This window comes from Lytechinus variegatus, chromosome 13, assembly GCF_018143015.1.
Source record: "Lytechinus variegatus isolate NC3 chromosome 13, Lvar_3.0, whole genome shotgun sequence".
Taxonomy (NCBI): domain Eukaryota; kingdom Metazoa; phylum Echinodermata; class Echinoidea; order Temnopleuroida; family Toxopneustidae; genus Lytechinus; species Lytechinus variegatus.
The window spans coordinates 6,818,415-6,875,017 of record NC_054752.1 but is presented as its reverse complement, the minus strand read 5'-3'; the positions used below and the strand labels follow the sequence as shown (position 1 = coordinate 6,875,017).

At 37.2% G+C, this 56,603-nt stretch overlaps 2 protein-coding genes across 3 annotated transcripts; both read right to left on the bottom strand.

Moving 5' to 3' along the window:
* Nucleotides 1-16,045: 16,045 nt before the first annotated feature.
* On the bottom strand, nt 16,046-31,523 carry LOC121426436 (ADP-ribosylation factor-like). The gene is made up of 5 exons (XM_041622735.1): nt 30,982-31,523; nt 27,379-27,535; nt 26,161-26,271; nt 17,432-17,556; nt 16,046-16,417 (listed from the first exon to the last, which is right to left on the bottom strand). Exons 1-5 carry the CDS (start codon nt 31,006-31,008, stop codon nt 16,262-16,264), a joined length of 576 nt encoding a protein of 191 aa, XP_041478669.1. The 5' UTR covers nt 31,009-31,523; the 3' UTR covers nt 16,046-16,261.
* Nucleotides 31,524-39,261: 7,738 nt separating this feature from the next.
* On the bottom strand, nt 39,262-52,447 carry LOC121425929 (ADP-ribosylation factor 1-like). Of its 2 annotated transcripts, none has more exons than XM_041622037.1 (5): nt 52,301-52,447; nt 50,433-50,608; nt 47,859-47,969; nt 45,542-45,666; nt 39,262-41,536 (listed from the first exon to the last, which is right to left on the bottom strand). In XM_041622037.1, exons 2-5 carry the CDS (start codon nt 50,578-50,580, stop codon nt 41,378-41,380), a joined length of 543 nt encoding a protein of 180 aa, XP_041477971.1. In that variant the 5' UTR covers nt 50,581-50,608; nt 52,301-52,447; the 3' UTR covers nt 39,262-41,377. The 2 variants fall into 2 exon arrangements, with proteins under 2 accessions (XP_041477971.1, XP_041477972.1); XM_041622038.1 differs by having other exon boundaries at nt 50,433-50,617; nt 52,301-52,435.
* Between the last annotated feature and the right edge of the window lie 4,156 nt (nt 52,448-56,603).

Below are 56,603 nucleotides of genomic sequence, written 5' to 3'. Positions count from 1 at the left end.
TTTCATCCCGGAAAAAATTGGAAAAGCAAAAAAAGAAAAAAAAAAGGTTTTCAACCACAATTTAGGGATATTTAGTACCGATAAAATTTAACTAGCAAAAATAAAAGAAGGGTCTTCAATTCAAAAGAGGGGACACACCTCTGTTTTAATCACTTCAGGCAACACCCCTATACTTACCCGTGTGCAGAAACTGGGACTTGATTCATGCATTTGGGATGCCTAGCTTAGAACTAAGCATTAATATCACAAAATGTAATATACTCTACTAAGTTAATGTATTCTACTAAATAAATTGATTGTAAGATTGATTTGAAATCATGTAAAATCATCAAGAAATTTTTCATTATTCTTGTCTGGCCCATAGTCTGCTACGTAGGTATGTGATATGATCCAGCGACGTGACTGTAGTCTTCGTCTATTTCTCACCTGACACTCAATATTTTGTTCACCTTTTTTTTTCACTAGAATCATTGTTGTCACAGGCGGCAGAGGGGGGGGGGGCACAGACAATACCCCTTAAATTTCAGGAGGGGAGAGTTCCCCCTAAAGAAGTAAAGAATAAAAGAAATAAAGAACGAAGACTGAGAAAAAAGGAAGAAATAACAAATCAAAAGAAACTTAATTTAGCTAGGAAGAAAAAAGAAAGAGAAAGGGTAAGGGAAGAGGAAAGCAGAAAAATGATGCATACTAGAAATATTATAGATAAACAACAACAAAAAATAGCCATTTGGACTTTTTTATTCTTTGAACATGTTTATCTAGACGAAACAAAATTGCTAATCTGTCAAGGCTATCGAGACATGTAATACCAGAATGCATCACGAGTAGTGTTTTGTCGATCCGGGTGGATTAACCTCTATGGCTTCATGATATTGTTTCTTTTTCAATTTGTCATGATCAAATAGAATTGTGGAGCGTTGTGGCCAAGTGGATTAGTCTTCGGACTTTGAAACAGAGGGTCGTGGGTTCGAATCCCAGCCATGGCATAATTTCCTTCAGCAAGAAATTTATCCACATTGTGCTGCACTCGACCCAGGTGAGGTGAATCGGTAGCCGGTAAGAAGAAATTTCTCGGATGCTCGAGCGCCCAATCAAGGTAGCCGTGCTTAAGCCGGGGCAATAATAGCAGGGCCCACTGGGAGAACAGTTTGCGGAACTGAAATGGCTACCCTGGGTAAATTTGCCGCTATTATTATTATTACCATTGAACGAACCAAAGAAATGATGGTCACCGGAGGTGGAAAAATTGGTGAGTTTTTAATCATTTTTCATATGATTTCAAGCAATTAGATAATCTTTCTAATATAAAGTTATGTTAAGTATCACACTCGATCTAATTCGATAAGATCGTGATATTTGAGGGCAAGGGATGGGGACGAAAACAGTCAATGGTTTTTTTGTCCATGCTATGGTATACTGCCGATAACAAAGTTATATTAGCTATACAACCTTGTTTGTAGGATGAGTGTAAATTTCCCATACTCTGGGCTCCGTAACACAAAGGTTTGCAATCAATCGCTAAATACCAATGACCAATCAAGATCACTGTTGCATGCGCGCTCTGCTTAAAATACTGACCGGGAACCAATCAGTGCAGTTACATGTATTTCATATTTGCAATTCATCGCAAACCTTTTGTGTTACGGAGCCCTGGTCTCAACTCTAGCCTTGTCGCGGGAGACAGCTGCACATTCTTTTTTATTTATAAATAGAGCGCCCCTTATGATACATGTAGTTGTTAACAACTCGGCCAAATCGCACTGTGTTCAAGGCATCTTTTTTTTTTCTATTTTTTAATAAATATTTTATTAAATAGCAGTTATTACATCACGTGTGAAACTAATATCACTGGGAATTTTTTATTGTAGAGGTGTATGAAAAAAATCATACGTTTTATTCTGTATATATTTTATAATAAAATTTATAATTATTGACGTCTTTCAAAAAGGATATCTGACCGATCAGGTGACGACTACGAGTATCGCATGATCTGAAAATCAACTTAGTACTGCTTTGATTGCACTCGACGATGACCGGACCGACTGCGAAGAAAAGCTGGAAATAGGATTCAAATGTAAGTTTCCCTTTCTTTTATTACATTGAAAGTAGGACTAGGATTACATGTCATGTCTGGGCTTTATGTTAATCAATCATAAACAGACCAGCATAGAACTCGTATTTAGTGAGTAATATCACTAAATACTTGGGTGCAGGAAACACTAACCAGTTTTCAAGCCATTGTCGCCTGAGGTCCATACATGTCATGTTCGGACCTCATTAGTAGTAGTGGGGTTTTTTTTACATTAAATGCAAATTTTATTTTTGATGACGACATACAACACCACCGCTCAACAAGAACTGCTCAAATAGATCTACATGTATTTCATTTTTCCCCGAGGGCAATCCCAACACTAGCGTGATTTCAAGTACGGTGTTGTGGCTGGTGTTGGAGTTGTCACAACACCCACACCAGATCAACACCGTAGAGTCTGTACTTGAAATCACTCCTAGTACCAATGAGGTCCAAACATTAACATGTATGGACCTCATAGGCGACAATGGCTTGAACAGGTTAGAACCGTTACTGTTTTGCTGCACCCAAGTATTTTTATGATATTACTCACTAAAGCTCACTACAGCATAGAGCTGCCAACTTGGATTAAAAAAATACTTGCATCTGCCGATAGATATCAGGAATCGAAAAATATTTGTTTTAATAAATAAATATCATATAAATTACTTTATATTTATCAACCTAAACAAATATTTTACGAATCGTGATATTAATCGGCAAATGCAAGTATTTCTAAAATCGAAGTTGCAGCTCTGCACGCATGTGTATCTAGGTATCGATAACAAAAGAAATAAAAAAGAAATAAAAATGGCGATGTAAACAGACGGGGAAAGTGAACGCTCTTGCTCTTAACTTCTTTCAATTTTACTACTATTTATTTAATGAAAATTAACAAAAATGCTAAAAAATGGAAGTAAACATAAAACTTGCCCATGTACATAACTTTGGGCGAAAAACAAAAAATAAAATTGGTGATTTAGGTCTAGGTTCAACACGGGTAATCCTGGCCTCTACAGAGAGGCATATAAAGCAAAGCCAGGCGTTAGGGGAGTAACCCTACGTAGGTAGATGAATTTACTCCCCAGACGCCTCCAGGGTAGGACACAGTGCAAAAGAACCTAACGATTTAGCCGTGTTGTTAACAACTATCGTAAGGGGCGCTCTATTTATAAATAAAAAAGAATGTGCAGCTGTCTACCGCGACGTGGTTTGTCACAAGATTTGGGACAAATCCGTGGGAATTCTGCAGAAAATACATCAAAACAAAAGAACTGGTGAGTACCGATTAAACATTATTAACCTTATAAACGTATTAAAGTTAAATAGATTATACATAACTTGTAGATATATTTTCTTAAATGATATTAATGCTTAGTTCTAAGCTAAGGCGGCCCAAATGTGCGTGAATCGAGTCCATGTTTCTTAACACGGGTAAGTATGGGAATGTTGCCTAGAGTGCTTGAATTTGTTGAAATCACGCAATTATCATGGGCGGCTGCAGCTGCACTGGCGCTAGACCAAAAGCTTCGGTCTCTGTTTATGTTGGTTGTTCAGCTGAACTCCGTTGGCTTCACTCAACAAATACAGAGACCCACTTGTTCACTGCTACCACCCTGCCTGTGGGGAATCTACAGGTAGGACTATGGTATGCCAATGTTGTACAGAGCACACACTTTAAAAAATCATTAAAATATCACTTTTGTGACCAAAATTACTAATTTCTATACAGTTGCAATTTATTTTTCATTAGTAACTTGGGAATAATTTTTGTATTCACCAGAGCACTCAAAAACTTGAATTTTGGGCATATTTTTTTGTACGCCCTCTATTGGTGGAAAGTAATATGGCAAGAAAATTTTCATTTTTTGATCTCTATTTTTAATTAAGCAAAAATAATTTAAAGAATCAAATTTAAATAAGAGTCAAGTTGTATGAATAATACTTTAATAGGTGTAATGGAAACTGTCAGTGTAAAAAAATCAAGCATTTGCCCCAAAGAAAGAGAAAATAAGCCAAACATTGCCACCCTTATTTTGCCACACATGGAGATATAAGTGAGAACAAGGTTATATTATAACCTTGTTCATTGAATGAGTGCAGAGACCGAAGTTCTAGTGCGATCTGTACAGCTACAGGGGACTCAATGGCCATATGTTTATGTACTTAAGATCGGATAAAACGGGGAAGTGAATTTGCGCGACAGCCGAGGTAAGTCACTGTTTTTGTTCCTTTTAACTTGATTTTTCTCCGTTTTTTGGCAATTAATGCCAAGAGGGAATATTTGCATTTTGCCTTGGTCGCATTAATTTTCAAATTAAAATTTTATTCATTAAACACAAAAATTGAAGAGCCCCGACGGGGGTATTTGCATTGCAAGTCCCCTAATGATGGCTGCACGATAGCGAGCCGTCTGTGTACGAGGAGAAATGAAAAAAAATGTTAAAAAACTCCTCGAAAATTTTTTAAAAACTCCTCGAAACAGACGGCTGCCAGCTGCACTGGCGCAGGCCATACGAAGTGGGGCAGCAAAAAAGTCAACAGGTGGGACAATGTGATATACAATCTCGCCTGAAACTTTGGTCCATCGTTGCCGTATTCTTACCTACCTAGTATGATTATGAATAAAGAGGAACATGCTTCTCCAAGAATCTACAATACAATAAACTTAAAGCTTAAAACTTTTTTTAGTTCCTTGATCTCAAAAAAATCCTACTATCATGTTAGTAATCGTTTTTCTAATTTCTTACCTTTCTCGAAGTCAGGATGCAGCCGATAGGATGTGGTGGGTTCTCCAGATGGCGCTACACATTAATAACAGATTGCCCGTGAGCATGGTGAGCAAAGCATTCAATGTACAATGCTCTTTTATCCTGCTTTCAAATAAATGGGTATGCTATGTGCATTATTGGTAACTTGGTGTGCACTTTTTTTTAAATAAAGAAAAAAGATTTATTTGATATCTTTTTTTTAAATTCTCTATCAAGAAGAAATTTGGTATATGTTTAATTATGAATTAAAACGGTCTTTTGGTCAAAGGTGACACTGATATTTGTGCTCATATGGAAAGGAAAAGAGTAATCTTTAAATTTGAATTTAACAAGAGGGGTCTAATCAAAATCTTTTTTTCTAGGCCTATTTTATTTTGTACAGCAGTTATACCTCAATAATTGTTATCCGAAATATTTTGTAATCTTGATAGTGTACGAGTTTATTTTGAACACAATGTATTGAATGATTCTATTTCCTTTGTTGTTATACCTTTCCTTTGATCTCCCCCACTTCTACATTGACTCCTAATTCATCATGCTCCACATTCCCTCTTCATTGTCATCCTTTCATCTCCTGCTTTACATTCCTTATACAAAACCTTTGCAATGTTCTTTTCTTCATGTTCATTCCATTTGGTTCAGTTGATTAACTCGTTTAACCTTTAGTAGAAGCAGGGTGACCAGACGTCCCGTATTTCCCGGGATTGTCCCGTATTTTGCTTCTTTGTCCCGGCGTCCCGACAAACCCTTCCCGGGACGCCTATTTGTCCCGTATTTCAGAATATTGAACAAAATGTATTTAAAAGTGACGAATTTTCATCAAAATAGACAACAGATGACGAAGCAGAGCCAGACAAAGACAACCACTGATATGAATTTGTAACCCCCGATTTCTTTCACCTAATTTGAAGCTTTTAATCAGCCCGGGCAGCTGCGCGCACACACAGAACCGACTAAGCGTACAATTTCGCTCAGCTGTGCGGTTGAATCTGATTGGATCGGATGGGATCACGCTAGGTTCGCGACCGTTCTATTTAGAGCAAGGGTGACACGGAGGTGGGCATGTTGGGAGGGACACGTACGGCGATTTATTGAGACTGTTCATTTTCAGCAGGCATTGTTTCTTGTCATTTTCTTTTCAAGGAATGTGAGATGCAATTCATTAGCTGTCTCATCGCTCTCTGCCTACGTGATTATTTACTGAAGATTAGTACAAATGTCGCCTCTCTTCTTCATCTTTTTCTCATTCAATCTCATCGATACCCGGTGTCGGGTTTCTCTTCCCCTCCCTCGTGGAGAAATGAAATGCGCAAATGTAGCAAAGTTCCCCAAATCAGACGGAGGCTCCAATTTGTTTAATATTTTGACGGGTTTTTTTTCATCCAATGAGAATCATTTATATATCAAAATGTTCAGAATGAACTGAATGACTTGAATCTTTTTCCGGTGGTAAAAAATAGCCCACTCCCGGCAAGAAACCACCAGATATAGCCGGAAGCGTTCAGTCAAAAAGTTCATTACCACAGAAATTTTGACCAAATTGATGGAAAATAACCAAAAAATGACGGTGCGATGGCACAACAAAAAATCGTGATTTTTACATCACCATAAAGAAGAAGAGTTAAATTTTCTAATGCTTTTTCCGGTGGTGAACTAGGCCAATCAGATCAAAAGATATGGTTGAAAAAATGGGGGAAATGGCACATTTTTGCGGCTTTTCACGGCGGCGCGCGGTGTGTTTGAAGAGGTTGACGCTTAAGTGTATGGGTAAAATCCATATGAATAAAATCGATAAATAAACTTTTGCAAGTTCGCAAACGAACTGTCCTCCTGCCATGTGTGACAGGCTACTTGTGAGCTAGGCATGTAGGATCGGAGCAGATTCTCTCCACCAAACATACCAAAATGATCACAAAATTGACGGTAAATTTGTATAAGAGATTACTGATTTGGAGATCGGAGATTGGTAATCGGAGGAACAAAATATTGAATTTTCATAACTAGATCTAGTTGTTTCAGCTTTCGTTTTGAGTCTTGTTGTGTACTATGCCGCGATGTTTCATCTAATTTTCAAATAAAAAAAAATCACTTTGAATTTTTTTTAAAATCACTTTGAAATTTTTATTCGTTTCTAAATATGTTTTAAATGGTTTAAAAATATATTTGAAAAACACCAAATATCATTATTAGTTTTGTTCGATGATTGGATATTTTTTGCTTGAACTTTTTCCCTCTTTCTTTCTTTTCTATCCTTCCTGCTTGCCACTAGCGTACCTACGGGGGGGGCAGTCTGCCCTCCTGACGAGCCACAACCCATGCATAGGACGTATCCCTGCCCCCCCCCCCCACGAGCTTGAAATACCTTTTTTGCCCCCCCCCCCCCTGACGAGCTTGTAGACCTTTATTGCCCCCTGACGAGCTTGAAGAACTTCCCTGATCCTTTCTCTCTCTCTCTCTCTCTGTTCATTTTTCTTTCTTTCCTCGTTTTCCTTACCCTCTTTATCAAATTTCCCCTTTTTTTATTTCCTTCATTCTTTCTTTTTTTAAAGTCCCCCCTCCCTTTTTTTCTTTTAATTCTTTCTCCCATTATGTTTTCATTCCCTCCTCACTTCCCTCTCTTTCCTCCTTTCTTTCATTCTTTATTTTATTTTCACTACTAATTTTTTAATTCTATCCCTTATTCTTTCTCTCCCTCCCTTAATTCATCCCTTATACTGTTTTCTTTCTTTCTTTGTTTCAATGGAGGAAACATTTTTCTTTCCTTCATACTTTCTTTCCTCCTCCTTTTTCTTTCTCTCCTTGTTTTGTCTTTCACACATGTATTCTTCTTCCATTCGTTTCTTTTTCTTTCTTTCTGTAATCAATTCAAAGAATGACGGAAACTTTTTTCTCTCTTTTATTCTATTTGTTCATCCTTTTATTCTAACTTTTGTTATTTTTCAAATTTTCCCTTCATTTTCCCCTTATTTTTTTCTTTTATTTCTTCTCAATTCATCTCTTTTCTTTCGCCTTTTCTTTCTCTCCTTCATTCTTTCGTTCACCCTCCCTTCCAATTCTTTATAAATTTCACAGGTGTAACACTATGTGTAACCTTCTTTTTTGATCTTTTTTGTTGATTGTCCCGTATTTCATTTTGTGAAATCTGGTCACCCTGAGTAGAAGTAATGTTTATTCATAAAAGCTCATTTATATCAATTTTAAAGCTTTTATATTCATGTAATTCTTTTTGTATAGAAATTATCTCATTTGAATATTTATTGTTAAACAAATTATTCATGCAAATAAGCCCTGAGGTTGCGGTTGGTACACCACCTAATGCATGGGCCGATTGCACGAAAGGGTCTTTGCAAGGACCGTCTTTCGTGTCGCCCATTTTTTATGATGTGCCATGTGAAACGCATTTCAAATAAATTATGCAAACATATTTTATTCGTCCGTTAAAATAAACAAAATATATTTTTATTAAATGATGTGATATCTCATGAAATTGTATAAAATTTGATTCAAAAGCAAGCTTAGGAATTTTATTTGTTTATCATAAATTTCAGAAACACTCCGCTTATAGCGCATCATTTGAAAGATGGGCGACACGAAAGACGGTCCTTGGAAAGACCCTTTCGTGCAATCGGCCCCATCACCACATCAGGCATTCAAAAAGTCAAGTCACGGTGTATAACTATGTACAATGCCTCTGTAGGAATATGCCACGCCCAATACAAGGCCACCCTACAATAGTAAGATCTATTTCTTTTTTAATATACATGAACAAAATCTTGATTTGTACGATTTGTAATTGTAGACTGGTTCATTCGATGAGTAAGGAATAAAATTAAAGTATTATTTGAAGATCGACTACAAAAAGATGTTTGATTCAAGTAAATAGGGGGCTAATAATATGCAAGGCTCGGTGTAAAAATGGCAGAGGTAAAAATGGACCCTGTCCTATTTTTAGGAGGTGCTGGTCTGGAAAAAAGAAAAGGTTTTCATTACAAAAACTAAGGTGCTTTCGATGAGAAAAAAAATGGCAAGCAAATTAAAAAGAAAAGAAAAAGTTTTCACAAAAAAAAAGTACGTGGGCCTACACTTAAAAAAAACCTTCAGTATATTAGATATCTATTTTGATTTTATAGGAGATATCAACGTGTATAAATTTGCAGTTGGCCTGCTATTTTTATGAATCTTTAAAGGAAACCAAAACCCAAGAAGAAAAGCAATCTTATTGGCTAGAGTAAAATGAGAGGAACAATTTAAAAAAAGTTTCATCAAAATCGGTTATGAAATAAGCAAGTTATGGGAGTTTGAAAACTCTTGTTGTACCTTATGCGGATCCTCAAATTGGCAAACGGGCTTCAAAATGGCTGATTTTGTGGACAACTCTCCATTTGTTTTGTACACAAATTTTTAGATTTTCCTCATTATCTTTCAAATTGCATCTTGCCTCCTGAGCACAACATATGTAACGGGGACATATACAATTCACACCACATATGTCAAGGTCAGTAGGAGATAATGTGAAATATGTAAAATAATGGGGTAAATCTGAAAATTTGTGTACAAAACAAATGGAGAGTTGTCCACAAAATCAGCCATTTTGAAGCACGTTTGCTAATATGAGGATCCCCCTAGAAAGTACAACAAAACTTTTTAAACGTCCATAACTTGCTTATTTCATAACCAATTTTGATGAAACTTTTCTTAAAATTTGTTCCTCTCATTTTACTCTTTCCAATAAGATTGCTGCTTTTCTTGGGTTTTGGTTTCCTTTAATTGTTTAACAATAAAGGACACATGCACAGTTCTCCAAGTTGCTCCGAGGAGCAGCGGATCTGAAGATTGCGTGATACAATGAGAGCTAGGATATCATTGCGTTGAATTATGACGACAAATCAAAGTAAGAAGGCCTTCCATCATGTTTATTAGTCAAGTCAGGCAGCATGTCATCTTCTTCGACAAATTGGCAAAGTTTGATTTTTCACTTACACTTTTGGTGACATCCCAATTCAAGAATTTTCAAGTTGGTGTCAAATTTCTAATGGTCGTCTTGACCATGGGAAGGGTCAAAATAAGGTTACTAGGGGTCAATTTTTGAAAATGTGCCGATCGTGTAGAGATAGTCGAGTGAAACATCAGATTGTTAACTTGTTATACTGAACAAAAAAGTGTATAGTATCATTTACCCTTGACCTCCCTTTAAAATCATACGACTGGAAAGGTAAAGGTCAATGAACTTTCATAATATTATGATGGAAAATTACACTATAACGCTAAATTATGCCGCGGTCATCCATTAAAAAACACATTGGTAAATTCATTAAAGATTAAAAGACGTTATTAGAATATCAAGATTTGGAGAAATGAGCCGCTGCCTGCCCCATGTGTGATGTGATGTGCATGAATTTCATATTTTTCAATGGTTCGTATAATGACTTTCTTCTTCTCTTTAGGATCTGGTTTGAAATGATTTGTCTATTGATATACTGAAGGAACAGTAACAACTACTTTCACTTTTCTGAGAAAACATTACATTTCACTGAGTTTTTACCATACGATATGTCCTAACGCTGCTCGCATATGACGTCACAAATCAAATAATTGACATTCTAATAACTATCTAATTCTTTGATGGATTTTCTCAAACCTTCGGCGATATTCATTATTATTTTTTTTCTGCTATCTTTACGATTAACTTTTATCCCTGGTGGCCACTTCCATTTACGAGTGGATACCATGCGCGACCATGGGGTCTCGAAAAGCACCCTAAACACGTAATTTCCATATTCTGAAAATGCACCCCTTTAAAGTATTGGCGTGTGAAACCCTACCCTTAACAAGTATTGGATACAAAACGATACTCTTGGCAAATATTCTCTGACATGAACCCCTAAACAAGTACAGGAATGTTTTATTGTAAGGGTCCTTCGGTCGCCGGCTTTACCTTATTTGGTTTAGTGCCTTCTATATACACCTCGCGCAAATTGGACTCTAAACACGAAATGTTGGGGCAAAAAGGACATTCTTTATAAAACATTTTAATTTTGTTTTATCATCCCCGCAAATTCGACCCTAAACACGTAATTTTCCTTGCGAAATAGATTCCCTTTTTTTCATTATTTTTTTTTCTTTTTAACCCTTCCACAGGGTTCCTTTATTGAAATCATTATAATACATATTTTCAAACAATACATAATTGAATGATTAACACAGTATATGACACACAGGTTAAATATGTACATTACAATATTCCATGAAATTGTCGTAATATTTGTATAAAAAACGAAAAATCAAAATGCAAATGATAGAAAAAAAATTCATACAAGATATATACCCACACACACACACACACACATATATATATATACATATATGTGCTTGCGTGCGTGCGTGTGTTTTAGAATGTTATCTGAGAGATTCAATGTAATAAAATGAAAGATGACCACCTTTTTATGAATTTCTTCTCTTTCAGATTTGTTTTATATATATACTTTTCCATACTATAATAAGATTTTATTTCAGACAAAATATGGTCGAAAACTGGAAGACAGTGTTTGCATTTTGCTGCAAAAATTTGTTTTCTAACTATTATAAAAATACAATTAAGAGCTCCATTACTGTTTCCGTAAAAACCGAATAATTTATTCTGATTTAAAATTTTGATGTGCAAATTGTTACGAGAAAACCAGATTTCGAGTTGAGACCATATTTCGTTTGTGTGGGCACAAAAGCAAAACATATGCATAATAGTTTCTTCATTATTATTACAAAAAGTGCATAAGTTATCTTAACTAATTTAAATCGCAATAAAGCATCTTTCATATAAATAATTCTATTCATTATTTTGAACTGAAACCACCTCATGTTGACATCTGCAGTAGAATAAAAGGGTAACTGATAGTAAAACCTCCATATAGTGTTGTCAAAGTCAAACATCTGTTTCCATTTTATGAGACTTTTGCAATCTTTCAACTTATACTTTAAAAAAATATTGTAAATGTGAGCACAACCTTTTTTAAATTTTATTATCAAAAGCAGTGCTTCTGGAATAATAGGTTCCATAGATTTTGGTATTACATGTTTATTGAAACTGTATCTAATGGCGTTGCATAGGCCATAATATTGAAGAAAATTTACTTGTATATTGTATTTGCGTTGAAAATCAAAATATGAGAGAAATTTTCCATCTGTTCCTAAAATATCATTAACAAAACGCACCCCATTAACACACCAAGACCTGAAAAATATTACATTATCATTCATTTTAATTTTTGGATTATTCCAAAGGGCTTGACATGCAACGTCATCAACAAGAAGGCGGGTAAGATCTGAAAAGGCAAACAATACCTGTGCCCAAAATGGGTTATTTATTGATATGGCAAGTGATTTATAATGCTCAGCCCCCATGAATAATTGAAAAGATGTATGTGCTGTAGGCAAAAATGACTGAAACATATGAAAAGTAAAATTTTCAGAACAAGAAATAAACCTTCTTATCCATGAAATTTTTAATGACTTGGAATGGATAAAAATATCAGTCATCCTAACACCACCCTCACTATACGATTGACACATTTGTTTTCTACTTATTTTATCAGGTTTGCCTTCCCATATAAATTCGTAAAAACATCGGTGAATATCATTCATAATTTCTATTTTTGGTTCTGGAAAAGATAAAAACAAGTAATTTAATTTCGGTATTAATATAGATTTAACAATGGTTACCCGCCCCAAGGGAGTCAAAGATCTTTTTCGCCATACCGCCATCTGACGTTTTATTTCTTTAAACTTTTCCTGATAATTGTAATCAACCATTTTTGATAGTTCAACAGAAAAGTCTATACCTAGGTACCTAAAATACCCTTCCGAAATCCAGTTCAGTTTGTACTCGTGTAAAATCTCTTTTTTAAAAGTTCTATTCTTCCCTATCCATATCACCTGGGTTTTAGTTATGTTAATTTTAAGGTTGGATATTTTTTCAAATTCATCAAGTGTATCAAGGGCACATTTTAAATCCTGTTCTGAACCATTGAGTGTCAAAAGGGTATCATCTGCATATTGTAACACTTTAAGTGTTTTCCCATTAATATGCATTCCCTCCAGTTTGTCTGAGTGTCGAATTAAAATACCAAGAACCTCACTAACTAACAAAAAAAGATAGGGAGATAAAGGATCCCCTTGACGACACCCTCTTCCTATATTAAATCTATTTGTACAATGCCCGTTAACTGACACACAAGAGGTTGCGTCTGTATAGAAAAGTTTTATCCACCTTTTAATCGAAGGACCAAAGCGAAAAAAATCCAGAACATTGAAAAGAAAATTATGTGATACAGAATCGAAAGCTTTTTCAAAATCAACAACGAGAAGCATGCCAGCTATAAATTATCATGTAATTCACTGTAAAGTAATGTGTCATACAATAAACGAATGTTTTCTCCTATGAAGCGACCATTCAAAAACCCTGTTTGGTTTTGATGTATTAAAAAAGACAGAACACCTTTGAGTCTGTTTGCTATACAACTGGATGCTATTTTATAGACAACATTTAATAGGGAGATAGGTCGCCAATTTCGTAACAAGTGTCTGGGTTTATTTCCTTTCGGGATTAAAGTAATTATTCCCATATTTTGTGAATTAGACATGTGTCCTGAAAAGTACGCATAATTCAATGATCTTACCAAAAAAAGTTTAACGTCTTCCCAAAAATAACGATAAAATTCTACTGTAAAACCATCCTGACCGGGCGATTTACTATTTTTCATGAGCTTTAAAACAGAAAAGACCTCATCAACATTTAAAGGACCCTCCAATAAGGACGACATTTGAGGGGACAACTTTGGAATGCCAGGAAAATTTAACAATAATTCCAAGTTGCTAGCGTTGGTTTCTTTTTCCGCATAAAGATTAGAGTAAAAGTTAAATATTTCATTGATTATGTCACTTTGCATTTCTAAATTATCACCATTTTCAGTGGATAACTGACGTATTTCTTTATTAATGTAATTTTGTTTTTCTCAATTTAAAAAGAATTTAGAAGGCTTTTCACCATACTCCATCCACTTAATCCGAGATCGAATCGCAACCCCTTCATTAGTTTTTAATCGGAATGTTTCTAGTTCTGATTTAGCTTTTTCAATTTGATCCAAAATAGATATCTTATCATCGTGAATCACCAGTTTTCTTTCCAGCTCTTCAATTTTCTTTTCTAAGTCTTTTTCTCTGTTTATATTTTGCTTTTTTACAAAGGAAGCATGTGATATTGCTTCTCCCCGTATTATCATCATTAAAGTTTCGAAAAATAACTGATCGTTTATAGTGAATTCACACTCACCTACTATTCGATTATTTGCATCAAAATTTACTTCGTCTTTCGCATAAAACACAATCGTATCTTTTATTACTTTTTTAATATTAGAAACAAAGTCATCATTTTTCAATAGTGAATTGTTGAATTTCCAAAAACCAGGACCTCTTTTAATCTTATTCAAGTTGAGACTCAGACAAACTAAAGAATGATCTGTGCGATAACCGGAGAAAATGCCAACTTTCTGAACAAGTGAAAGGAGTTCAGAGGAAATCAAAAAGAAGTCTAATCTACTCTGTTTAAAGGGGGTGGATTGTCGCCATGTATAATATCTTTTATCTGGAAATCTAACTCTCCAAGGGTCGCATAAATCCAAATCAGTTTTCATGTAGTCTACTTGCTCTTTTGCTCGTGGGTTATTTACATGTGTTTTTGACACCCTTATCACGTTACGTACGTAACGTGCCCTATCGTGAAAAAGACATCCTTTTTACGTGTTTTTCTTGGTCGCGCATGGTATCCACTCGTCAATGTAAGTGCCCCCCCCCCGGGCTTTTATCAAGGCGAACTCCTACTTCAACACTGTTCCTGCAGATAGAGATAAGTAACAATTCAAGAGTTGGTTAGTTTTGCTAAGTTGGCTATACAAGGCCCTTGAAGCACCCACTGACAACATGTTGCAAGTGTATATAGAAACCTCTGAAATCACAAAAACATTTCTTTAATATCAATCGGGGCGACTTGCCATGCCATGATAAAGTTAATTGCGCCCATTGCTTCCCAGGAATTCACCTGTTTCGCGATAAAATAAACATGATAAAAAACGGGAATGTTGACGAGAATAAATTTTCAAAAATAATTTGTCGCCAAAGTGGAACAGTCTTTAGCCCCTTATATGGTTATTAGTTATTTATCGAATCCTGGATCCGCCCATGTCAGTATGGTGAACAATTTCTTATGATCAATGACAACAGTTTAGTTAGTCGAAGTAAATATAAGTGTACTCGAAACGGTGACAAAAATGAGAACTACTGAAAGTCTAAATACTTTTGTTTATGTCATTTTATTTCATTCAGTCATTTGCTATTCTAATATTATAGAAACTGAAACTGCGCGATGAAAATATCCTACTGAGGGTAAAGAATTCAACTGTTTGAGCATTTCAGGAGTCAGCATTATGGCTGCGTATATTGCCTTAATAATAAAATAAGTGTATGAAAAAGTTACATTTACTGAGGGTATAGCTTGACTTCACGTTCCAAAAATCTGTTCCAAAATTATTGGACATTATTATTTACTGCAGACAATACATTATTTCGATTGTATCGAGGTTATCCTACACAGCAAAAACTGTGGTGTTAACCGGTGTACATAGAGGACCACACCAGTTATTTTACACCGGTGTTAAATTGGTGGTGTTAGTTTTACACCTATAGGTGTTATTACAACACCTTTGGTTGTTACATTTACACTCTGGTGTTAGGTTCAATCTTTAGGGTGTAATTTTAACACCTCAGGGTGTGGTCCTCTATTAACACCAATTGGTGTCAGTTTTAACACCACAGTTTTTACAGTGTATGATTATACTATAATCCATTACTGTTATTCACACCAAACCACCACAATAAAGAACAAACAAAAAAATCCTTGCAAGAACAGGTAGAATATTCCGAACGGTTGCAAACTACAACCCGTGAACCCGCGAAGAATCCAGGCGGGGAACAATGTGGGGGGGGGTGAGTGTGTGAGTGAGAGAGAGAGGGAGAGTGGTGTATGTATGCCTAATGGAGCGTTGCAAGAAACTTGCAATACATTTTAGTCCATTTCCCATCCCAAAATCAATCCGTCTTGCAATTGATTGCAAATTTACATTCATTTTTTTTCTGAAACAAGACGTTCGAATTGATAGTTGAAATTAATCTATCGATCGTAAATTTCTTTGGTGATTTTCCAATTAAGTGCAAGTGTTTTTCTGTAACACCCCAAAAGATCAAGCTCATCGAAAAAAAATCACTATCTTTTAGAATTCATTTCTGGAGTTAGACGAGCACTTAATAGGCCTGCACACAGGCCTGCGCATATGCCTAAATGTTTAATGTTAGAAAATCCTGTGCTATTTTATTATCCACGCAGTTCTGTTGTCAGCCACGTGAAGCCTTCGTAGATTCCGTCTCCTGAGGTAGCGCTTGATGCTTGTATGTACCATTTACGGTTTCGCATATTATGTAGACCAAGAGCTTCTGTAACCTCACCTACTCCCATAGCATTTGGGAGATCCTGCAATAGAGCAAACACTCTTTTATTTTATTTACTTGTTTGATTTCTTTCCCTTTCATTTCAAAATAAAATAGAGCCTTCGTTTGATAACAATGAAAAAAAATCCCATGGAATCTAGTAGTCTATTCGTCATTTAATCTATTTCAATTTATTCAATTCAATTCTAAATGTTTTATTACAATTACTTTCTTTTTCGGCAAAAGCCAAATTGCAACAGTTTACATTTAAAACAAAATCACCAATAACAAAAATAACTTCGTACTACGAACAAATTTAAATATAAACATAATATGTAATAGAGTATATCATAAATAAATTTAAATCGATTCTCATTGATCAAATAGGAAATTATGCAAAATATATGTAAATGTACCCAATGTGTTAGCATGACCATCATTTGCATTTTTTCTCATGAAAGTCTAGTTCCTAAAGATATCGTTTACATGATTGTTATTAGGCTAAGTGGATATTAGACGAAATGTGTATAGCCGAACAGTGAATTGTACAAAATGGTTAATGGGTTAATCGCATGATAAATGGTATAATCATACGGAATTCGTTTAATCTGCCTCGCTGCTCTAAATGTATTTTAGCGACCCCCCCCCCCTTTTTTAGGGGGGGGGCTTTTTTTTCTCAATCGCTCTATATCATCTAAAGTAGTGTCCATTGAGGTTCCCAACTGCGAGATTGTGATTCTCAGGAGCGGCTCTAATAGAGTAGAAGTAAACTTTAAAAAATAAGAAATCTCCACTTTTGGACATGCAATCAGCACTCATCATGCTAATGGGGAAAAATTTCCTGTATTTTTAATTGGTCTCCCTAGGAAGAGAAGGCAGCGGGCTACTAGTCCCCGCCCCCCCCCCCCCCCTCCCCGCGAATCGCTAGGTCATGTGGTACAGAAAGATAAAATGCCTAAAAGTCGCCCAGGGTCCGGCCGTGCCTGATTTCTCATAAATACGATGTCATCGTTTAGTATATTTCGTATCCCCGAAATTGGAAAAAAGAACCATTTACCTGTTTGTTCGCAAATACTAGTATAACTGCATCTTTGAGCCCGTCTTCGTCTGCAATACGTTTCAGTTCGTCTCTCGCTTCCAGGCTAAGCTCTCTTGCATGACTGTCTACCACAAAAATAATACCTGTACAAAGTGTATAAAAATTATGCAAACAAAGAAAATTTAAACCTGGGCATTTAAGCACGAATTCACAAGACGTAGATTTTATATGTAGCATTCATATCCTCATAACTTCAGAGTCCAGTTTATTTAGTTAGGAGTAGAACTCCCTGGTTTAGTCATTCCCGCATACATTCGTAATTCCGAAGCTTTGTTATTCCGAAGGTTCAGATATTCCGAAGGTTCTATATTCCGAAGGTTCGTATTTTCGAAGGTTCGTAATTCCGAAGGTTCGTTACTCCGAAAACAAAATGAGGTTCGTAATTCCGAAGGTTCGTTAATCCGAAAACTAAATGATTAACGAACCTTATTTCGTTTTCGGACTATTAACGAACCTTCGGAACAACGAACCTTATTTCGTTTTCGGATTAACGAACCTTCGGAACATCAAACCTTATTTTGTTTTCGGAATATCGAACCTTCGGAATAACGCCACAAATGTTCGGATTAACGAACATCGAGGTATAGGCAATTTAGATGTTTCGGAATTACGAACCTTCGGAATTACGAAGTGAAACCAGTCATTCCTTACCAGCCGTAGTCACACCAACGTAACCGAACAAGATCGACCAACATCGTCACGTAAAGAGATTCTTCTGATTGGTAGGAATTTATTATTCAAACAAATTTCCATCTTTTCACAATCAATTCGGTTTTTATCTTGTTCGCCATTACATAAAAAAGGAAAAACCGGACGATCTCAAATTAGGGGTGAAGTTAGCCGAGTCGATTAGCCATGAAAAATGGAACGCCATACGAATCACAAACAATTAAAACATAGTGGCGTGACCACTTTTTCTCCTTCTTGTGATTATTTAAGAGTACACAAGCAAATCCAGAAATATATACACTATTGAATAAAGCTCTACGCCTGAATGGCAAAACAACGCCATACGAATCACAAACAATTAACACATAGTGGCGGTGAGCTTTCACCTTGTTTCTGCCCCCCTTTCTGCAGACTTCCGGCCGACTTCTTCAGACTAGCTAGGGCTGACTCGCCATAGATGAGGTAATGGAGTTTTCGCTTTACTCCGCATAAACTCTCTATAACGCATCTATTCCCTTGAAAATGCAATAAAAATCACAATGAGACTTTTGTCAGAAGTTCGTCGACTGGGACAGCAGATGATCCGAAGATTTGCCGTAGAAGAACAATTGCAAATATGTCGTTGTCCATAGTCAAGAGATACCGATTCTGTCCCGGTCTATCAACTTTCGAACAAAATAGCCTCTCGGCTCTCCATTGTGATTTGACTCGCATCTTCAAAGGAATTGGTGCGTTGTTGAAGGTATCGGCAGCGCGGAAGTCTGTTGAGGATTAATGTAGAGTAGAAAGTATATTATTGTCCAGTCTCTCTGTTCATAGAAAGTGCATGGTTCTTCTGGATGTGAATGGCCTCCCTGATCCATCTTGTGTATTTGTCATATCTCTAGCTAGGACCTGGCTCTTATTCCAGTTTATTGGATGATTCCTTTGAGCTGCATGGTCACTGACTTAGAAAGGGTTCACACAGCTTCCTTTTTTTCTCGATCTTGTGAAGGGGGATCTGTCTTCTGAAGAAAAAAAATAGTCTGGATAGGCACATTTCTTGAGGCTTGTTTTGATGAAGTCTTCATCAATCTGAACATCATGTGCATGGTTCTGAGACAGTGCCCTGTCAAGAATTAAGAGTGCGATAGACTCCAAGTTTCTGATGGAGAGGATGTTGTGAAGTGATTCGTGACGTGCAGATATTGGCCGGGGTGTACTTTGTTCCTGAACACCAACAGCTTTGCAATTCCATCTTCTTTTTTTCCCACTATTCTGATGTCCAGAAAAGGGACTGAGTTCTCTTCCTCCAATTTGTGTGTGAGTCTGATGCTTTCTGATGTGTCTGCATATGATGCAGGTAGTCCCCGAGTGATCCACAAACCCTTCCTTCACAATGACGTCAACATTTCGCCTCCATAGTCTAGGTTTGATGTCAGCATGGTTCATTAACCAGAATGGTATACCTCCACCTCCCACACCTCGCTCAAATCTGACTCTAAACGCATTGGCCCGTATTCTGAACTCGGGATTAAATTAAACCCTGGTTTAAAGTTGAGGTTTAACTGGGGTGTCTGGAAAACGAAGACCGAAGACCGGGGACACATATCACACTCGTGTGAAAGCGTTTGTAGTTCACGCACGAAGTGTGTACAAAGCAGTGCAAAGTGTGTACAAAACACGTGCGCGGGTTAGAATGGACTTTGGACCTTGCCCCCTACACATGTTCTCCCATTGACATAACGCATGTCCCCGGTCTTCGATCTTCGTTTTCCAGACCTGTTGTTGGGTGTCTGGAAAACGAAGACAGAAGACCGGGGCCATCGCATCCGTCTAGCTAAAATAAACCATTATTATATTCAGATCAAATTCAGGAATATTCTGATATTGGATATGTAATGAATTATGATTGGTTAATGATTAATTGTATGGATATCGTAATGTGAATGATAATTGATATTGAGCAATATATCGCGCTCAGCTCAGCTGGCATTAAAATTTTATACCATTGACATAACGCATGTCCCCGGTCTTCGATCTTCGTTTTCCAGACCTGTTGTTGGGTGTCTGGAAAACGAAGACAGAAGACCGGGGCCATCGCATCCGTCTAGCTAAAATAAACCATTATTATATTCAGATCAAATTCAGGAATATTCTGATATTGGATATGTAATGAATTATGATTGGTTAATGATTAATTGTATGGATATCGTAATGTGAATGATAATTGATATTGAGCAATATATCGCGCTCAGCTCAGCTGGCATTAAAATTTTATACCATTGACATAACGCATGTCCCCGGTCTTCGATCTTCGTTTTCCAGACCTGTTGTTGGGTGTCTGGAAAACGAAGACAGAAGACCGGGGCCATCGCATCCGTCTAGCTAAAATAAACCATCATTATATTCAGATCAAATTCAGGAATATTCTGATATTGGATATGTAATGAATTATGATTGGTTAATGATTAATTGTATGGATATCGTAATGTGAATGATAATTGATTGAGCAATATATCGCGCTCAGCTCAGCTGGCATTAAAATTTTATACCATTGACATAACGCATGTCCCCGGTCTTCGATCTTCGTTTTCCAGACCTGTTGTTGGGTGTCTGGAAAACGAAGACAGAAGACCGGGGCCATCGCATCCGTCTAGCTAAAATAAACCATTATTATATTCAGATCAAATTCAGGAATATTCTGATATTGGATATGTAGTCAGTTATGGTTGATAAGTTAATGATTAATTGTATGGATATCGTTATCAGCTAGGGCATAATTAATACATAACAATTATAACGTACAATACACCTCATACTGCGCAATCACGTACAAGCAGTCTCAACTTAACTGCCGTTTGCAACTACCATTGACATTACGCGTGTCCCCGGTCTTCGGTCTTCGTTTTCCAGACCTGTTGTTGGGTGTCTGGAAAACGAAGACAGAAGACCGGGGATCGCTTCAATCCGTCTAGCTAAAATAAACCATTATTATATTCAGATCAAATTCAGGAATATTCTGATATTGGATATGTGATCAGTTATGATTGGTTGATAAGTTAATGATTAATATTGTATGGATATCGTGATGTGAATGATAATTGATTGAGCAATATATCGCGCTCAGCTGGCATTTGCAATTTTACTACCATTGACATAACACATGTCCCCGGTCTTCGATCTTCGTTTTCCAGACCTGTTGTTGGGTGTCTGGAAAACGAAGACAGAAGACCGGGGATCGCGTATAATTTTGTGTAGCTAAGATAGGCCTATAACATTCAGCACCAGTTCAAGAATATTTTGATCTTGGATAACGTCATCTGCCTTGATTGGCTGCGGATAAGTTATGGTTATTTGTGTGAATGGTTCTAGGACAATTACCCCCCAGACAATTACCCCCCGGACAACTACCCCCGGTAAAATTACCCCCCGAGGACAATTACCCCCCGGACAATTTAACTACCCCCCGGACAACTACCCCCCTGGACAATCACCCCCGGACAATTCCCCCGGACAACTACCCCCCAAACAACTACCCCCGGACAATAAGCCCCCCGAGGACACTTACCCCCTGACAATTATCATCGAGGACAATTACCCCCTGGACAATAACCCCCGAGGACAATTCTCCCCCGGACAATTACCCCTGCCTGAGGACAATTACGTACAAGCAGTCTCAACTTAACTGCCGTTTGCAACTATTTTACTACCATTGACATTACGCGTGTCCCCGGTCTTCGGTCTTCGTTTTCCAGACACCCAACAACAGGTCTGGAAAACGAAGATCGAAGACCGGGGACATGCGTTATGTCAACGGTAGTAAAAATTTTAATACCAGCTGAGTTGAGCGCGATATATTGCTCAATCAATTATCATGCATCACGATATCCATACAATTAATCATTAATTTATTAGCAAATTATAACTGATTACATATCCAATATCAGAATATTTCTGAATTTGATCTGAATATAATAATGGTTTATTTTAGCTAGACGGATGCGATCCCCGGTCTTCTGTCTTCGTTTTCCAGACACCCAACAACAGGTCTGGAAAACGAAGACCGGGGACACGTGTAATGTCAATGGTAGTAAAATAGTTGCAAACGACAGTTAAGTTGAGACTGCTTGTACGTAATTGTCCTCAGGCAGTCGTAATTGTCCGGGGGATAATTGTCCTCGGGGGTTATTGTCCAGGGTAACTGTCCAGGGGGTAATTGTCCTCGAAGATAATTGTCCGGGGGAAAGTATCCTCAGGGGGGCTTATTGTCCGGGGTTCGGGGGGTAGTTGTCCGGGGGGAATTGTCCGGGGGATTGTCCAGGGGGTAGTTGTCCGGGGGTAGTTGTCCGGGGGGTAATTGTCCGGGGCGTAATTGTCCGGTTGGTAATTGTCCTCGGGGGGTAATTGTCAGGGGGGTAGTTGTCCGGGGGGTAATTGTCCGGGGGGTAATTGTCCTAGAACCATTCACACAAATAACCATTACTTCTCCGCAGCCAATCATAGCAGATGACGTATCCAAGATCAAAATATTCTTGAACTGGTGCTGAATAAAATAATGGTTTATTTTAGCTAGACGGATCGATGCGATCCCCGGTCTTCTGTCTTCGTTTTCCAGACACCCAACAACAGGTCTGGAAAACGAAGATCGAAGACCGGGGACATGTGTTATGTCAATGGTAGTAAAATTGCAAATGCCAGCTGAGCGCGATATAGCTCAATCAATTATCATTCACATCACGATATCCATACAATATTAATCATTAACTTATCAACCAATCATAACTGATCACATATCCAATATCAGAATATTCCTGAATTTGATCTGAATATAATAATGGTTTATTTTAGCTAGACGGATTGAAGTGATCCCCGGTCTTCTGTCTTCGTTTCCAGACACCCAACAACAGGTCTGGAAAACGAAGACCGGGGACACGCGTAATGTCAATGGTAGTTGCAAACGGCAGTTAAGTTGAGACTGCTTGTACGTGATTGCGCAGTATGAGGTGTATTGTACGTTATAATTGTTATGTATTAATTATGCCCTAGCTGATAACGATATCCATACAATTAATCATTAACTTATCAACCAATCATAACTGACTACATATCCAATATCAGAATATTCCTGAATTTGATCTGAATATAATAATGGTTTATTTTAGCTAGACGGATGCGATGGCCCCGGTCTTCTGTCTTCGTTTTCCAGACACCCAACAACAGGTCTGGAAAACGAAGATCGAAGACCGGGGACATGCGTTATGTCAATGGTATAAAATTTTAATGCCAGCTGAGCTGAGCGCGATATATTGCTCAATCAATTATCATTCACATTACGATATCCATACAATTAATCATTAACCAATCATAATTCATTACATATCCAATATCAGAATATTCCTGAATTTGATCTGAATATAATAATGGTTTATTTTAGCTAGACGGATGCGATGGCCCCGGTCTTCTGTCTTCGTTTTCCAGACACCCAACAACAGGTCTGGAAAACGAAGATCGAAGACCGGGGACATGCGTTATGTCAATGGTATAAAATTTTAATGCCAGCTGAGCTGAGCGCGATATATTGCTCAATCAATTACCATTCACATTACGATATCCATACAATTAATCATTAACCAATCATAATTCATTACATATCCAATATCAGAATATTCCTGAATTTGATCTGAATATAATAATGGTTTATTTTAGCTAGACGGATGCGATGGCCCCGGTCTTCTGTCTTCGTTTTCCAGACACCCAACAACAGGTCTGGAAAACGAAGATCGAAGACCGGGGACATGCGTTATGTCAATGGTATAAAATTTTAATGCCAGCTGAGCTGAGCGCGATATATTGCTCAATCAATTATCATTCACATTACGATATCCATACAATTAATCATTAACTTATCAACCAATCATAATTCATTACATAGCAGATGACGTATCCAAGATCAAAATATTATTGAACTGGTGCTGAATATTATAGGCCTATCTTAGCTAGACAAAATTATGTCGATCCCCGGTCTTCTGTCTTCGTTTTCCAGACACCCAACAACAGGTCTGGAAAACGAAGATCGAAGACCGGGGACATGTGTTATGTCAATGGTAGTATTGCAAATGCCAGCTGAGCGCGATGCTCAATCAATTATCATTCACATCACCATGATCACGATATCCATACAATTAATCATTAACTTATCAGCCAATTATAACTGATTACATATCCAATATCAGAATATTCCTGAATTTGATCTGAATATAATAATGGTTTATTTTAGCTAGACGGATGCGATGGCCCCGGTCTTCTGTCTTCGTTTTCCAGACACCCAACAACAGGTCTGGAAAACGAAGATCGAAGACCGGGGACATGCGTTATGTCAATGGGAGAACATGTGTAGGGGGCAAGGTCCAAAGTCCATTCTAACCCGCGCACGTGTTTTGTACACACTTTGCACTGCTTTGTACACGCTTCGTGCGTGAACTACAAACGCTTTCACACGAGTGTGATACGTGTCCCCGGTCTTCGGTCTTCGTTTTCCAGACACCCGGTTTAACTGTGGATAGCCGCCGATTGGGGCACAAATCACTAACAGTGCACATCCAATTTAATAATTCATATGGCACCCAAATTGTCTGAGATTGGTAAGTGAAGTATTTTGAAGCATTTCTCATCATTATGATAGCAAAAGGAAACAAAATTTTAAACATAGGAAATATACAATACATTATAAACAGAATGTTAGAGTTTTTGGCTCCCCATAATTTCTGCGCAGACTTAGACAATGGTCTAAGAGTTAAACCTGACTTCAGAATAGTGTTAGGACAAAAAGCCCAGCAAAAAGCACATCCTTTATAAAGCATTACATTTAGTATTTTCTTGCAAATTTGACCGCAAACAAGTACTAGATTCTATGTAGCTTTCCTAGCGAAATATATACCCCTTTTTCAGTCTTATAGTGTTTTTGACACCCTTATTACCATGATTACGTTACGTATACGTAACGTGCCCAATCTTGAAAAAGAGATCCCTTTACGCGATTTGGGGGTCGTGCATGGTATCCAATCGTCAATCTAAGTCCGTTTCAAGTCTGTTTCATTTCAGTGTCTGGACACGAACGATTATTGCTGACACATTTGCTCCTCTGACAATTGCTCTCATTCGTCTATGATTTAGGGTTAGGGTTGCAATAGGGTTTTATCTTAGGTTTATGGTTTATAGCGTTAAGCCCATGCAGGGTTGAAGTTGGTCATGCGCTTAGTGTGTGGAATTTTAGAACAAAGCAATAGTAGCTCGAGCAATGCTGAAGCAAACAACAAGGAATTAGCAACCGGTTCGCGCCCGCCCGCCCCCTTGAGAGTAAATATTTTTAATGCTAGTGCGGTCACACAACCGATGATGTGTCCATTGGAAATAGCGTGATAGATGTCTTGTCTTGTCTAAACTAGAATTTTAATTTAATCCACAGTTCTATGGAATGCTGGCTTCATAATATACTCAACAACTAAATCAAAATGCTGTATAACTTTTGAACGGAATAATTTTTAGCATTTCTCAGTAGGTGTTTTTTATACTCATAAATTGAAGGGATGTTTAGGGCTGAAGATAATTATGTTTCTCTAAATAAATTGAGTAAAATTTCACACAGCAAAAAGCAAAAAAAAAATGTCAAAAAATAACGAAGTTATTGAATTGCACTATTCCGGTGAAACAGTTCTAGGCATGTTTTCGTGAATATCCATTAGGTGGGCCGATGATGTCATATCCCAACTTGTTATTTTGTATTTTATTAAATAAAATTAGGTTTATTAAAAAAAATCCAAGAACTAAAACAATTGGGTTGACAACTGATTAAATTAGTTATTTCCTGCTGCAACTTATTTCATCCTAATGGCAAAACATCATTTACACATTTATGAAAAAATGAAACAATTATGATTTCATATAACATAAGAAAAACGTATGTGGAGATGTGACATCATCAGACCAACTCGTTTGTTGTTTGCGGTTAAATAAAACAAAATTTAAGTAGGGCTCACCCTGTGTGTTCGGAAACATCTCCCTCCATTGTGGCCTAATCTTGTCTTGACCACCAACATCCCATGCTATGATGGTTGTCTTCTTGTATTCTACCGTCTCTACGTTGAAACCTGCACAAAGTATCATTATGACGTAATTAAAGGACAGTACGTATTGATAATAATCATAATAATAATAATGATAGTATTAAGAATACAAAGAATAATAATAATATTAATAATAATAATAATGATAATAATGTGACTTATAAAGCGCCAAATCCACTCTGTAGAGTGCTTAAGGCGCATAAAGGGTTAAGAGTTTGAAGTGAAATTTTGATTTCGAACCTTCAAAATAGGAATACATTCATGGCCAATGCCAATTTCCATCTTAAGTAGATATGAAATAACTGCATGGGATGATAAAGTGATTTTGTGTGTTTGAATATGTGACGTTCTATAAAACTACAGTGGGATTAAATATACATTTTTCATAAAAAAGGAAGATTTTCAAACATTGTGAAGATTGTGAATAGTAGTTCGCGGGGTATAGTTAAAACATATCTGAAATGTTTAAAATATGGAAAAATCTTCATTTTGTTATAATAACGCATATCTATTCCCACTGTAGTCTTATAGAGCGCCACATGATTAACATAACAAAATCACTTTTTCATCTCACTTTTTTCATATCTACTTGAGATGGAAATGGATACTGGTCATAAGTGTACTCCTAAATTTTGAAGGTTCGAAATCTAAATTTCACTTTCAAATGTTACTGTAACATGAAGGCTATCACCCAGCAACATTTCGATACATGCAATGACGCATTATACAAGCGAAAATATGGCAACTTACATTTCACCTTCCCCTCAAAGGTTATTGATTTCTTTCAATTGTTTGCTATTTTACATCGCTCTTTTAATTCGACTGTAGATAAAAAGTGATACCACAATTTGAGACTACTACCTACCTATCAGTGATCTAGATGGCCATACTAACTAGTAGTGATGTCAAACCTTTTCTGTGGTGCGGGTTGTACGAACTCATTAAACAGACCCCTATGAGGTTTTGCTCCCGGTGTAAATCGAGAAAACAAAGGTATAGGGCTTTCATTTTGGGGGTTCGTTTGACGTCATATACCGCATGTGTGTCTTGTACATCCATGCTAGTTCTATTGTCTTTAAACATCTGATAGTAGGTCTATATTTTTGTTTACATATTAAAACTAATTCTTACCCGGTGATGGAGTACTAGGGACAATGTCTCCAAGATTGATTTTTTGTAGGATAGTGGTCTTTCCAGCACCTCCCAATCCAATCATCAGTATTTTCATCTCCTGGTTGCCAAACAGATCACTGGCCATTTTCGCGAAACCTTGTCTTGCGATAAATATCTGCAATGTAATATTATATAAATGCATTAATGTATTTTAACGCCAGTGCAACGCCACTTCATTGTAACGCATGCGAGCTTTAACAATATAAATACATGACAACATTATTATTTTCTCTTTATTCCAAAGATATCGGTAATGCTAGTTTAATTACAAAGAGTCATGATTTCAAGTTCGATTACACGTCATTCCAGGCAGGGGCCTAACAGGGGTCGGTGGCCAGGGGGAGGGAACAAAAACCTCTATATTATTTTTACGTTACTATCAAATTTTGTGATAAACTAACAAAGTTTTTAAAATAATATCACATTTCACCCTTCTCTCTTTCCTTTTCGCTTATTTTTCCTGGTCTGTACGCCACTGTGAACACGATCTATGCGGCAGGAGCGTGATGAGTTATAAAAAAAAAGAAAGAGGGGGGCACAGTATGGCGCGTGACAAAACGTTGAATATAAGTCCCAAGCAAGCGAAGCAAGCGAGAGAGAAAAATCACCTTTTCATGAGAATCTAACTTTGAGATAGATTTTGACACGATAAACAGACATTAACATCATATCTTGCATTTTCCATTGCTTTTCTTTCCTATTCTTTTTTGGTTTTCGTCGTTGAAACTTTGGGGGCCATGGCCCAAACCCTTACATTATTTTGTACGCCAGTGCTACGCGGGGAAGTCCGGGGGTAGAACCCCCGAAACCTCTTGATATTACAGCCATTTTAATCAAATCGTGGGTACATATAGCTAAAAATAAGAAAGTTATGGCATTTTAAAATTTCGCTTATTTTCAACAAAATAGTTATATGAACGAGCCAGTTACATCCAAATGAGAGAGTTGATGACATCACTCACTCACTATTTCTTTTGTAATTTATTATATGAAATATGAAATATTTTCATTTTCTCGTCATTGTCATGTGAAATGAAGTTTCATTCCTCCCTGCCTACGTGGAATTCTATTATTGTAACATTTTGTGCTTCAGGCAAGGAGGTCCTAATCGTCAAATTCGTAAAAATTGAAATATTGTATAATTCAAACAATAAAAAACAAAAGAAATAGTGAGTGAGTGACATCATCGACTCTCTCATTTGGATGTAACTGGCCCGTTCATATAACTATTTTGTTGAAAATAAGCGAAACTTTGAAATGTCATAACTTTCTTATTTTACATCCGATTTTGATGAAATTTTCAGCATTGTGCTTGTCTGATTTTTCTCTATTGATTCAAATCAACATTCTTCTGGGGTGGACTTGACCTTTAAAGAGCCATTTAGAACTGATAATGGGCCCCTACTGCGTGGGGTCTGAGGCAGATCCCCTGGTAGGTTTGGAGATATAGTTAAAGTATACATTACGAGGCTTTTTTTACGGTTTCTCTTGCCAGTGGAAAGCTTTTTAAAGTAGGGACATAAACCGATTTATAGGAGGATATATTATGTCTAGCCTTTGGCTATAAGGACTTTTTTTGTCGGCGTGCATCCTCCTGCTGAGGCAGTGGAGTTTCGACACTGCCAAGCACAACGAAAGTTATACCCCTTCTGTTCTCAACAGCTGATTTTCCAAACTTTAGTTCCACCTCTCCAATGAAGATGTGTACCCCATGCCACTTTAGTCCCAATTCCCCGGATGTGTACCTCTCCATGCTCAAACCAGCATACGCACTTGTATCAACGTGTTAAACCGTTGAACAACCACTAAATTTTATATAGTGAAGATTGCAAAAACAGTTTTCAGTAATTTTTTATGTATACAAATGATATATGAGATCATTAATATCTGAGGTAGGTAGGAATATAACGCCCTAAGGATAAGTCTCCCTAATAACTGGCAGATCCAGGTGTATATAGGACCACATTCTGCCCGTGCCCTCCTTTTAGAGACACCAAAAATAAGGGGAATATGTTATGCATACGCTATTGAGGACCTTCCTTTTTCTTTTTCCTTTTTTTTTGCTGGTCAAAATTTTCCAGTAAAAAATCCCCCCCCTTTGAAAAATTTTGGATCCGCCCCTGCTCCTGATGTCCAGTTTGAATTTAAAATTGTTTAAAAAACAATTGGGGAAACGTCAATTAGAGATTACAAAAAATGCATCAAAAAAGTACTGACCAAGGTTTTACACTACATCTGACGTACGGTATGAATAGCTCAATTTCCGCCAGAAAATGGCAATAATTGTAACTGACAACCACATAGTGTTTTCCTTTCTGGTTGAAACATATATAATTTCAAAAAATGCAAGGTCAATCAGCTTTTCTACCAGATTCAAATCATTGGAGCAAAATAGGCCTCCGATCTATTGTCCATGGAAGAGAGTATTGAAGTAAACAACATTTCATACACCCATTAAAGCTCTAGTTGGTAGGCCTATAGGGCTTGTTTGTTTGTTGTTGTTTTTTAACCGTAGCATGCACGCACTGCAAAAATAAGAGGCGTAATAAAGATAATAATAATGTCTGTGTTTACAGGAAACCGGGACAGGGAACCACATAAGCTATATCTCTTCAGCATCAATTGGTCATACATTTTGGTTTATGAGTTATAACACGTAAGGCAGTTATGGGTTATGTCGAGTCAACGCCACCTATTGGCTCGAGCAGTACTATACAGTGCGTATCAAAAAAAGTTTACACTTTGAAAAAGTCCTGGGAATTAAAAAATATACAACATATGGGTAATTTTTTCGCATGATCTTGGGTTTGGGTCTCATCTATCCAATGAAAGTAAAAGTTTTGACAGAATGTTACACTTGAGTGGGGACTGTCCATTTTTGTAAAGCTTGCAGAAATCTGTTTGCGCAGAAATGCACGTTTTCACGCTCTGTCAAGGGGAAAGGGCGAAATCAAACTTACCCTGCGAAACATTTCTCATACAATTCTCCTTGCACTTTTATTTTCAGTTGCAATTAATTAGGGCACTATCTTGCTAATTTCGGACAGGGTGTGAACATAGTGAGGGGACAGTGGGAAGACCTAGAGCTCAACACGAGGAAACATCACATCTTAAATGGTGAAATTCAAGAATATGGTTCACACTTCTATGAATTTTAACATTTTCAGCTAAAAAAATATTTTTTTCACAATGAAGGGCGGTTTGATAGCCTAGTATACCCCTCCCCCAGTGCAGCTGCGGATATAATTATGACCCCATATATAGCTTTCATATTTGCAGAATAATCCCCTCGTGTATATCGATCGATCTTTTAACCAGCAACCATGTCAATTCTACCCCTCCCCCTCCGACACACCCGCACACGGCCACCCCGGCCCATCCACCTTCACCACTCATACACGCACTCAAACCCAAATGCAAGTTTTCATTTCTGTGGCAACTTCTACATCCACTGTAAGCCAATATAGTACGGACTTATACAAACAGGGAGTTCCCAGCTAACATGCAGCATGTTCTCTATTCATTTGATAATTAAAGACAAAATAAAGAAAAGAAACTTACCAATATATATATATATAATACCAACATATATACGTAGTTATTTTCAGAAGAGAAGTATATGGCGTCAGTATAGACCAGAAGTTTGTGTATGTAATGAATCCAGAACTCAAAATTGGGAATATCGAGGTAATCGTTTTATGGACTCATGCTTGATCGCAGGTGCATGTCAATTAATGGCTCCCATCTGCACTATTGAGTTTTCGCAACTGGTACCGAGACTAATTCGAGAACAAAGTAAATATAATTGGCAATGCCCGTCAAATGACAAGGATGACAATGAACAAGGGAGAAGACTTCGTCGAAAATCGGTGAACCGCAACAACATGCAGTTTCGTCCAAATTTAAATATCAGAGCTGACGAAAAATGCAAATATGTTGTTTTTCTAGAGGCCAGGACGAAATTACACTGGTTTGATGTACCAATTTTCAACTATGACGTTTTGGTTGTTCTTTGTCATGAAAAGCAATTCTGGCCAATTCTATATGTTGCTGAATGAATCCGTACGTCGTGCATCGTGAAACGGAAAACTCGCTATTGATAAGTCGACGCGTATTCAGTGGAGAATCGAGGGATCACATGCATGATAGAGCTATTTAGGGGTATTAAAAATGGTATAAAGAAAATTAACAGGTCAATTGCTGCGCCCTGTAAGTAAATGGAATGTATGGAAGACGTGGGAATGGCATGCCCCCCCCCCCCGGGTCCCTCACGCCTCGTTTTGTCTGACTAGGCTTAACATATTCAGGATATTGGGTGTAGATTGGATTTGAACAATGATAACAGTTAAATGCTTCAGTTGGATCAAAGCCACTGTATCGAAGCATTCGCCTTTTATCTAGCATAAGGCATGATTTAATAGTCATTGTTAAAAACTATAATCTAAACCAGACCATGGGTCCATGACCAGACAAATACAAAAATGGCATGATTGGTACGATTGAAAAGCTGTTTATCCATGGATCCTTAGTTAGGTCCATTTAGTTATCTGACGAGGGATCTGACCGGTGTGTGTGTGTCAGTGTTGTAGTCAAGGCTCAAACCTCCAAGGCCAAGGCCAAGGCCAAGGCTTTAATACCCAAGGCCAAGGCTTCAATAACCAAGGCTGAGGCCAAGGCATGGAAACCCAAGGCCAAGGCCAAGGCCTGAAAACCTCAAGGCCAAGGCCAAGGCATTTCAATTGTACAATACATGGAAGAAAAAAAATAGACAACAATGCTTAGGCGGCATACATGACACACAGGACCAATGTATAAAAGGTGTGAGCGAGATTCACATTGCAATAATTATTATTACCAAGGTGATCTGATCCTGGCATGCCCATTCTCAACATATGTCTTTCTCCTCTACCTGGTACAGGGGAGGCAGAATGTAATTTTTTTTTTTTGGGGGGGGGAGGTCAAAGCCAAAAATGCACTTACAATATAAGTCAAAATGAGAATTTTGGTGCAGTTCAGCAAAGCTTTTATAAGGGATTTCTAATTGATAAGACAGATATTTTGATTTAGGCTTTAATTTCCCGCTATAGAAAGCATAGCGAGCAAGTGGTTTTGAAAAAAAAAATCAATTTTGAAGTTGTAAAACTTGATTTTGGGTCAATTATGGTGCTAATCACTGTTAAAAGGGCATCCTTGCGAGATGTTGTAATAAGATGTAATAAGAAATGAAATTTAAATATTTTGAGCTGTTTTTGTAATCATGAAAAAGGTGTGCATCTTACTAAACAAATTAACGCGAGCACAAAACACAAGCTGAAATTTTTACTGACCAGAAAAGGAAGCTGTTCTGGACTGCATTTAGTGACTCATAAATAGGATACATAACTTACCAATCAAATAATGCGAGCGCAAAGTGCGAGCTCAAAATTTGTACTATTTCGACATAAAAACTAGACATTCTAAGCATTTTTTTTTGTGTAAATTGAATGCGAACCTTACTTAACAATAATTTATGCAAGCACAATCCAAAATTTGTTGATTTTGAAACCTACAATTTTGCTCTGTATGCCATGCTTGGCCCCTCAAAATTTTTGGCTCATCATGCCATTGATGCCATAGAGCATTTGGAAATGACGAAATTGAAGTTTGTGTTCAAGTTTACCGAATCTTTTCAGAATATCATTAAGACTTAAAACATTCTTGTTGGTCAAAGAAAATAATACAAGGAAAACCTAATGGAATAGAAATCAACCTTGTTATCATTCTTTAGAGTAAGCTATTTTTAAAGTATGAAAATTGTTGTCAAAATTGCAGTCAGATCTGTCAGAATTATTCCTGTCATAAAATCAGTATAATCAGTGGCGTACCGTGGGTCACGGCATTGGGGGGCACCAGCAAAAACTTGGAACTGCCTAGTGAGCTCGCAAAGCGCGCCCAGTTGCCAGGTATACTGACCTAATAGAGATATTTTTATAAGGACAGTGCCAATAAACGGACATGTATCTCACTAGTCAAATAATGCGAGCGCGAAGCGCGAGCTTAAAATTTTTGATATTCAAACCTAAAAAGGGACATTACAATCAATCTTTTGTAATCATGATACGTACCTGTCTCGCTAAATAATGCGAGCGCGAAGCGCGAACTGAAATTTTTGTAAATATTGACCCCAAACAGGAAGATTTTAAGGACTATATTTTAGGAATCTTTTATCTATTAAGATTATACACATCTCACCATAGTCATTTAATGGGAGTGCCAATAAGCGCTTGCTGATTTTGTTAGAATTACATCTAAACATGCACATAATGCACTTGTAATCATGAGTAACATACCCATCTCACTAATCAAATCTTGCGAGCGCAAAGCGCGAGCTGAAAATTTAGGAAATTCAGACCTGAAGAGTGGCATTTTAAGGCTTGTTTGTAGGAATTCAAGAACACCTTACGTAGTTCACTAACCAAATGATGCGAGCGCGAAGCGCGAGCTGAAAATTTTTGATATTCAGATCAGAAAACAGAAAAAGAGACATTTTAAGGACTCATTCTAGGAATTGATGGAGAGCAGACATCTTTCACCAATCCACTACTGCGAACGTAAGCACGGACAGGAAATGTTTTATATTAAGACCTTAAAATGGGACAATCACTTAAAGTATTCATGAAAAAGAAGCATACTATTGTTCATGTAAAAGAATAACTCAAAGTGCGAGGAAATATATTTGGTAGTTTGGTGTATATTGACTTGAAAACGGGAGGTTTTAGTATAACAAGATTATATATCTCGGTAAACAGACAATGGGAGCACCAGGAACAATGAAGACATATATGCCCTGAGCCAATTATGTTTCATTTATATGAAAAAAATGTTTCTTATGTAATGTAACATAACATAATTATGACATTATAATGAACAATAACATTAATGTCTTCTTTCCCACTACGTTTCTCTTCCTTTCTCCCTCTTTTCCTCCTTTTTTTAGTCAGCCGATAGGGGGGGGGCATGGGGGCATGTGCCCCCATGCCCCCCCTGTCATTACGCCACTGACTATAATCCTAATCATAATTATTATCATTATTATTGATATTGTCATTATCCTTATTAGTCATGATTACATCATATTACCAATAAATAATATTAATTTTCATCATTTCTCTTTGTTACATAATTATGTGATGATAATTGCAATTGATGGCACTGCTAAGTACACTTACTGCTTCTGCTGCGGCTGACTGGTAGTATTTAGTGTCATTAGATGTACAGAACAATTGAAACATTTATAATTACTTTTATAAAACAAATGAAAGTACAAAAATACAAAATGCCTTGAAAAAGCCTTGAAAATGCCTTGAAATTTCAAGGCTCAAAATCCTCAAGGCCAAGGCCAAGGCCCTCTCAAGGCCAAGGCTTGAATGTTCAAGGCCAAGGCTTTGAAAAAATAGGCCTTAAGGCGCCTTAAGGCCAAGGCCGAGCATCAAGGCACTACAACACTGGTGTGTGTATTTCGAGTTTTTGACTGACGTGTATCAATCAGGTATGATTATTTACGTCTGGGACCGACCTTTAACATAACCATCCGAAAGACGTGATCAGGGCTCGAACCTCTGCATCAATTTGTAAGTTCCCCACAGCTTGGATTACAGGCGCACGCCACAACGCCCAGTTTTGGGCGTTGTGGCGGAGATCGGGTTGCCGGAGCCACTAATTATATAACCCAACTCAGTCGTCGGGTACGTGGTTAAAATAAGGAATCGGCGTTCTAAGCTACGTGTATAGGCCTATATATATGGCCTCGGGTTCGATTTTCGGCAGAGACAATTTTCGGCCAAACCAACATTTTCTTCAGGGAGGAAAGCTCTTGTGAACTTTGATTTAAGCTACTAACAATATTCTCTCACCCTATGGTGCGTACAACCAAAAAAAGGAATAATGGAGTTCTCAGTTATTCTTTATTTAATAACCGAAGGGGAAGAGTAAAAGGAAGGAAATGAAAGGAAAAGGACAGGGAAAAGAAGAGAAACGAGACAGAGAAAAGGAATATGGAAAGGAAGAGAAAAAAATGAAATGGGAGAGAAGGGAGTCAGGGAAAGGAAATGAGGGAAGGGGAGAAGAGAGGTGGAGAGAGAGAAGAAGAAAAAGCATGACTAGGGAGAAGGAAAGCAAAGTAAGGAGAAAAGGGAAAGAGAAGGAAAGGAGATTTAATTAAACTAAGGAATGATAAAAAGAGGATTTAAGAAAAGGGGAATGGGTCTGGTCATGAAAGGAAGGAAAGAGAGAAAAAGTGAAGTGATAGGCCGGAAACGGAGAAAGTAAAAAAGTAAAGGAAAGATATTCAAAAGAAGGAAAAGGGAAAGCAGAAAGAAAAGGAAGGGGAGATGTAAAAGAATCCACCAAAAAAGAAAGATGAAATAAATGAAAGAAAAAGAGAGAAATAGAGGCAAAAGAAAAAACAAGTGGAATGCCTCTGGCCGTCTCACCTGCATCACGCGGTTCAATATAGCAGCAGTGCTGACTTTGAATACTACTCTAACTCGCACAAGATGTTCAGTGATACATGGTTACTCTTATGTCCACTTTTTATGAACTAGACCAATAAACTTACAGAGATATGATGGTTATTCAACAAAAAACCCCAACATGGCCAAAGTTCATTGACCTTACATGACCTTTGACCTTGATCATGTGACCTGAAACTCGAACAGGATGTTCAGTGATACTTGATTACTCTTATGTACAAGTTTCATGAATCAGATTCATAAACTTTCAAAGTTATGATGGTAATTCAACAGATACACCCAATTCGGCCAAAGTTCATTGACCTTTGACCTTGGTCATGTGACCTGAAACGCGCACAGGATGTTCAGTGATACTTGATTACTCTAATGTCCAAGTTTCTTGAATCAGATCCATAGACTTTCAAAGTTATGATGGGAATTCAACAGATATCCCCAATTCGGCCAAAGTTCATTGACCCTAAATGACCTTTGACCTTGGTCATGTGACGTGAAACTCATGCAGGATGTTAAGTGATACTTGATTAACCTTATGTCCAATTTTCATGAACTAGGTCTATATATTTTCTAAGTTATGATGACATTTCAAAAACTTAACCTCAGGTTAAGATTTCGAGGTTGATTCCTCCAACATGGTCTAAGTTCATTGACCCTAAATGACCTTTGACCTTGGTCATGTGACATGAAACTCTAATAGGATGTTCAGTAATACTTGATTAACCTTATGGCCCAGTTTTATTTACTAGGTCCATATACTTTCTAAGTTATGACGTCATTTCAAACACTTAACCTCAGGTTAAGATTTGATGTTGACGCCGCCGCCGCCGCCGTCGGAAAAGCGGCGCCTATAGTCTCACTTTGCTTCGCAGGTGAGACAAAAACCGAGAAGGGGTTCAACAGGAAAGAAAGAGGAATGGCAAGGGAGATAGTAAATAAGGGAAGAGAAAAGGGAAAGGGGATCCCCCACCTCCTCGGTATCCTCCCCCCCCCCCCCCGCTCTCTCTCCCCTTCCCCATTTTTACTATAAATAACATGAGAAATACAAGTTATATTTTAAAATCCAGAGACCGAGACAAAAGATAAGAATAAACCCTTTTCGAAATACTTTTTAAACATTTTTAATAGTGAAATTTTTTAATCACATTTGCCTAAAATTCTGGAAATCATCTACATAAGACAAAAATGTGGTACATACATAATTGGGATTAAACTACAGTAGTTAATAGTACATACATGTGTATTTTTAAAACAAAAAAAATGCTTGTATGTAAGATGAAACCCTCCTAAAATTGGATATGTTAGGATTACTGGTGCAAGCACAATATGTGTTGTCATCAGTTTATAGCAGAAGTGGCACTTTGTATTGTGACACTCTTTGTTTACGGTATTTGAAATCAAAATACCTACATTTACAAGATGCTTAAAAGATATAAACAGAACAAAATACCCCACTGCCTCAATGTATATACATCATCTCAGTACAACATGCATCTACAAGAAAAAAAAATAAATAAATAAAACAAAACAAGCATATCATATTAGGGCTTTAGGATACGCCAGTAATTCAAATCCAATAAAATTCTTATGCCTGAATATACATTTGATTATAACAATATATTAATATTTCCTTGTACCATACTTCCTTTACTGTTTTGTACATTAAGATGTCACTAATGTTTGAGAACTTAATAAATAATGTGTACCTACATGTATAACATGTACAGACTACTGGGTGTGTTTCACACAGAATCAAGTATGACTTAGAGTCACACTTAAAGGACAAGTCCACCCAAACAAAAACTTGATTTGAATAAAAAGAGACAAATTTAACAAGCGTAACACTGAAAATTTCATCAAAATCGGATGTAAAATAAGAAAGTTATGACATTTTAAAGTTTCGCTTCACTTCACAAAACAGTTATATGCACATCTTGTTCGGTATGCAAATGAGAGAACTGATGACATCACTCACTATTTCTTTTGCATTTTATTATATGAAATATAAAATATTTTGATTTTCTCGTCATCGTCATGTGAAATGAAGTTTCATTCCTCCCTGAACACATGGAATTCCATTATTTTAACATTTTGTGCTTCAGGCAAGGAGGTCCTAATCAAATTCGTAAAAATGGAAATATTGTATAATTAAAACAATAATAAACAAAAGAAATAGTGAGTGAGTGACATCATCGACTCTCATTTGGGTGTAACTGGCTCGTTCATATGACTATTTTGTTGAAAATAAGCGAAACTTTGAAATGTCATAACTTTCTTATTTTACATCCGATTTTGATGAAATTTTCAGCATTGTCCTTGTCTGATTTTTCTCTATTAATTCAAATCAACATTTTCCTGAGGTGGACTTGACCTTTAAATGGCCAATAGGGTGCCGAATAAAAGGTATCACTGCATTGGTTAAATCATAAATAAGAGGACCCGTGTTACTGTGTGTTAAAAGACTGTGTGTTGCATATAATGTGCGCGTTAGCACTAAGCATGACTTTAAGACACACTTCACCCTCTGTAGAACACCCCCAGTTTTCAAACAAACATCCAATTGATTGTCACTAATCCATAGGACTTCATGAAATGAGGGCAACTTTTCAGAATACAAAATCAGTAAATCCTACATAACAAGTCCTATATAGGTTTTTGAAAGGGTGCTCTTCGTGAGAAGACAGAGGAGTCTCTATTCAGAATAATGTTATGGTCATGTTAATTCTATTGTAATAATAACAGCTGGATTCATGCAGCACTTTTTGCCAGAGAATACAAAGCACAACTGTCATTTTGAGTGGGGGTGTGGTTGTCTAGTGGTTGGGACTCTTCATCTTTCAATCTGAGGGACATGGGTTTGCTATCACTTTGCTTCCCAAACCATGGCATGTTTTCCTTCAGCAAGATATTCACTCACATTGAGCTGCACTCAACCCAGGTGCTCTGTAAATGGGTATCCGGTAGGACGGAATTCCTCCAAATCTTGAGCGCCCATATGGCGGGCTTGGCGGCTCAGGTACAGCCGGGTAATTAATATGATACCAAATGTTAAGTGCATTACGTTATATCAATATAGTAGCTGTGCTACATAAATCGTCCATATTATTATCATTAACCTGGCATTAGCTCGAGCTACCACTTTATCAGCAGCGGTAACTTATATTCAAGGAATTAATCCTATCGGGTACCCATTTACCACAACTGGGTCGAGTTCAGCACAATATGGATCAATTCCTTGCTGAAGGAAATCAAACCACTTTCCTGCGTTAGGTTCAAATGCAGGCTTAATGGAATTAAAGTTATTGCCTTCATGTAGTTCCAATTTCACTACAAAATTACAAAACGGAAAATTATGTGATATACGATAAACAGTGAAATACACTTTCGAAAACAGTTACTAATGATTTATATAATACACATGGAATGTAATAAGAGTGAGCATCACACTGTATGAAGTCCCACACATACATATACAAGAAGATGAAAAAGAATGAATAAATAAATATAAAGTTTTCCAACATCTATTCAATCTTAAATGTTAAAAAGATGTTGAAATGGAAGTTTGGAAACTGTCTTGTTGGTCTACTTTGGCTATAAAATATCTTTTTTTTGCTAGGATTTAGACCGTGACTTTATGATCAAACGACATATAAACAATGTGATCGTTTAATAATAAATTATTGGTCTGCTCCACTTTTAATAAAACCAATTTTGGCATCATTGAGCATCACTGCACACATGGAATACACAATTGAAAACATGGGGCTGGTTCAGATTTCTCGTTGCAAATGGACCAACATTCCGTTTCCACAACATTTTTTCCTGCGACAATTGCTCCAGGCTTTATTTTGTCTAAGATTTAAGGTAAGGGTTACAAAAGGGCTTTAGGGTTAGGCTTAGCATAGGGCATGGTGTTAAAAATCCATGGTTAAAGTTGGTTATTCCATTAAGTGTGTGGAATCCATAGCAGAGCAATTGTCGGCGGAGCAAATGTCATGGAACTGTTTTATCAAGCAGAGAGGTTGTAATTTTCATTTATCAATGAATGTTGGGTGACTGAACCAGACTGGAAATGCAAGTAGTAGCCATAGAACCTTGGGTGGAGAGTGGCAAAAATAGATTTATGCCACTGTATTTCAATACAATATCCTGCCTGAGGATACTAGGCGTAGTGAGATTTGAACCTTAACTTTTTCTTAATCCACTGACCGTCTTGGGGCCGTTTCATAAAGCTGTTCGTAAGTTAAGAGCGACTTTAAGAACAACCGGTGATCCTTTCTTGTGGTAAATGATGTTCACCATTATATGTTCGTTGATGATTATTCAGCGAGTAAGAAAGAATCACCAGTCATTCTTAAAGTCGCTCTTAGCTTATGAACAGCTTTATGAAACACCCAACCGGTATAAGAATACATATTTCATTCTCCTACATGTGTTCCTTTTCAATTCGAATGCCACATATTATGATAAACCATATAATCAATAAAGCTTTAATTTCTAAGTAAATGTATATTTCTAATGCATTAAAACTATGGGATCAATATACCTTTTAAATAATTCATATTTTGAAAATTGAAACACCAATGCATGTTGTGTTGCCATAAATATGTCCTAACATGGAGATGAAACAAACTGTAACTGGAGAACATAAGAAATTAAACAAGTCTACAACTTCCTTTGCTAAGGACCATGTATTATACTTGGACACCTCCAGAAGTAGTACAAAAAACTGTTTAATTCACATAAAGAACTAGCAAGTCAGGACTCTTGATAAATAAATGTATATCTCTGCTTTGGACTTATTTCTCGTCCATTTTAATTTTTGTTTAAATTGATGAAATAGCACATCGTGTTGGCAATAGATCGGTGCTACAATCAATATGTAACATACAGCATATAAGAATCATTTCTGCTACAAAATGGCAAATACATTTGCTGGAGGTTTTTAGTCGTCAAATGTACGACACACTACTAAGGATATTAAATGATTCAAGAATAAAACTTCCCTGCATTCACATAGAGGAAAACTTTTTACATGATAGGAATATGGGAAGATAATAATGTTCCTTGGAATAGATTATTTCTAGATCGAATATTTCAAGGGGATCGCTGGGAATTTGAGTAAACCTCAGATTACAAACTGCTTGTTCTAATAAATGGGCTTTCATGTACCTTCTGAAAATGTCACAGTCTGTGTAAGAGAAAAATCCATTCTAGTTGACTCATTTTGGAGCAAAGTTGATATATATCCTAATAATCTTTAATCGTCTGGATTTAGGAGAGTACGACGGAGAAACAAATAATTTATAAAACCCTCTCTCTCTTTGCACAAAGAAAAATCTCACCACCATTTCAATTTGACCTTTTTTCTTTTTTTGTGGAGGGGGGGGGGGAGCAGAACAATATTACACCTACACTGATTTAATGGACAGCAAGTATTTTCATTCTTCACTTTATGTCTTTTTAAGTTCAGTGGAGAGCCAGTCGAGACCTTCGTAAAGACCATCTCCTGAGGTAGCACAAGTTGACTGGATGTACCATTTTCGGTTACGCATATTTTGCAGCATTAGTGCCGAGGTCACATCCTCAGCGGTCATGGCATTGGGAAGATCCTGAAATGCAGATACAGAAAATAACAGAATTTGTTTTGAAAAGGTGTGGCAGTCAATAGCTGAATTGGGTTGCATTTCTACATCACATAATAAAATAAAACAAATAATCATAAACACCTCCAAATCGTGATCAAAGAGTGGTAGGACAAAAGGAAAGAAGGAAGAAAGAAAGACAAAAGAAAGAAATAAAGAAAGGAAGGAAAGAAACAAGAAAAGAAAGAAACAGGAAAGGAAGGAAGGACAAAATAAAGAAAAGAAAGAAAGGAAGGCAAGAAAGAAAGGGGATGAAGAAAGGAAAAAGGGAATGAGTGAGTGAGGGAAGGAATTAATGGAGGGGGAAGAAATTAATGAAGGGGGAAAGGAAAGGAGCATGGGAGGGAGCAAGGAAGGAAGAAAGGAGGGGTGGAAATAAGGAGGGAAGAAAAAGCAAAGAAAGAAAGAGAAGAAAAGTAAGGAAGAATTAATAAAAAGAGGAAGAGGAAACGGATAACGGCAAATTTTATTCAAAGTTAGTTCAGCGATTACTCTTTTTGCCAAGGGCGGGGTCCGTACATGTAGGTAAAATAGCATTGCCAGATCAAAGGATGATGAATACTTCCACTATACTTCCAGAAGAAATGCCTGAATATATTTGTTTTATATCCCTTTCATATTAAAGTTTGAACGAAAAACATTAGTAATCTAGTCATAACTAACCAATCTCCATGATCTGGGAAAAAATCTAGATTGGATTAAAGACGTTCCACAGTTATGTTTGTGTGCAGTGTTATAGCTACAGTAAATGGCAGTGGTCAGCCCGACCGGCGCAAAAGAATTAAGACCACCACTCATCATGAAAATCACTGCTTCCGTCCACCGCTTATTTCACATGAAAAGTATTTCAAAACTAACTCCTTAAAATGAGAAATCACTCTTCAATTTCCATCTTTAATCTTGATTTATTTGCATAATTTACATTACATATTCTTGTACTTATACATTTATGAGTGGAATGGACAGAAAGATGAAATGATCCATTCAATGAGGCGAAGTCGAGTTTTCATTTTGTAACAGGTCAAAATGAACTGTTTATTGAAAATTCATATATTTTCATTACTCTTAATCATTTGTTTGTAAGTAATAGATGCCTATTACAGGAAGTGCACAAGAAGTAATAGAAAGTAGAAATGTTTAACAATCTTCATGCTTTTTAAGAAGTATGATTCACTCTCTTTCTGGGTAAGAGTGATGCTAAATGGTCTTTGGGTCAAAACATCACATTCCAGAGCTTGAGCTTGTATGACGTAGATCATTATGGTCAAGGCTTAGCATCTGTGAATGGAGAGTGATAACTGCATAAAAGGGAGAGAGGATTTTGCTCTAATTCACTCCTGCACTGCACCCCATTCATGGGGCAGGCAGAGAGGCTTCTTCATTTTCGGGTCAGAATTATCGGTATTTGACATGACATTCGTGTAGCGGGTGAGGCTATCACCAGAGGAAATATGGTCCTCTAGGCCAGATTGCCAGGGGGTTTTTTTCATCTTTTTTCTTGGATTTGGAATTTTGTATATAACGATCCATCGATTATTAAACGAACCGAAACACAAGGAATGGTGTCGTGTGTCATCTTTCTGCATCAGTTTCCGCGTGTTACAAGTGGCGTTGTCAGCAGGATCGATGTTCGTCGTTGGATACAACCAAGTTCAAACCCTGACAATCTGAGGAGCTCATCCGTGGACATCTTGATTTGTAAATATGAACGTAGCTTTAAGTTTAAGATGTATTGTGTGTGTGCATAGTGAGAATGCTGTAGCCAAAATGTAGTTTGTTTGAAAGTAATATGAGGCTACAATGTATCTGATAGGGATTTATACTATTGGACAGGTATTTTATGAGATACCCTGTAAGATTTTTCAGACCAAATGGCTTTGGTCAAGGGAATACTGAGTACTGTTGAAGGTTAATTTTGTGTTGTCATGGTAATGCTGTGTTTTGGAACAGTCCATGCCCCCTTTCTTATGTAATTTTGGCTGGTTGGATGGGAACCACACATTGGGGTGTCGGAGGCCATGCAGAGACACCAGTATTTTATATGTTGATAGGAGGAAGTACAGTACGTGCAGAGTAAGCTCTGGGTTTGGCAAACGTGATTAACTAATGAATAGTTGAGGCGTTTCTTTGTCTGATACTTAAAGTTTGTTAACTTTTTAAGTTTAGTTTTGGGTCTTGATTAGTATTCGGTTTAATTAAGCTATGGCGTGAATTAATGGTAATTGTTTGATCCAGAATGTGTATTTGATAGTTTTAGGGGCTACTTTTGAAAAGTAGGGGAGCCCACGTGTTGATGAAAGTGTTTACTTTCATGTGTCTGTGTGTTATAATGGTTATCATATTGTAATATGCTGATCTTTCTGATTTGTAACTGGGATTTGGCTAGGAGTACTGCTAGGTTTAGTCAGGATAAAGTATGAATATTAATTTCGAGAACCTCAATCTGAGACCGGGATTGCATTAGAGGGATACTGGAGTGACTATTGGGGCAGTAAGGTGTTTCTCGTTTCTGTTAACCTTCGAGGCCGGAAAGGACGCAGTGGTAGTTGAGAGAATTAGTCATAAGTTATGAGATTTTTCAGTATATTATATTGGTGAACCATTGTTCCATTGGAATTGCTAAGATTTGGGGAAACATCTAGTAATTGTTATTTGTTTATTGTCTTGTAATTCTTTAAAAGTTTGAATCGACTTAAAGTATAAGTAGGTATTTTTTTGGAGGTTTAAGGATGACATTGTAGTGATTGATTTTACTGGCTATAATTATATAATGGTCTGTTATTCGTTGAGATACATGGATTGTGAAGGTTTATGTCGATAACTAAACAATTGGTTGGTATAAACTCTGGAGCTGTTAGGATCAGTTAGGAAGCACTTGGAATGTTCAATGCTAGGAACCTCAACATGAGACTAGTATTACATAATATGGAGTGTACTTGAAAACTGAAACAGTTCAGTTTTTGCACTAGATATGTTTTCTGTATTTATTCTCGTCACGAGACCAGGAAGTTCGTATTAGTGGTGCGGGTTCGCCAATACCGTGTTATTGCCGAGATTTTTATATTCTGTATCAGGTGATTACTGGCTTTATATATTTAGTGCCATGATTAATTGTAAATTGATTTGTTCTGTAACTGGGAACAAGCATCTCCAGGTAGTGTTATTTTAAGTAGGACTTTTATTTTTGTAATAATTTTGGTATAGTGAGTGCCGGGACGTCACTCAATTAAGTAGGGGAGTATGTAACAGGTCAAAATGAACTGTTTATTGAAAATTCATATATTTTCATTACTCTTAATCATTTGTTTGTAAGTAATAGATGCCTATTACAGGAAGTGCACAAGAAGTAATAGAAAGTAGAAATGTTTAACAATCTTCATGCTTTTTAAGAAGTATGATTCACTCTCTTTCTGGGTAAGAGTGATGCTAAATGGTCTTTGGGTCAAAACATCACATTCCAGAGCTTGAGCTTGTATGACGTAGATCATTATGGTCAAGGCTTAGCATCTGTGAATGGAGAGTGATAACTGCATAAAAGGGAGAGAGGATTTTGCTCTAATTCACTCCTGCACTGCACCCCATTCATGGGGCAGGCAGAGAGGCTTCTTCATTTTCGGGTCAGAATTATCGGTATTTGACATGACATTCGTGTAGCGGGTGAGGCTATCACCAGAGGAAATATGGTCCTCTAGGCCAGATTGCCAGGGGTTTTTTTTCATCTTTTTTCTTGGATTTGGAATTTTGTATATAACGATCCATCGATTATTAAACGAACCGAAACACAAGGAATGGTGTCGTGTGTCATCTTTCTGCATCAGTTTCCGCGTGTTACAATTTCATTTTTCACTGAATGAGGTATTCTGTCCATTGCATGCACAAAACATTATTTGGTTTACATGACAGATTATAGTAGATATGTGAGCATTGACTGATGAACAACTTTACAAGCAAATAAACATTTCAAAAAATTACCTGTTTGTTAGCAAACACCAATAGATGAGCATCTCTGAGTTCATCTTCATTAAGCATACGGTTTAGCTCCTCTTTGGCTTCATGTATACGTTCCCTATCATTGCTGTCTACAACAAAAATCAGACCTACAAAACGAAAAGAAAAAAAACATAGCTTTTCTTTCCAGACAACGAGTGGTTTTCCAAGCATACACTGTCACACATCTGTGTTGGTTATATTACTGTCCTCTCTTTTGAACTTATATAGATGTCATGATTTCACAAAGTTGGATTTTTAACAAGATCATTTACATGTATGATATGGTGACAGTTGATCTTAATTTTAACAAGTGGAATGCCTCTGGCCGTCTCACCTGCATCACGCGGTTCAATATAGCAGCAGTGCTGACTTTGAAAACTACTCTTAACTCGCACAAGATGTTCAGTGATACATGGTTACTCTTATGTCCACTTTTTATGAACTAGACCAATAAACTTAAAGAGATATGATGGTTATTCAACAGAAAAAACCAACATGACCAAAGTTCATTGGCCTTACATGACCTTTGACCTTGATCATGTAACTTGAAACTTGAACAGGATGTTCAGTGATACTTGATTACTCTTATGTCCAAGATTCATGAATCAGATCCATAAACTTTCAAAGTTATGATGGTAATTCAACAGATACACCCAATTCGGCCAAAGTTCATCGACCTTTGACCTTGGTCATGTGACCTGAAATGCGCACAGGATGTTCAGTGATACTTGATTACTCTAATGTCCAAGTTTAACGAACTAGACCAATAAACTTTCAAAGTTATGATGGTAATTCAACACATACCCCCAAATCGGCCAAAGTTCATTGACCCTAAATGACCTTTGACCTTAATCATGAGACCTGAAACTTGCACAAAATGTTCAGTGATGCTTGATTACTATTCTGCCCATGTTTCACAAATCAGATCCATAAACCTTTAAAGTTATGATGGGAATTCAACAGATACCCCCAATTTGGCCAAAGTTCATTGACCCTAAATGACCTTTGACCTTGGTCATGTGACATAAAACTCACGCAGTATTCAGTGATAATTGATTAACCTTATGGCCAAGTTTCATGAACTAGGTCCATATACTTTCAAAGTTATGATGACATTTCTAAAACTTAACCTCAGGTTAAGATTTGATGTTGACGCCGCCGCCGTCGGAAAAGCGGCGCCTATAGTCTCACTCTGCTATGCAGGTGAAACAAAAACTATACTTGTGAAACCCATTGTTTGCTGAGCACTACTACTGGAGTATAGCATTAACATGCAGATCATCCATAGCAGCAATCGTCATCATGGCCCTGTTGCAGAAACATTTTTTGGCACTCAAATGCACCATCGACAACGAAACACAACTTGAATGTCTCACATTTGAGTTTTTTTAAAGTAAAAATCAAGTGTGCTTGTTTCAGCATCGGGGCACCAGAGCAATGTCACAGAAGCCTTGATAGTGATTTCTCAAACACATTGAAAACCTGCTTCAGGAGTAAAGCAACAAAACTGCTTACATATGTTGTACATTCAGTAGAACATACATATAGCACATATGACCAGCCACCCAAACACCAACAATTAGTTGCCAAAATTAATGTTGATATTTATTTTCCTTGAGCTTGAAAGAGCACTTCCTACCCTTTAAAATGATATATAAACTTGTCAAAATTGATCAACGACAACAACCCTCACTAGTACTTAATTGAAAGAAAAAGAAAGCCAGTGAGAGCTTCAAAACTGCATTTTGAGGTACACTCAAGCATGAGATATACATGTCCACACTGTGCATTCTCAGGTGTCCATAAAAATGGTGTCAAAGAAGCTCTTTTATCTTTCCTTTGATTCAACTTTACAACTTCAGATTTGCACAGTATGAAGGAGAAAATAATTCTTTCACTTTATAAGCTAGCAGCCTGTCTGATTTTTCCTTTTGGAAACCAAATTGCTATTTTGGGCTTTTTTGGCTATTTACAGATACCTTCCGTGGCAAATTTTTTGTGTGTGACTGTTCACATAACATTTGTTTTATTCGGTAAAGGAAATAATATGTTGTCTCACGAAACTGAAGTTTCAACAGCACCTGCTAGTCTTGTCAGGCAATGAAGTGGACAATCACTACCTGCGCCTTTTATACCGTAAGCTGGATGCCGGAATTGCCGGACTAGCAGGTGCAGTCGCAACGTCGCAATTTCAATTTGCCACATCTTGAGACAACAGATTATTTCCTTTACCGATTTTATACTACCATGATGATCAACATCTTCCATACTATACGTTTTATTTTACAATGATCGATACCTTGTGTGTTCTGGAAGTAATGCCTCCAAAGTGGTCTAATCTTGTCTTGACCGCCAACATCCCACACTGTGAAGCTTATATTCTTGTACTCCACCGTCTCTACGTTGAAACCTACAAAATATCACAGAAATCAATGATAAATATGGTAATCAATGCCCATAACAATAGTTATACCACTACTACTAATAATAATGATAATAAAATAAATATTAATGATGATGACAATAATAATCATAATCATAGGTCAACATATGTTACATATTGCATGAACTCCACCTCACTTGAAAGGATTGAGTAACTTTGTGAATGTCAGTGCATGCAATAACGTTTCAAGGGGGGAACCCTGAATATTTTATTTCATACATATACACATGCTTCGCAATATAAGTAAAAAAAAGTTATTTTCCCTCCTAAACCCTCCGTAATTGGAGAATACTGTTCTTCTGTGCATAGGAATAGGTGTCAGTGCCTCTTTCGTTTCTTTTCCAGATGGGGCCATCATGGCCCCCCCCCCCTTTTATGTCCCATAACAATAAAACAAGGTGAAGAATAATGCAGGCTAAACATTAAAGGGGGCATACTAAAAGAAACCTGAGAAAACAAAATATACCATATATACTAAGCCTGAGTCATATCGATTATTTTGAAAACCGGTGTTCGACAGCTCTAATTCGATCGAACATCGATGCATCGAATATTGAAGGCGGGGAAAATTTAGTCTTGTTTTTGCGTCGATGCGATGCGCTTTGCATATGCACTATACGCACTGACGGTCTGCGCTGGCGTTGGCCGGGTGAGCGTTGCACAAGCAGATGACAGAGCAAAGTTCGTTTGTATTTTTCATGATCACAAAACACAAAAAAAATGCCGGGGACCAAAGCAGAATTCTTCCCAAAATATCTTCAACAATGATATTTGCAGATGACAACATATAAGTTTAAAATGAAACAATAATAAAGACATGAATCACGCAGAGTCGATCCGAATGATTTTCGGTCAACTAGCATTCGCAGTCCATTCACCAGCCCCGTCCGCAGCTCCGTACACTCACTCTCCCGAAACGACAGGCGTGCTTGACGTCAGCGCCAGCAAACAAGTGCAATCAACGGAGAGCGCTGTAACTTGCCTGAGATTGTGTAGTTGGATCCAAAATGAGCTCCAAATAAATTTATGGGAATAAATACGTAATTTTCTCTGGATGGTCATTTGAATTGCTATTCAATGCTGATATAACGATTGTGAGGAAAGATTGTGGAATATGAGTTATGACGATGTTCGAGAATTAATCCTGATGGCAATCCAGTTTTTTAGGCGCAATTGAGCATGCGATCAAAATAAATACGAATGGTTCGAATCGAGCCCTAAATTCATCTAAATTATTACGATTTAACAAGATTTTATGGTCATACTAAGAATATTGACGATGTCAGCAAAGTATGTTATGTTCATATGGAAGAATTAATACTGGGATTATTTCTATGATTCCATTTCTGGACGTCTCCTCCAAGCTCCGAGAAAATAAGCACAATGCGCATGCGTGTTCGATGACGTATGACATATTTTCCCATTCATGAAATCAGAGCCCAAAGTTGGGCACAATTCCGCACAAACTAGCTTCAAATTGATGGGAAAAAAATCAAACGCAATTTTCTCTGTTTTGTCATGTAAAATGTTATTATATGGTGATATTACGAACTTGAACAGAGTTTTTGCATGTAGACAATGTTCGAGAATCAATCCTGACGTGATGATTATTTTTTTTAGACAAGTGCACTAGCTCGACTCAAGAAGTCAAGTCGATCGTCATGAGATGCCCGCCATTGAAAATTGAAACGAAATACAAACGTTTCACATCAAGCTCTAAATTCATATTAATGATTGTGCAAATTATTGTTAAATATTACGATTAAATAATGTTCTATGGTCATGATATTAATATTGTTCATGAAAGCAAGATTTATTTTACGTTGATCGCGTCAATTTCCGTCCATTTTCTGGTTTTATTAAAGAACAGTACTGCGCATGCACGATCGATGGCCATGACTTCCGGAATTCCATTCATGAATTCATTGTGCATAAATTATCTCGGCATGAGCAGACGAGTAAGACTCGAACTATGATCGAAATAATCTTCAAATTAATGGTGAATATCATCATAATTACTCAATCGGTTTCATTTTGGGGGCAATAGAAATCAAGTAAGTGGTACTAAAGTTGGACATTGCTGATATTTTGATGATTGATTGTGTAAACCAAACGAATCGGCCGGCCGACGTTTTTTTTTTTTTTTTTTTTCGATGCACCGATTTTGCAAAATCTGCACCGGTGTTCGATGACATCGATCGAACACCGATTTTAAAATCGATTCGACTCAGGAATAATATATACCATCTTTTTTTTCACTAGAATTTGGCGTTAAGTGGAGGGAGATTCATTGCTCAGAGAGAAACTGAAGGAGGAAAAAGCAGTATTTTGGTGGCATTCTCCCACCAAAATAACCTCAGGACACCTGGACAATCCCTATCATGGATGGTGAACGCCTTGACCACCCTGGGGAATGGACAACGGTCTTACCTATCGTGGGAATAGTTGTGACAATTTCTCCAAGCTTGAGTTTGTAGAGGATTGTGGTCTTTCCAGCAGCATCCAAGCCAACCATCAATATTCTCATCTCCTTCTTGCCGAATAAATTACTGAACAATCTGGTGAAAGTCCCACCCATGGTGAAGCTCAGTTTAGTGTCTTGGGATCTAGATTGTCAAAGTAAAGTGGAATACATTACATGTAAATTATTATTTAACAAATAATAACATTTGAAACTTGATTATAAATAATTGTTATTCTAATAATAATCATTTAAAATAAAGCATCAACTTTAATTTTGAATATAATTTGTTCTTCAAAACGGCAATTTATAACATCGCTTATCTAAGGTACGTCATTATGAAGCAGTTCAAGGGTCAAGCCTATCGTATTTGCGGTGTTCAAAAATGGATCAAGGGATCTACACCAGGTCTGTCTAGTAAGAACCTCTTATTTATCACATTTATACTAAAATCCTTTTAACCCCTTCATGCGCATTAGGCATATATTTGCGTATGAAGGTTCATAGATAAATAAAATCAAAAGAAACAAACCGATTTCACCCTCTAAATATGGATTTCCTAGTGAAAAAAATTGACAAAAAAAATGTTTTCAACCATAAATTAGGGTATTTCATACCAGAAAAAATTTGACAAGCAAAAAAAAATTATATTCAATTTCAAAAGAGGGGGCCCACCTCCGTTTTAATAGCATTTTTACATTACAAATCTTAAATTTTGCTTCTCAAAGGGGGAGGGCACGAGCCCCCTGTGCCCCCCCCCCTTGAACCCGCGCCTGTACCCAATACTCTTGGAGAGTAGACATAATATCAGTTCATAACCATTATGAAGCCTGTAGTTTTCAACAATTCCTGCTAGCTCAGTGAGTAAGGAGACAGACTGAAGATGTCTTGTTCTACGGCGAGAGGTTTGAATCCAAGTATAGTGAGACCACCACATTATTAACCACCTCTTTTGAAACCGACCACCTTGCGCGCATTAATCATTTAGCATGTTGACATCATAGAATTGATTTGGAAGCGTCAAAATATTTTGCCCACTGCGACAAGAATCAGCAGTAAACTTAGTGTATCGTGGGTGGTCAGTTTTAAAAGAAGTCCTCAAGGCTATGTAGTTACAACCATACCAACCGGAAGAAGAAAAAAAAGGGAAAAAGAGAGCGATAGAAGGGGGTTTGGAGAAGTAATTGTTTCATCAATATTGTCGCGCGACAACTATCAGCGCTGACAGTTGTCGCGTGACAATATTGATGAAACACCCCCCTGGTTCAGTGGTTGAAGCGGGACATTTTAGCACTTGATTTTGCCGCCCTCTATAAGCGTCACGTAACTAGGTTGCATTAACAATGGATCCAAGATGGCGAAGACAACAAATGTGAGTAAACTCTCTTCTACTTTTATTTCTTCATCCCATTTCTGCGATTTTTGTTCCCTTTCATTTAATTCTATCATACCAAACTTTCCTAACCGATTTTTATACCCATGTACAGAAGTGTTAACATCAGATTCAAATATAAGGCGCTGTTTGGTGCATTTGTATAGTTGCATTTTCCTTTCCGACGTGCGGCCCTATACGGGCAAGTGCCTGGCGTTAGGGGGTAAAAGGTACGAATAGTACTATGATTTTTACCCCAGAACGCCTCCTGGCTACGTCCTGGCTACGTCCACGCCATGCCCAGGCCATGGCAAGGGTGCCGTGGCGTGGACGGACGTGTTCAGTTCATTGTTGTCTCGCATGCAATCCAAATGGCAGGCGTAAATGGACTGCACTGCCACTGGTATTTCAATTCAAGATGACTTTTTTAGTAAAACATGTAAAATAAAAAAATGTCGCTCATACCTTAAGCGGTGTGTCCTCCCTGTGCGGGAAATTTGATAACTTAGTGAGAAATCCGGTAGATCTGGCGATGAATTCGTTTGTAAGAAGGCGTTCCTCCCGGCTTTCCTCCAGATCCGTCGACGTGGAAGTCATGGAAGTGTACACTCGTACTGTACTGCAGCACTGTACTGCACTGCGATCCAGATAACCTGACCACCGGACAGCCCGTCCTGAAAGTGAAAAAGCCCGACCTAAACCTTGGACAGCTCGATCAGGTTACGTTGTACAGGGTATAGAGCAGGGGTTCTCAAACTTTTTCTTTGAAGGGCCAGATGAGACTCCAAGTAAACCTGAAAGGGCCAGGGTGAAGTGGATACTTAGAAAAAAATTGTGCGCGAAGCGCAATGACCCTTGCGGTCGGGGTCCTAGATGCCCTCTTGCGCAATCTTGTCCTTATTTTGGGAACATTTAATCTAACAAATTTATAAAAGTTTCATATGGAACGCAGGCAAAATTAGAAAAGATTTCACAATAAAGCAAAAGTCAATATTAATGATAACAAATTGTACAACTATAAAACATAAAACGAATCTAGATTGTACCAATACATACCTGGTATTGGGGAGACAGATAATGTCTTGAAGTATGATATTTTTTGTAGTCAAAGTAGAATGAATAGTAGACCATGTCTGTTGTAGACTATAACAAGGATGGGGCGAGCAGGGGCCGTGGAGGGGGGGGGGGGCTGACAGCCCCCCACTTTTTTCAAAAACCATGTACAAAAACTTAAAACTGACCATATGATTGTGATTTTTTGCATGACCAGACCCCCATTTGGTAAGGTACTTCGGTATGAGTTAGTTCTTTGAAATGTTCATTATGGAAAATGTACTTTCGCACCTATATGTAGATCCAAACATGGTGACAACAGCGCTGGTCATCTATTAAGAAAGTAGATCGAACAGACAATAAAGACTCCACTAAACTTTGTTTAAAAGTCAAATTAGTTTGACTACCATTACTTTTATTACGGTTAGGTCTACGTGGATACACAATGTAATCATATTGAGCTATGTTTCATATTGTGACTTAAAAGTGATTAAAAAATCCCAGCAGAGTCTCGCGGACCGGATTGAGAAGCTCTGCGGGCCGGATCCGGCCCGCGGGCCGTAGTTTGAGAACCCCTGGTATAGAGAGCAGTTTTCTGGCAACTTGTTACTTGACACACAATTTTGTTTTCATCCTAATCATCGATTTGAATTCTTATCTGTGCTACAAAAAGCATCATTGGCATTGGCATTCAACTGAACATGCTAAATATAAAAGTCAATTTTTACAACTATTAGTTACTTACTAGACCCCCTGGACAGTTTGATAAATCACTCACTCACCCATCAATATTATTGGATCTTTATTTAAAAGAAAAACGAACAATTTAAGCACGAGTTAACCCATCCAGTGGACATGTATATTGTATTACCAGTTGTGAGAATTATGTTTTCTATTCGCAATTGTCTGCTTCCCTCGCTTTATCTTCCTATACCTTGTATAGCTCTATTTGATTCACCCGCTTTCTCACACTTTTTGTTTTATCTCCTGAGTACCACTCTCCTTCTCTCTCCCCCTCTTTCTCCCTCTCCTATTATTATATTTTCCCGACTCTCTTTCTCGATCATTCCCTCTCATTTATTTTTCTTTTGTAACGGTGCGCATTCATACTTCTTAATATTAAATTGTAATACATATTTGGAATTTGTTACAGGCCACCTATATGATATTGTGTAAACATTGTTACTACAACTCTGTAAATCATTCATCTGCTTGCTCGAGATTACGATGATGAATAAAACCATTATTATTATTGAGTACTAATATTTATTAATGATTCGTGACCTGAACCAAGGCATTTTGAAAGAAAAAACGCGGGTAAAAACGGCAGGCACTCTTTAGCTGAGGGCCACTTAAATAGCAAAGATTTTCCCCAGAGAGTTAAATCATTATGGATTTTACTCAGTGCAGCTAGAACAACTGGAAAGTTAGTTCTGATAGTACGTGGTTCCGATTTACCAAATTATAAACCAACTCCGAGTCATACAGTTTACAATCAAAGTATCATTTGATAAAAATTATCATTACCATGTTCTTGATCACTTTTGACCCCACATTTTCCCATTTCTTTCTTCATGTTCTTGCCGATTATAACATGAAGAATCTATGATAGGCCTAAATGGGGCAAGCACAACTATGAAAAAAAAAATTCGAACGAGTAATCCAACCTTGTCCTCCTCAACATTTTCTATTGCCCTTCAAATTCAACCCCCCCCCCCTTTATTTTTTATTTTTGGCCCGCCACTGATGCCGAAAGTTTGTCAGACGGCAAAAATTATGTTGACGAACGCTGTCCGGTCGAGCACTCCACGATTGCAAGTCGGAATCCTGTATAGGTCGATCTGTCTGAAACTCGAGCTGTTTCAGACCCATTCACAATCAATACAGCGACAATGAACTCGATCGACAGCATCATGCAAATGGGGCCGGGGATCGTCTGCTGTGCAAATTTTACCGTTCGTTCGTGTAAAGTGGTCTGAATGCACCACCCACGATCGACTGAACTGCAGAATAAAGAAGGCACTTGAAAGAACCAAGAGGGAGTCTCGTGTCATCAAACAATACAATAATAATATTACAACTTTACAAAGAGTGACTCGCTGAATGCATATTCACCTATTTAAATTGGGACATTTTCAAGCCATCATGATTTAAAATCAAATCTTGCGCCCTCTTTTTGCATTAATTGTCATTTAATTATTTTTAATGCAGAGACAACTAGGCGTTGCAGCGTGCGCCTGTAATCCAAGCTAAGTGGGGGAAGTAGAAATTGATGCAGTTCGAGCCCTATGGTCATGTATTTTAGATGGTGATGTTAAAGGTTGGTCCTAGATGTAAATTATCACATCTGATTGATACACGTCTGAAAAAAATGAAATACACACATAAACATGCTCTGTTGGAACACTTACTTACATATTCATCAATTGGATATGAGAAATCTTTAACAGGTACCCTGAAATTTGCAGCCCATTCCATGTTTGAGAATGTCTTAAAAGGTCAAGTCCACCCTAGAAAAATGTAAATTTGAATCAACAGAGAAAACTCAAACAAGCATGACACTGAAAATTTAATAAAAATCGGATGTAAAGTAAGAAAGTTATAACACTTCAGATTTCGCTTTTTTCACAAAACAGTTATAAGCACCAATTAATGACATGCAAATGAGAGTCTATGATGTCCCTTACAATTTCTTTTGCCTTTTGTTTGAAATATACAACATTTAATTTCTTTTTTATAAATTAGACAATAAGGAGCAACTTAACTGATCCATAAAATGTAAAGACAATGGTAATTCCACGTGTTAAGGGAGGAATGAAACTTTGTTTCACAGCATAATTAGAATATTCAAATATTTTATACAGTGAAATACAAAAGCAATAGTGAGTGATGTCATCAGTCCCCTCATTTGCATACAGACCACGATGTGCGTATACGTACATTTCATCCCAGAGCCATTTTAAAAGCACCCATTCATATAACATGGTATTATAGAAATGGGATATCAATTTGGCATGCACTTTGGGGGGATTTTTACCAAAACTAAAGGCTTTAAAGGGGAAGTTCACCCTGACAAAAAGTTTATTGTAAAAATAGCAGAAAAAATAATAAAAAATATTGCCGAAGGTTTGAGAAAAATTCAACAAATAATTAAAAAGTTATTAGAATTTCAATTATTTGATTTGTGACGTGATATGCGAGCAGCATTCCTACATAGCGAATGGTAAAAAAATCAATGAAATGTCATTTTCTCAGAAAATTGAAAATGGTTTTCACTGTAACTTTTGTATATCAATAGACAAATCATTTCACACCCGATCATGATAAGAAAACAAAATTAAGTCATCAGGAACCATACAAAATTTGAAATTCATACATTTTGTATTACATAACACATGGGGCAGCTGCTCGTTTATGACGTCACAAATCCCAAATTTTGAACTCTAAAAACTTTCTTACTCTTTAACAGATTTTCCTCAAACCTTCACCAATATTTTTGACTATTTTTTCTGCTATTTTTACAACAAAGTTTTCTTCAGGGTGAACTTCCCCTTTAATTCAAATGATCTACAATAGAATGAACTATCCAAAACATGGCATCACACAATCACACTACAGCCTTGGAGTTTAATAAAAACAATCTTTATTTTGAGTGGACATGTCAAATAAATGTTTCTTTCCAGAAACATAAGCCTCAATTCAAAATACAGTCAGC

Coding starts and splice junctions, on each gene's coding strand:
- LOC121425929 (XM_041622037.1), bottom strand. CDS start 50,580: ATGGGTGGGACTTTCACCAGATTGTTCAGTAATTTATTCGGCAAGAAG. Junction 45,667..47,858: donor TTACTTCCAGAACACACAAG/GTATCGATCATT, acceptor TTCGTTTTGTAG/GTCTGATTTTTGTTGTAGAC. Junction 41,537..45,541: donor TGGTGTTTGCTAACAAACAG/GTAATTTTTTGA, acceptor TCTGCATTTCAG/GATCTTCCCAATGCCATGAC.
- LOC121426436 (XM_041622735.1), bottom strand. CDS start 31,008: ATGTTGGTATTATATATATATATATTG. Junction 26,272..27,378: donor CCCTAGTACTCCATCACCGG/GTAAGAATTAGT, acceptor TACTTTGTGCAG/GTTTCAACGTAGAGACGGTA. Junction 16,418..17,431: donor TAGTATTTGCGAACAAACAG/GTAAATGGTTCT, acceptor GCTCTATTGCAG/GATCTCCCAAATGCTATGGG.